Below are 60,948 nucleotides of genomic sequence, written 5' to 3'. Positions count from 1 at the left end.
ATGAGCGAGTGTGGTCTCATGTGGTAACTAAGCAGGACTCGCGATTGGCGAGTCTGCAGTGAGCCTTCAGATACTCTCTTCAAGCTCTATTTCATTGTTTGCACGACTCTCTCTGCCTGATAATTGGATGCTGGTTTGAACGGGGCAGATGTTACATGTTTGATTCCATTGCGCGTCATGAACTCTTTGAACTGGGCACTGGTGAAACACAGCCCGTTGTCACTCACAAGGACATCCGGCAGACCGTGCATGGCAAACATGGCCCGCAGGCTTTCAGTGGTGGCAGCGCCCTCTCAGCCTTAGACAGACTTGTGGATGCATAAGCAACCGGTTGCAATTTCCCAGATTCATTAGCTTGTTGAAAGACACACCCGACACCGTATGAGGACGCATCACATGCAAGTACCAAACGCATACATGGATCATACAACACAAGCAATTTGAGCATAACAGTTTTCTCGCTTTTACAAAGGCATTTTCTTAGCTTTTACCCCTACCCATTCGTCTCCTTTACGCAGTAAGGCGTGCAATGGTTCTAACCGTGTGCTGAGACCCGATAGGAAGTTACCAAAGTAGTTCAGGAGTACTGGAAACGACCGCAGCTCCGTCACGTTCTGTGGCCTTTGTCCGTTCTTGATTGCCTCTGTCTTCGAATCTGTTGGCCTGATGCCGTCCACTGCAATACTTCTCCCCAGGAACTCCACTTCAGGTGCCATAAAATGCACTTCGAGCGTTTTAACCTGAGCCCCACGTGATTAAGCCGATTAAGAACCTCCTCCAGTTTCTGGAAATGCTCCATTGTGTCCCGACCTGCAACCAAGATGTCATCCTGGAAGACCACGGTGATTGGGACCGACTTCAGTAAACCTTCATTGTTTCTCTCGAATATCGCCGCAGCTGATCGACTCCCAAACGGGCATCTGTTGTAAATGAAGAGACCTTTGTGCGTGTTGATGGAGGTGAGGCCCTACGATAATTCCTCCAGCTCCTGTGTCATTTAGGCTGAGGTCGATTCCATCTTCATGAACATCTTTCCTCCCGCCAGTGTCAGAAAAAGGTCGTCTGCCTTTGGAAGTGGGTATTGATCCTGCAGGAAAAACCGATTGACAGCTGCATTGTAATCACCACAGATTCTGAGTGTGCCATCTCCCTTGAGGACTGGAACAATCAAACTGGCCCGCTCATTGAAATTGATCCACGAAATGTTGCCCTCTCATTGCAGCCGGTCCAGCTCGATCTCCACCCTCTCTCTCATCATGTTCAGTACTGCTCGCACCTTGTGGTGAAAGGGTCGAGCACCCGAAATTATGTGGATCTGCACTTTTGCTCCCTGGAACTTCCCGATGTCTGGTTTAAACAGCAAGGGTAACTTGTTTAAGACCTCGGCACATGGAGTGTTGTTGACGGACGAGAGTGCTCGGACGTTGTCCCAGTTCCAGCCTAGCACCCCCAGTCAGCTGCTGCCGAGCAGCTTGCGACCATCGCCCGGTACCAGCCAGAGTGTGAACTTGTGCACCGCTCCATCGTAGGAGAGCTTTACAGTAGCATTGCCGATTGTGATAATCAGTTCCTTTGTGTAAGTTCTCAGTTTCGTGTGAATGGGAGTCAGGTCTGGCCTTGAGGCCTTGCTGCATCTCAATTTATCGGAAGTCTTTTTGCTCATAATGGACTCGCTCGCACCCGTATCCAACTCCATTGACAATGACAGTCCATTAATTCAACTTTATCGGGGACACTTTGTGGTAACTGTGTGCACCGCATATACCTGTGCTTCCTCAGTCTGAGGCTTTGGTTCATCGTGATCCACCATGGATCTGTCCTCCACTGCAACATGGTGGTTTGAAGGATTAGCAGGGTTTGCAGCTCGCCTGCACATACGTTGCAGGTGTCCGATTGTTCCACAGCATTTGCAAACGTAGCCATAGAAGTGGCATGAATGGAAATTATGATCACCACCGCAGTACCAACAAGCTGTGAATGGACTTGCATTCATCACCATTGATGGTGGATTCTGAGTCATGCAATCAGAGTCATCATCATAAGCAGTCCTTCGAAGCGAGGATGACTTGCTTCCACGCCAAAAAGGAATCAGTTCACAGGTGTTTCAATGAAGAACCTAATATTCAAGATCCCAAATTACATCTTGGAGGGTGGAAGATGCCTGTGCTTGGAATTTTTTTAACGTGTGGTGGCCGTTGCACACCAGCCACCACACCGGCTTGACGGAGCTAGGTCCAGTGGCAAGGGTTAACCAAGACGATTGGAGACCAGCTCTGCTGCACGGGCGGAGTGCCCTCGCCTCTTCTGGGCAGCAGACTCACGCCTTTCCTGGGCCCCAGTCACTTCCTGCGACAAACTCTTACCGCTCCTATTCCCTCCTGCTGTACTTGCCCGCACTGCACTCAGCGACCTGACTTGGCAGTCGTCGCTCTCCAGCAGTGGTATGCCGCCGCACGCTGTTCCCTCTGATGGCCCCGGCCAGCTGATGATCTTGCAGGCCGGGACCGCGCCCATTTCCGGCCCGGGCCGCCGTACGCTGCTCGCTCGAATGCAGCCTTTCAATCACAGAATATCATCGCCATTTCAACAACGTGGCCTTTCAATGGCAGTTTATTTAACCAGCATTCCCCGCGGCGGAGAATGTGCCGCACCCATACGACAGGGGTCCAGTGCGCATGCGCGATAGCAGGCCGAGTTTGGAGCATGCGTAGTGCGTGTAATGGCGGAGTGAATGCGGTGAATATCTGCAGCGCAAAATAGTTTTTTTTCAGCGGGGCAGAGAGGAATAATGGACCAGCCGGTAGCCGGGGAGTCTTCATAAACAACTGGTGCCCGCCGGAAGCCCGGAATTATAACCTGAATAGCGGCGGCGGCAGCCTCGAGGCTTTCTCCCGGTCAAAGGCCCAGGGTGACGGCGGCCACCTTTATACAGGAATGTAAGTTCAGCGGTCCGCCATCTTGATTCAGTGAGCAGCAACGGGCATGCGCGGCCATCTTGGTGCAGGAGCAACGTGTGTTGCGTCAGGGTCTTTTTCCCACCGGTCCTCCAGGGTAAAGCAACAATTAGTAATTTTGTGCTCACTCCACACCTCGGATTTTTCAGCATCTCTCCCAAAGGCGCTGCTCAGTGCTAAGCTTCCGGTTTACGTCCAAGACAATTGTAACACGAATGCTCCAGAGCTGTTCACTCCCTGGGTTAGAATCCCCATGTACAGTCCCAGGGTTAGAGTCCCTGTGCACAGTCCCAGGGTTAGAATCCCCATGTACAGTCCCACGGTTGGAATCCCTGTGCACAGTCCCAGGGTTAGAATCCCCATGTACAGTCCCACGGTTGGAATCCCTGTGTACAGTCCCAGGGTTATTATCTCATAAAATAAACATAAGAAATAGGAGCAGGAGACGGCCATACGGCACCTCGAGCCTGCTCCGCCATTCAATAAGATCATGGCTGATCTGATCATGGACTCAGCTCCACTTCCCCGCCCACTCCCCATAACCCTTCATTCCCTTGTCACTCAAAAATCTGTCGACCTCTGCCTTAAATATATTCAATGACCCAGTCTCCACAGCTCTCCGGGGCAGAGAATTCCACAGATTAACATCGCTCTGAGTGACGAAATTTCTCCTCATCTCAGTTCTAAATGGGCGGCCCTTTATCCTAAGATCAGGCCCTCTAGATCTTGTGTCCCCCCCATTGAAAATATCCTCTCTGCATCCACCTTGTCGAACCGCATCCTTATCTTATATGTTTTGATCAGATCACTTCTCATTCTTCTGAACTCCAATGTGTATAGGCGCAACCTACTCAACCTATCCACATAAGACAACCCTGTTCAACTCTGGAATCAACCTCTGAACAGCCTCCAATGCAAGGATATCCTTCCATAAATACTGCGACCAAAATTACACACAATACTCCAGGTGTGGCCTCACCAATACCCTGTAAAGATGTAGCTTACACTTCTGTTTTATATTTCCTGATTACTTGCTGTACCTGCATACTAAATTTTTGTGTTTTATGCACAAGGACTCCCAGGTCCCTCTGTACTATGGCGCTTTGCAATTTTTCTCCATTTAAATTATCGTTTGCTTTTCTATTATTTCTGCCAAAGTGGATAACTTCACATTTTCCAACATTATACTCCATCTGCCAACGTTTTGCCCACTCATTTAGCCTGTTCATATAACTTTGCAGATTTTATGTGTCCTGACAATTTTCTTTCCCACCCATCTATGTATCATCAGCAAACCTCGGCCCTTTTATCCAATCATTAGTATAGATTGTAATTATTTGAAGACCCAGCACCAATCCCTGCGGCACCACACTAGTCAACATTTGCCAACCAGAAAATTACCCATTTATCCCGACTCTCTGTTTTCAGTTAGTTAATCAATCCTCAATCCATGCAAATATACTAACCCCAACCCCATGAGCATTTACCTTGTACCGTTAACCTCTTATGTGGCACCTTATCGAATGCCTTCTGGAAATCCAAATGCACCACATCCATTGGTCCCCCTTATCCACCCTGTTTCTTTCATCGTCAAAGAACTCCAGCAAATTTGTCCAACATGATTTCCCTTTCATAAAGCCATGCTGACTCTGCTTGATTGAATCATGCTTTTTCAAATGTTCCGCAACTACTTCTTCAATAATGGACTCCAGCATTTTCCCAACGACAGATGTTAGGCTAACTGGTCTATAGTTTCCTGTTTTTTGTCTGTGTTCTTTTTTAAATAGAGGCATTACATTTGCGGTTTTCCAATCTGCTGGGACCGCCCCAGAATCCAGGAAACTTTGGTAGATTACAACCAAGGCATCCACTATTTCTGCAGCCACTTCTCTTAAGACCCTAGGACATAAGCCATCAGGTCCAGGTGAATTGTCCACCTTCATTCCCATTATATTACCGAGTACTACTTCATTAGGGACAGGGATTGCACTAAGTTCCTTCCTCCCTCAAGCCGCATGATTATCCACTTAGAAATATAGAAACTTAGAAAATAGTTGCAGGAGTCGGCCCTTCGACCCAGCACCAACATTCAATAAGATCATGGCTGATCATTCACCTCAGTACCTATTTCCTGCTTTCTCTCCATACCTCTTGATCACTTTAGCCATCTGGACGATATCTAACTCCCTCTTGAATGTATTCAACAAATCTCGGCGGTAGGCAGTTCCACAGGTTAACAACACTGAGTAAATACATTTCTCCTCATCTCATCCCTAAATGGTTTACCCCTTATCCTTAGACAAATGTCCCCTGGTTCTGGACTTTCCCAACATCGGGAACATTCTTCCTGATTCTAACCTGTCCAGTACTGTCAGAATTTTATATGTTTCTCTGATATCCCATCTCATCCTTCTAAGCTCCAATGAATACAGGCCCAATCAATCCAGTTGTTCCTTAAACGTCTGTCATGCCATCCCGGGAATCAGTCTGGTGAACCTTCGCTGCACTCCCTCAATAGCAAGAACGTCCTTCCTCAGATTAGGAGATCAAAACTGAACACAATATTCTAGGTGAGGCCTTACTAAGGCCCTGTACAAATGCAGTAAAACTTCCCTGCTCCTATACTCAAATCCCGTAGCTATGAAGGCCAACATAACAGTTGCCGTCTTCACTGCCTGCTGCACCTACATGCCACCTTTCAATGACTGATTTAGCATTACACCCAGGTCTCGTTGCACGTCCCCTTTGCCAAACCTGCCGCCATTCAGATAATATTGTGCCTTCATGTTTTTGCCACCAAAGTGGATAATCTCACATTTATCCACATTATACTGCATCTGCCATGCGTTTACACATTCACCTAACCTGTCCAAGTCATCTTGCAGCCTCTTAGCATCCTCCTCACAGCTCACTCCGCCACCCAGTTTCGTGCCATCTGCAGGCTTGGAGATATTACACTCAATTCCTTCATCTAAATCATTGATGTATGTTGTAAAGAGCTGGGGTCCGAGCACTGGGCCCTGATGCACCCCACTAGTCACTGCCTAACATATTGAAAAGGACCCGTTTTTCCTGACATTCCACTTCCATCCTGCCAACCAGTTCTCTATCCACGTCAGTACATTACCCCCAATAGAATGTGCTTAGATTTTGCACACCAATCGCTTGTGTGGGACCTTGTCAAAATCCTTTTGAAAGTCCAAATACACCACATCCACTGGTTCTGCCTTGTTCACTCTACTAGTTACATTCTCAAAAAATTCTAGATGGTATAAAACCTTTCATAAATCCATGCTGACTTGGACTGATCCCATCACTGCTTTCCAAATGCACTGCTATTTCATCTTTAATAATTGATTCCAACATTTTCCCCACTACTGATATCAGCCGTCTTCTCTCTCCCTCCTTTTTTGAAAAGTGATGTTACATTAGCTGCCCTCCAGTCCATAGGAACTGATCCAGAGTTTATAGACTGTTGAAAAACGATCACCAATGTATCCACTATTTCTAGAGCTACTTGCTTAAGTACTCTGGGATGCAGACGATCCGGCCTTGGGGATTTATTGGCCTCTAATCCCATCAATATCCCAAACACAATTTACTACCTAATAAGGATTTCCTTCAGTTCCTCCTTCTCACTGGACCCTCGGTCCCTTAGTACTTCCGGAAGGTTATTTGTGTCTTCCTTTGTGAGGTCAGAAGCAAAGTATTTGTTTAACTGGTCCGCCATTTCTTTGTTCCCCGTTATAAATTCACCTGAATCTGATTGCAAGGGACCTACATTTGTCTTCACTAATTTTTTTTTCTCTTCAAATAGCTGCAGAAGCTTTTGCAGTCAGTTTTTATGTTCCCAGCAAGCTTCCTCTCGTACTCTATTTTCCCCCTCCTAATTAAACCCTTTGTCCTCCTCTGCTGTATTATAAAATTCTTCCAGTTTTCCGGTTTGCTGCTTTTTCTGGTCAATGTATATGCCTCTTCCTTTGATTTAACACAATCCTTAATTTCCCTTGAGAGCCACAGTTGAGCCACCTTCCCCATTTTATTTTTACTCCAGACAGGGATGTACAATTGTTGACGTTCATCCATGTGATCTTTAAATGTTTGCCATTGTGTATCCACCGTCAACCCTTTAAGTATCAGTCGCCAGTTTATTCTAGCCAATTCACGTCTCACACATTCAAAGTTACCTTTCCTTAAGTTTAGGATCCTCATCTCTGAATTAACTGCGTCACTCTCCATCATAATAAAGAATTCTACCATATTATAATCACTCTTTCCAAAGGGGCATCGCACAACAATATTGCTAATTAGTCCTTTTCAATACACATCACCCAGTCTAGGATGGCCAGCTCCCTGGTTGGTTCCTCGATATATTGGTCTAGAAAACCATCCCTAATACATTCCAGGAAATCTTCCTTCACCGCGTTGCTACCAGTTTGGTTAGCCTAATCTATATGTAAATTAATGTCGCCCATGATAAATGCTGTACCTTTATTGCACACATCTCTAATTTCTTGTTTGATCTGTCCCCAACCTCACTACTACTGATTGGTGGTCTGTACACAACTCCCACTAGCATTTTCTGCCCTTTAGTATTCCGTAGCTCCACCCATACATAGGTATTACTCTCAGTGACCGAGTGTTTTACTCTTAATTAAACTAATCACGGACTTTATCTGTCTAATATTAACTCCTGCACAGTCCGAGGAAACACTCCCACTGTCTCGTCCCTCTGATGTTTCTGCAGGATTGTTTTGTGAAGACAGGCTCATGGAGAGAAACACCCTGCACGGAATGATCCCAAATTGAGCATCTCCAAGGGACAAGACTCCCAGCTTTAATCATTCTCTGTCCTTCCGCCCCCCCCCCCCCAGGCCCAGTTCCTTTGCTCAGATTCTGATAAAAGTAAATTGGGAAAAGTGCACTTTGATTTTTACAGGCTGAATTATTGCAGAGAGCTGCGAATGCTTGGTTCAGCCCCGCCCCCTGTGTCGATTCCCAGTGAGCAGACGACCACATGCGCCCTCCCCTCCCCCAACCCTGCCTGTGATCATCATTCACTCAGTGAGTGGAAGAAGATGGTTTAAAACAGCCGGGAATGGAGACACCGCGGCTCCGGGTTAAGGCAGTGAGCAGCAGCCTCCTTTCAGCAGCGCAGCGCTTTGGGAGCATGTCCACAGATGGGCTCAGAGATCGGCATTGAGTCCGGGGGAAGTTCAGGGGGAGTCCGGGGCTGTGTGATAGAGGCAGAGTGGAGCAAGAACCAGTCTCAGTGCGTGGTGTGAGTGGGGGAAGGGAGAGGCCATTCTCGGGCTGTGTGTGGACAGCGTGTGTCCAGGGTAAGGGAGACAGAATGGGAAGAATCTGCTATTTACAATCTGCTGCTTTCTCTCTCCAAACCATTCGTGAACTTTCTTGGTTTAGTTCCCTCGGGGGCTGTGTGTAAGAGGCAGAGTTGAGCAGGAACTAGTTCTGGAACATGATGTGAGTGGGGGAAGGGAGAGGCCATTCACGGGCTGTGTGTGGACAGTGTAAGGTAACAGAGAAAGTAAATCACCTCGCTCTTTCAAATCATTGCTGCTTGCTTTCCCCAAATCAGTCGTGAATGTTCCTGATTCAGTTCCAATCTCACCGTGTCTGTTGTTCTTGGGCAGTGAGCAGTGGAAACACAACCTGACAGTGAGGATGTGGGGAGTTTCACAAAGTGCATCTATTGCAGGCATCAGAAAAGGTGTGTGGGAGAAGCTATTTTTAAAAAACAGTTATATTGTTTTGGTGACCTGAGTTCTCCAGAACCGTGTTGCTGGTGATCAAGAGATACATTGTCGCACCCTCAGCTACATCATATTTTCCCCCGCATCCATATCATGGAACTTCTAATATTCTTGTATTATTATTCTCAGAGCAAAATTCTTCAACCAGCCAGAACAAATGTGATCTTTCCTCAACCCGGAACACAAGGTACAGTGCAGGCATCTCCTTCTCTCACACAGTAAGTAGATTATCACTCACAGAGCACAGAGACACAGAACTGGCCTCAATCCCATTGTCACAGACAGCAGAAGCTGTTAGTCCCACAGAGATCCGAAGTGGCAGAGTTAGATTGTGAATCTTACAGCCAGATGGAGCAGTATAATCACATGCTGTTTCACCATTGAAACACATCACACTGACAGGTACATTAAACACCAACACTCACTTGGCAGGTAGAGCATAAAACACACAATCACCTATCGGAAAAAATGTCAAACAGATAGTATGAACCACACGAGCATATCAGAAGCTGACGGGTACAGAGCAAAAGCCATATTCATGTTTCAGAATCTTGACAGATTCAGTATTTAAACCCCCGAACATACCAGAAGCTGACAGGTGCAGAATAAAACCCATATTCCCGTACCATAGACTGATAGATACAGCATGCAACACACACCCACTTATATGTGCTCATATCAGAAAACTGAAGGGCAGTAAGTAAAATTGTTACTTGCATCGCAGAAACTGATAGGGGCAGAGTAAAACCCACACACACACATCAGACAAATGACACGGAGAAGGCAAAATCTTCACTCACATATCAGAGAAATACAGGTTAAAAAGTAACATTGATTCTCACGTTCACATACCAGAGACTGACATTTACAGAGTAAATTCCACATTCACAAAGCAGGAACTGACAGGTACAGTCTAAAACACACAATCAAGTAGCAGGAACAAATAGGTACAGTTTTAACCCAGACTAACATAACAGAAACTGACAGGTACAGATTATATCCACACAACACATACCTGAAACTGACAGGTACAGATTATACCCACACTCACATACCAGAAACTGACAGGTACAGATTATACCCACACTCACATACCAGAAACTGACAGATACAGATTATATCTACACTCACATACCAGAAACTGACAGGTGCAGATTACACCCACACTCACATACCAGAAACTGACAGATACAATATAAAACATACAACCACGTAACGTAACAGATAAAATTAAATGATTATACCTCATACTCACATATCAGAACTTGACAGGTACAGAATAAAACCCAGACTCCCATAACAGAGAAAGGCCCACACTAACATACCAGAGACAAATAGATAGAGTAAAACTCAGACTCACATACTAGAGACTGACAGATTCAGCATAAACACTCACCTCCATAAAAAAATTGACAGTTAGAGTATTCATTTTACTTTCTATCAGGAATTAGTGGTACCGAGTAAAACAATGCTAACATACTAGAGAATGATGGGGATGGATAGAGCTCACATAACAGATACAGCACAAAACAAACACTCACACACCATGAATAGAAAGATACAGAATGAAACCCACAGGCAATTACCAGAAATTGACAGGTGCAGGATAAAACCCAGACTCTCCTATCAGAAACTGAAATAGAGTAAAACCCTCATTCACATGCCAGAGGTGGACAGATACAGGGTCAAACCCACGCTCCCATACCAGACAGCCACAACATTAATTCTATATTTACCTGTCAATGGATCAGAGAGTGAAAGTGTCAGTATCTATCCTATAATCGGCAGTTAGTCTCACACTGCCACTGCACCAGAGATTGAAAGTGGCAGCGTCTACCCTACACTCATCTGTCAATCAGAACCTCATATAGTATCAGAGAATGAGAAAGGCAGTATCTATCCAACACTCATCTGTCACATAGTGTCAGAGAATGACAAGAGGCAGTATCGATCCAACACTCACCTGTCACATAGTGTCAGAGAATGAGAGAGGCAGTATCCATCCAACACTCACCTGTCACATAGTGTCTGAGAATGAGAGAGGCAGTATCTATCCAACACTCACCTGTCACATAGTATCAGAGAATGAGAGGCAGTATCTATCCAACACTCACCTGTCACATAGTATCAGAGAATGAGAGAGGCAGTATCTATCCAACACTCACCTGTCACATAGTGTCAGAGAATGACAGAGACAGTATCTATCCAACACTCACCTGTCACACAGTGTCAGAGAATGAGAGAGGCAGTTTCTATCCAACACTCATCTGTCACATAGTGTCAGAGAATGTGAGAGACAGTATCTATCCAACACTCACCTGTCACATAGTGTCAGAGAATGAGAGAGTCAGTATCTATCCAACACTCACCTGTCACATAGTGTTAGAGAATGAGAGAGACAGTATCTATCCAACACTCACCTGTCACATAGTATCAGAGAATGAGAGAGGCAGTATCGATCCAACACTCACCTGTCACATAGTGTCAGAGAATGAGAGAGACAGTATCTATCAAACACTCACCTGTCACATAATATCAGAAAATGAGAGAGGTAGTATCTATCCTACACTCACCTGTCAAATAGTGTCAGAAAATGAGAGAGGCAGTATCTATCCAACACTCACCTGTCACGTAGTGTCAGAGAATGAGAGAGGCAGTATCTATCCAACACTCACCTGTCACATCGTGTCAGAGAAAGACAAGAGGCAGTATCTATCCAACTTCTATTATTAAGGAAGCAGTAGCAGTACATTTGGAGTAGCATAATTCAATCAAGCAAAGTCAGCATGATTTTATGAAAAGGAAATTAAGTTTGACAAATTTGCTGGAGTTCTTTGAGGATGTAATGAGCAGGGTGGCTAAGGGGGAACCAATGGCAGTAGTGTATTTTGGTTTGCAGAAGGCATGTGATAAGGTGCCACATAAGAGGTGACTGCATGAGAGAAAAGTTCACAGGGTTGGGGATAATATATTAGCATTGATAGAGGATTGGCTAACTAACAGAAAACAGAGTCGGTATTAATGGGTCATTTTCCGGTTGGCAAACAGTGACTAGTGGGGTGCCACATGGATCGGTGCTAGGTCTTTACAATCTATATTAATGACTTGGATGAAGGGACTGAGTGAAATGTAGCCAAGTTTGCTGATGATTCAAGGATGGGTAGGAAAACAAATTGTTAGGAGGACACAAAAAATCTGCAATGGAATATAGACAGTCTAAGTGAGTGGCAGATGGAGTATAATGTGGGAAAATGTGAGGTTATCCACTTTGGCAGAAGTAATAGAAAGCAAATTATAATTTAAATGGAGAAAAATGGCAAAATGCTGCAGTACAGAGAGACCTGGGGGTCCTTGTGCATGAAAGACAAAGTATTAGTATGCAGGTACAGGAAGGCAAATGGAATGTTGCCCTTTATTGCAAGCGGGATAGAGTATAAAAGAAGATAAGTCCTGCTCCAACTGTACAGGGTATTGGTGAGGCCACACCTGGAATACTACGTGCAGTTTTGTTCTCTGTATTTAAGCCTGCTGACACACCCGTGAGTTCACACTGGGAAGAGGCCATTCACCTGCACTGTGTGTGGGAAGGGATTCACTCAGTCGCCTAGCCTGCTGACACACCAGCAAGTTCACAAGTGACTGCAGGGTTTGGATTCTGCTATTATCACAGACTGAATCACATCCATTCTGACAGTTGGGCTTTCTTTCTGCTGATATTGATATCCCTGTAACTGGTTGGAGCTTAATATTCTGGATATTTGACCAATTAATCAACAGGAAAAGGATCAGATGAAAAATAACGCTGATTGTGTTTGCATCTATAATTCACCCTTTAAAAAACATAAGAAATAGGATTAGGAGTAGGCCATTGGCCACTCGAACCTGCTCTGCCATTTAATAAGTTCATGGCTGATCTTATCTTGGCCATAGCTCCACTTCTGTGCCCACTCCCCATAACCCTTCGCTCCATTATCACTCAAAAATCTGTCAACCTCCACCGTAAATACATTCAATGATCCAGTCTCCACAGCACTCCTGGTTAGAAAATTCCAAAGATTTATGACCCTCTGAGAGAAGAAATTTCTCCTCATCTCAGTTCTAAATCGGCGACCCCTTATTCTTAAACTATGCCCCCTCGTTCTAGATTCCCCCACTAGTGGAAACATCCTTTGTGTATCTACCTTGTCGATTCCCCTCAGTATCATATGTTTCAATAAGATCACCTCTCATTCTTCTAAACTCCAATAAGTATAGGCCAACCTGCTCAACCTAACCCCATATATCAACCCCTTCATCTCAGAAATTAAAATAGTGAAGCTTCTCTGAACTGTCTCCAATGCAAGTATATGCCTCCTTAAATAAGGAGATGAAAACTGTACGCAGAACTCCAGGTGTGGTCTCACAAATACCTTGTACAGTTGTAGCAGGACTTCCCTGCTTTTATACTCCATCCCCTTTGCAATAAAAGCCAACATTTCTATTGGCTTCATAATTACTTGCTGTATCTTAACACTAACTTTTTGTCTTTTGAACACAAGGACAACTAGGTCCCTCTGTACTGCAGACTTTGTAATAACTCTCCAATTAAATAATACTTTGTATTTTTACTTTTCCTGCCAAAGTGGATAACCTCATACTTTCTCACATTATACTCCATCTGCCAAATATTAGCCCACTTACTTAGCCTGTCTACATCCCTTTGCAGATTATTTGTGTCCTCCTCCAATTTACTGTCCCATCCATCTTTGTATCATCAGCAAACTTGGTTACATTACACTCTGTCCATTCATCCAAATCACTAACATAGATTGTAAATAATTCAGGCCGATCCCTGCGGCACCCCACTAGTCACCGTTTGCCAAACAAAAATTGACCAATTTATCCCAACTCTCTGTCTTCAGTTAGTTAGCCCACCCTCTATCCATGCTGATATATTACCATCAATCCCATGAAATTTTATCTTGTGCAGTAGCCTATTATATGGCCCCTGATCGAAAGTCTTCTGGAAATCCAAATACACCACATCCACTGGTTCCCCCTTATCCACCCTGCTCATTACATTCTCAAAAGAACTCCAGCAAATTTGTCAAACATGAGTTCTCTTTCATAAAACCATGCTGACTCTGCTTGTCCTGCTACTCGTTCCTTAATAATGGACTCCAGCTTTTTCCCAACAACAGATGTTAGGCTAACTTGTCTATAGTTTCCTGTTTTTTGCCTCCGTCATTTTTTAAATAGCGGTGTTACATTTGTGGTTTTCCAAAAAACTGTGATCTCTCCACAATCCAGAGAGTTCTGGCAGATTTCAACCATCGCATCCATTATTATCTGAATGGTGACAGATTAGGAAAAGGGGAGGTGCAACGAGACCTGGGTGTCATCGTACATCAGTCACTGAAGGTTGGCATGCAGGTACAGCATGCGGTGAAGAAAAAAATGGCATGTTGGCCTTCATAGCGAGGGGATTTGACTCCAGGGGCAGGGAGGTGTTACTACAGTTGTACAGGGCCTTGGTGAGGCCACACCTGGAGTATTGTGTACAGTTTTGGTCTCCTAACTTGAGGAAGGACATTCTTACTATTGAGCGAGTGCAGCGAAGGTTCACCAGACTGATTCCTGCGATGTCGGGACTGACATATCAAGAAAGACTGGATCAACTGGGCTTGTATTCAATTGAGTTCAGAAGAATGAGAGGGGATCTCTGCAGCCACTCCTTTAAGATCCTAGGATGCAGGCCATGGTGTCCAGGGGACTGCTCCACCTTTAGTCCCATTATTTTACAGCTTACTTTTTCTTTAGTGTCAGTGATAGTTTTAAGAAACCACTTCCCTCTCCCCCTTGATTATTATTGGGATGTATTTAGTATCTTCACTAAATATATTCAAAAAGGAGTTAGATGAAGTCCTTACTACTAGGGGGATCAAGAGTTATGGCGAGAAAGCAGCAATGGGGTACTGAACTTGCATGTTCAGCCATGAACTCAATGTATGGTGGTGCAGGCTCGAAGGGCCAAATGGCCTACTCCTGTACCTATTTTCTATGTTTTTATACTGCACCCCACAGGGACATCACACACTGCCCCCTCCCTGGGGCAGCTCAGAGTCAGACACTGAATATACTGCACCCCACAGGGACATCACACACTGCACCCTCCCTGGGGCAGCTCAGAGTCAGACACTGAATAATCTGCACCCCACAGGAACATCACACACTGCACCCTCCCTGGGGCAGCTCAGGGTCAGACACTGAACATACTGCACCCCACAGGGACATCACACACTGCCCCCTTCCTGGGGCAGCTCAGAGTCAGACACTGAATATACTGCACCCCACAGGGACATCACGCACTGCCCCCTCCCTGGGGCAGCTCAGGGTCAGACACTGAACACACTGCACTCCACAGGGACATCACACACTGCCCCCTCCCTGGGGCAGCTCAGGGTCAGACACTGAACATACTGCACCCCACAGGGACATCACACACTGCCCCCTCCCAGGGGCAGCTCAGGGTCAGACACTGAACATACTGCACCCCACAGGGACATCACACACTGTCCCCTCCCTGGGGCAGTTCAGGGTCAGACACTGCACCCCACAGGGACATCACACACTGCCCTCTCCCTGGGGCAGTTCAGGGTCAGACACTGAACATACTGCACCCCACAGGGTCATCACACACTGCCCCCTCCCTGGGGCAGCTCAGGGTCAGACACAGAACGTACTGCGCCCCACAGGGGCATGACACACTGCCCCCTCCCTGGGGCAGCTCAGGGTCAGACACTGAACATACTGCACCCACAGGGAAATCACACACTGCCCCCTCCCTGGGGCAGATCAGAGTCAGACACTGCACACCACAGGGACATCACGCACTGCACCCTCCCTGGGGCATTTCAGGGTCAGACACTTCACCCCACAGGACATCACACACTGCCCCTCCCTGGGGCAGCTCAGGGTCAGACACAGAACGTACTGCACCCCACAGGGACATCACACACTGCCCCCTCCCTGGGGCAGCTCAGGGTCAGACACTGAACATACTGCACCCCACAGGGACATCACACACTGCCCCTCCCTGGGGCAGCTCAGGGTGAGACACAGAACATACTGCACCCCACAGGGACATCACACACTGCCCCCTCCCTGGGGCAGCTCAGGGTCAGACACTGAACATACTGCACCCCACAGGGACATCACACACTGCCCCCTCCCTGGGGCAGCTCAGGGTCAGACACTGAACATACTGCACCCCACAGGGACATCACACACTGCCCCTCCCTGGGGCAGCTCAGGGTGAGACACAGAACATACTGCACCCCACAGGGACATCACACACTGCACCCTCCCTGGGGCATTTCAGGGTCAGACACTTCACCCCACAGGACATCACACACTGCCCCTCCCTGGGGCAGCTCAGGGTCAGACACAGAACATACTGCACCCGACAGGGACATCACACACTGCCCCCTCCCTGTGGCAGCTCAGGGTCAGACATTGCACCCCACAGTGACATCACACACTGTCCTCTCCCTGGGGCAGTTCAGGGTCAGACACTTCACCCCACAGGGACATCACACACTGCCCTTCCCTGGGGCAGTTCAGGGTCAGACACAGAACGTACTGCACCCCACAGGGACATCACACACTGCCCCCTCCCTGGGGCAGTTCAGGGTCAGACACTGAACATACTGCACCCACAGGGACAACACACACTGCCCCCTCCCTGGGGCAGCTCAGGGTCAGACACTGCACCCCACAGGGACATCACACACTGCCCTTCCCTGGGGCAGTTCAGGGTCAGACACAGAACGTACTGCACCCCACAGGGACATCACACACTGCCCCCTCCCTGGGGCAGTTCAGGGTCAGACACTGAACATACTGCACCCACAGTGACAACACACACTGCCCCCTCCCTGGGGCAGCTCAGAGTCAGACACTGAATATACTGCACCCCACAGGGCCATCACACATTGCCCCCTCCCTGGGGCAGCTCAGGGTCAGACACTGAACATACTGCACACTATGGGGGATGCACGAACTGCCCTGTTTCTGGGGAAGCCGCTGCTGGAGGGTCCGCAAACTGAAAGGAAACTTCTACAAACCTTCTGGTCATGAATCCTGAGTCAGATTGATGCTGAAGCCCCACATTCTGCGCTCCTCCTGAGAAGTCACAGAGACCATGGAACCTCACGGACCCTGGAGAAGCCGCCAGACCTCAGAGCTTTGGCCCACAGATCAGGGATACTGGGTCACCACATGGGGGCAGTGATCCCTCTGCCTCATCCCCCACCCCCAGACCCCGACCCATGTTAGCTCCACTCTCACTGTGAGCTGCGGGAAGCTACATTTATTGACAGCCGCTCTCCTTCCCTGAAGATGCTGACTCTGGCTGCGTGCAGAAATACAAATCAAACGTCTTCAATTCCCAGCACACACTCAGGAAATGTGCGCCACTTACCGGGCACTGTACAGGGCTGGAGCAGACAACACCTCCCTCAATTATCCTGGTCCCAGACTGACCCAGAATCAGACCCCTCCTCACCCTCCCCTGTCCCAGACTGACCCGGAAACCCTTCACCCTCCCCTGTCCCAGACCCCACCCCTCACCCTCCCCTGTCCCAGAGGCCCCACTCACCCACCCTGTCCCAGACTGACCCTAACCCCTCCTCACGCTCCCCTTTCCCAGACTCCCCCCTCACCCTCCCCTGTCCCAGACTGACCCAGAACCCCCCTCACCCTACCCTGTCCCAGACCCCACCCCTCACCCTCCCCTGTCCCAGACTGACCCAGAACACCCCTCATCCTCCCATGTCCCAGACTGACCCAGAACCCCCCTCACCCTCTGCTCTCCCAGACTGACCCAGAACCTCCCCCCGCTCTCACCCTTATCTGTCCCAGACTGACCCAGACCCCCCTCACCCTCCACTGTCCCAGACTGACCCAGAACCCCCTCACCCTCCCCTGTCCTAGACTGAACCCCCCCTCGCCCTCCCCTGTCCCAGACTGAACCCCCGTTCGCCCTCCCCTGTCCCAGACTGACCCAGAACACCCTCACCATCCCCTGTCCCAGACTAAACCCCCCTCACCCTCCCCTGTCCCAGACTGACCCAGGCCTCCCCTCACCCTCCCCTGTCCAGACTTCCTGAAAGTTTTTGGTAAGGTGCCGCACAATGGGCTGCTCTATCAGATCGAAGCCTGGAACATAAGAACATTAGAAACCGGAGCAGGAGTCATCCATTTGGCCCCTTGCACCTGCTCTGCCATTCAATCCGATCATAGATGATCCCATCACGGATTCAGTTCCACTTTGCTGCCGTTCCCCATAATCCTTTATTCCCTTATCACTCAAAACTCTGTCTATCTCCGCCTTAAATATATTCAATGACCCAGCCTCTGCAGCTCTCTGCGACAGAGAATTCCACAGATTTACGATCCTCAGAGAAGAAATTTCTCCTCAATTCAGCTTTAAATGGGTTGCCCTTATTCTTAGACTATGCTCCCTCGTTCTAGATTCCCGTATGAGTGGAAATATCCTCTCTGCATTAAGCTTGTCGAAATCCCTCATTATTTTATATATTTGTATAAGATTACCGCTCATCCTGCTGAACTCCAATGAGTACAGGCCCAATCTACTCAACCTATCTTCATATGTCAACCACCTCATCTCCGGAATATATCGAGTGAACCTTCTCTTCTGAACTGCCTCCAATGCAATTATATCCTGATTTAAAAATAGAGACCAAAACTGAACGCAGTACTCTAAGTTTGGCCTCACTAATACCCTGTACATTTGTAGCAGGTGTTCTCTGCTTTTATACTCCATCCCCCTTTCAATAAAGGCCAACATTCAATTTGCTTTCCTGATTTCTTGCCGTACCTGCATGCTTATTTGTTGTGTTTCATGCTCAAGGATCCCCAAGTCCCTCTGTACTGCAGCATTTTGCAATTTTTCTCCATTTAAATAATACTTTGTTTGACTACTTTTTTCTGCACAGTGGATAACCTCACATTTTCTCACAAGATACTTCATCTGACAAAAATTTGCCCAATCACTTATTCCTTTGCTGTTTTCTTGTGTCCTCCTCACAATTTGCTTCTACACCCACCTTTGTCTCATCAGCAAACTTGGCTACATGACACTCAGTCCTTTCATCCAAGTCATTAATATAGATTGTAAATAGTTGAGGCCCGAGCACTGATCCCTGTGGCACCCCACTAGTTACTGTTTGCCTACCGGAAAATGATCCTTTTATCCCGACCCTCTGTTTTCTGTTAGTTAGCCAATCTTCTATCCATGCTAATATATTATCCCCAACCCCATAAAATGTTATCTTGTGCTGGAACCTCTTATGTGGCACTTTATCGAATGCCTTCTGGAAATTCTGACACACAATTCAAAATTATCATGTCTGAACAGCCAAAAATCCAGGCGGTGCTTCTGACAAAGATTCCAATGCTGGGCCCAGTAAGAGCAAGTAAAGTGGACAAGATTTAATCTAATTACACATTGGTTCTTTTCAGAGCCACCCACAATGTAGTACCCTTGTTTAAGAAGGGAGAAAGGGATCGGCCGAGTAATTACAGGCCTGTCGGCCTAACCTCCGTGGTGGGAAAATTATTGGAAAAAATCCTGAAAGACAGGAAAACTTTGCATTTGGAAAGGCAAGGATTAATTAGGGACAGTTAGCCAAGATTTGTTAAGGGAAGATTGTGTTTGACGAACTTGATTGAATTTTTTGAGGAGTTAACCAAGAGGGTCAATGATGGTAATGCGGATGATGTAGTATATATGGACTTTAGCAAGGCTTTTGATAAGGTCCCACATGGTAGACTGGTCCCATGGGATCCAGGACAAACTGGCAAGTTGGATCCAAAATTGGCTTGGAGGTAGGAAGCAAAGGGCGATGATTGCTGGATGTTTTTGTGACTGGAGGGATGTTTCTAGTGGGGTTCCGCAGGGCTCAGTCCTGGGTCCCTTGCTTTTTGTGGTAAATATCAATAATTTAGATTTGAATATAGGGAGTATGATTAAGAAGTTTGCAGACGACACCAAAATTGGCTGTGTGGTAGATAATGAAGAGGAAAGTCATGGGCTGCAGTAGGATATCAATCTATTGGTCAGGTGGACAGAGCAGTGGCAAATGGAATATAATTCAGAGAAGTGTGAGGTGATGCACTTTGGAAGGGCTAATAAGGAAAGTGTATAAACATTAAGCGGTAGTCCGCTTAATATTGTAGATGAACAAAGGGACCTTGGAATGCTTGTCCACAGAACTCTTTTGGGAGGAAACTAAAACATTAATTCTTAAATCGTGTCCCCCCGTTCTGGGGGGGCACACCAAACATTTACAAGGCCCTTTTTTTTGTGTTTCTTTTTTTTTTGTGTTTTTGTTTTTTTTTTAAGTTTTTGTGGGCACTAAAATCAGATTTTTCTTTCTCCAAGTGCCCCCTATAAAAGGGGAGTGTGACACTAAAAAACATTGGCAATTAAAACAAATTAAATTTAAAATATAAAATCAAATTAAAATTTGGTTGCCGGGCTTGATGATGCACTCCAGTCCCTCCGGTGCCCACCTCTCGCGGAAGGCCGCGAGCACCGGTGGACACCACATGCTCCATCTCCAAGGACACCATGGACCGGATGTATGCACGGAAGAGAGGCAGGCAGTCTGGCTGAACGACCCCTCGACCGCCCGCTGTCTGGACCGGCTGATGGCACGCTTGGCCTTGCCCAGGAGAAGTCCAACGAGGAGGCCCTCGGACCTACCCGCTCCCCTCCGCACAGGGTGCCCAAAGATCAGGAGTGTGGGACTGAAGTGCAGACAGAATTTCAGGAGCAGCCCCTTCAAATAATATAACAGGGACTGCAACCTCGTGCATTCATTAAAAACATGGAACACAGACTCTTCCAGAAGGCAGAAATTGCAGGCGGCCTGGGAGCCCGTGAACCGGCTTAAAAATTTATTGCACGGCACTCCTCCGTGCTTCCACCCACCAGGCCAAGTCCCCGTTAAATCGTGGGAGGACTCCCACGTAGAGTGCCCTCCATCGGGGACCCCCGCCTCCTCCGGACGGCAAGATGGTACGCCATGGTGTGTCCAGATGGCAGGCGATGATGGCAAAGTTGAGAGTGTGCAGGATCAGCCCATACAGGAAACCCCTCCGCACAGAACTGAAAGGCACGGAGGGGATTTCCTCGAGGCGGCTCAAGTTGTGAGGCGCCGGCTCCCGAGGGAGGTTCCGGGGTTTGGCGCCGATGAGGAATTCCGTCTGGACGGGGGTTAGTTCGGACTGGAGCTCCCTACGTGCTTGAGCCTCCTCGATGCACCTAACGCAGTCAGGGCCCAGAGCTGTTTTTAGCAACTTGATGGCATTGGCCGCACGGCGGACATTGGTTGAATTTAGGCGCCACACCAGCGAGTCTGGCGCCATCCAGCCCGCTCCTCCTCCATCGAGCAGGTCCAAGACCCTGGTCACCTCACCAGCCACAGCCCTCTCGTCCAACCGCAACCTAAAACCTCGGTCGTGGAGGTACGGATTCCCGAGCAGCGGCTCCTGCAGGACAGCCGCCACTCCAGCCGGTGGAGAGCTGCGCTTGGTGGAGACTTTGTTCCAGACCCTGGTGAGTTCCTTGTAAAAGATAGGCAGCTCCTGGAAGGTGGCCACCAGCTGGTTTAGGACTTGAGCTCGACCCCTGTAGGACGCACTCGGAGCAGTCCTGTCCAGCGCCCTAGGCGAGCGGCGGCCTTGGCCTCCTGCTCTTGCCAGTTCGCCAGTCAGGCTTCCTCGTCCGGGCTAAGGTACACTCCCAGATAGAGTAGATGGGTCATGCTCCAGGCAAAAGGCCTGAGCTGCTCCGGCAGGGAGTCCACTCGCCACTGACCCACCAGGAGTCTGGAACATTTCTCCCAGATAATCCTGGTGGAGGATTGCGCCGAGTAAATCTCCTGGCACTCACGCATCCTCCGCAGGTCAGCGGGATACTCTACCGTGACGAGCACGTCTTCGGCGTAAGCCGAGAGGACGACCTCCACGCCCAGCCCTTGCAGAGCGAGTCCCGTCAACCTCGTCCGCAGGAGGCGCAGGAAAGGCTCCATGCAGATGGCATATAACTGGCCGTATATGGGGCAACCCTGGCGCACCCCTCTCCCAAAGCGAAAGTGCGCCTTCAAGGACCCGTTAACCTTAATCAGACACTCCGCGGCGGCGTACTAAAGTCGGATCCGGGCGACGAAATGCATCCCGAACCCGAAAGCGCGCAGAGTTCCGAAAAGATAGTCGTGATCCACCCTGTCGAACGCCTTCTCTTGGTCGAGAGATAGGAAGGCGACCGACAGACCCGCCTCCTGGGAATGATGGATGAGGTCCCAGACCAGATGGATGTTATCGTGGATTGTCCGGCCCGGGACTTTGTAGAACTGGTTGGGCTGGATCATGTGGTCCAGCACGTCGCCAAGGTGAGCAGACATCGCCCTGGCGAAGATTTGTAGTCCGTGCTGAGGAGGGAGACCGGGCGTAAGTTCTTAAGGAGGCGGAGATCGCCCTTCTTAGGCAGCAGGACGATGACTGCCCTGCGCCAAGAGAGGGGCATCTCCCCGGTCGCCAGACATTCCACCAGGACCTGCGCATAGTCACCCCCCAGGATGTCCCAGAACACCCTGTTGAACGCCACGGTCAGCCCGTCCAGCCTCGGGGATTTTCCACTCGAGAGCCGGTCGAACGCGCCGGTCAGCTCCGCCAGGCTTAGTGGAGGTTCCAGATTTTCGGCCCCCTCCGGGCTGACCTTCGGCAGGTCTTACCACAAAACTCTACGCTCTTCCTCGCTGGACGGCTCCGGAGAGAACAGAGCCCCGTAATATTCACGGGCGCTGTTGATGACGCCCTCCGGATCCGAGACGAGAGAGCCGTCGTCGGCCAGCAGCGTCAAAAGCTGCTTACGGAAACTCTGTCTTTTTTCCAGCGAGTTGAAGAAGGGGGAGCCATGGTCCAGATCCCGCAGGAACCGGATACGCGACCTCTCGAACGCGCCTCGGGACCCGACGAGCTGCAGGTCCTTCAGCGCGGCCTTCTTCGCTTCGTACACCATCCGCAGGGCCGGGTCCTCGACGACTTGACCGAGACGGGATTCCAGGTCGAGCACCTCTTTTTCTAGGCGCCCGAATCTGGCCGCCCGCTTCTTGGTCGACACCCTCGCGTATTCTTTACAGAATACACGGATGTGAGCCTTGCCCACGTCCCACCATAGCCTCAAGGAGGGGAAGCCCCCCTGCTTCCTTCTCCAGTCGGCCCAGAAACGACGGAATGAGTCCTGGAACCGCACGTCCTCCAGCAGCTGGTTGTTAAAATGCCAGTACGCAGACCCCGTACTCGCGCGGAGCGAAGTGAGTTCCGCCCACACCAGGTGGTGTTCCGAACACGACACCGGTCGCATGGAGGCCGCCGGGACGCAGGAAACGTACGGTCGAGACACGTAAAGGCGGTCGACTCTGGACCATCCTACTCCAGGCCTCACCCAAGTAAAGGCGTTGGAGTCGGGATGGAGATTTCGCCAGACGTCCACGAAGGCGAAGGACCCGACCAGGTCCCTCAACTTCTCCATCGCCGTCATGCTCTGCGGGGCAACGGAGCGGTCCCTCGCCTCAAGAGTGTAATTAAAATACCCCCCGATGACAATGCAGTTGCCGACGTCGACAGAGCGAAGAAGAGCGGTCACCTCTTCGAAGAAGCGTGTTTTCTGCGCTCCGAGCTGAGGAGCGTACACTTTCACGAGATGGAGTGGCACGTACCGCAGGTGAACCGAGACGTGCAGCAAGCGGCCTGGCACGGGCTCCTCGACCTCCAAGATCTCCGGCTGAAAATGCGGGGCCAACAAGATGGCCACCCCACATGAAGTGGCGGTGAGGTGGCTCATGCGGACATCTCGTTGCCATTCCAGGAGCCACGTGGCTTCGTCTCCCGGAACGGTGTGGGTTTCTTGCAGGAAGCACACCGCATTTTTCCCCTCCCGCAGGAGTGAAAAATTGTTAAATCTACGGCGTGCCTCTCTGCCGCCGTTGATTTTGAGGCTGGCGATGGTTATCTATATGACTAGATTATAGTGCAACCTCTACCTAACCTATTGTGGGGGGGGGGGATTGGAGTCGTTGGTTGATCTCCACTCCTTCAGCAGCCCAGCGAGGAACGTTTTGAGCCGGCGCAGCTCAAGGCCTTGCCCCTTTGATAAGGGCCCGCACGCAGCCATGGTTTTAGCGGCGGCGCGGACGGAAGCGATGAGCAACACAAGCTCAGACTATCTTTCCCGGGCCAGATGGGCTCGGTTGCAGCGACCCGGGCTCTGGACCAAAAAGTTCCGCAGTTCCTTTGCAGGAATGAGGGGGGACTCAGCGGCGGGCACGAGGAGATCCACTGCCTTACTGGCGATGGACTCGAGATCTTCTCCCGAGTCCCCCACCGAGTCCCCGTCCCCCTCCGGGATGTCACCGCCAGCAGCCGGCCCGACGAATGCACGAGGTACGGCAAACGGCCCGGCCGCTCCATCCAACCCTGGCTCTGGCCCGATCCCACCCCGAGGATCGTCGGCAGAGCAGTCCCCACTGGGCTCTTATAAATGCGGTGCTGGGTCAGGAAGCGACAGCGGAAGGGGTTCCTCCTCTGCCCCAGGAGCCGGGGAACACGGTGAGACCTGGTTTAGGAAATTCTACAGGTCTACCCTGTCCCCCAGTTCCAAAGTAGGGGGCGAGGGTTGGTTTTCCTCCCCCACCCCGCCGCCACCCTCCGGCCCAGCGTGTGGATGTATATTAACATTTTTTAAATTTTCATTTTCTGCTGATTCGTGCAAGTCCCGGGAAAAGTTGGATAAATAGCTGGGTGGACGCAGGTTCGGCCTTTTCGGCCCGGCCCGCCTCAGTCCCGGGACGCTCGACCCGGCGGCTACGCATTCCTCCGCTGGCCCCACGCCCCCCACGACATGCAGATCTTCCAAGGGAGGCAGAGGCTGGGCAGCCTCGACTGTCTCAGTCTCACCGGGGACAGACTCCTCTCGCCTATGGCGCAGTTTGGGGGCGCTGGTGGGGGACGCAGGACACGCAGCGGGCAACGACTCCTCCGCGGAGGGATGTTGTTCCCCCTCCGCCTCATTGGAGCGGCGCCTCCTTTCGTTCCTGGGGGTTCACGGAAGCAGGTAGACCTCCATGTCTGCCGAGGCCTCCCGCTCCACCCCCCCATTTTCCTTATCTTGCCCACGCCCAAGCCCCTCTGGGGTATTGGTCAAGGGCTCGGGCACAGGCTCAGGGCACCCCGCGCTCACCGATGACTGGGTTGGGCTGAGCGCGGTGATCAAACTGTCTGGCGCACTGAGGGGACCCGCGTCGAGATGTTTCGCCTTCCTCTGCACCTTCTTTCCAATCGGACGCTCTCCATCCCCCCCGGCGGAGGCCATGAAAACAAAGGCCTCCAACGATGCCTGCGCACCCACAGCTCCCGGCACGTGGACGCTACTAGAGGGAGGGGTGGCAGCAGCGCCAGCCTTGACCGCCCTCGGTGGTTTGGCGGCCTTGGAGGCGGGGCAGTTCTTATGAACATACCCTACCTCCGTAGATGCATGGCACCGCACACCATCTGACGTCCAGAAGATGCGGTAGGCAGTCCCCTCATGCACCACATTAAAACTACCCTCTGTCGTCTCCTCCCGCGCCAGCCGGACAAAACGTGGCGCATGCTGTTCTCCCTGAGGCCGAGCGGTATGGGGTTGATCCCCGACCTTACCTCCCCCAGTTGGTATAGGTGAGGGAGGAGGAGCCCAGCGGGAACAAAGGGCGGGACGTTAGAAAGGATGATCCTCGGTGCGGTGGCCTCGAGAGGGTCCACCGGCAGGAACGTCCCGCCCAACGTGAGCCCCTTTTCAAGGGCCAGGGACACCACGCGCTCCGACCCCAGGAAGAACACAGCCTTCCCAGACATCTTGGAGGCCGCGACAATGGCCGAGGGGCCGACTACCCCTGCCATCGCCCGCACGCACTCCTCAATGCTCATTGTGCGGTGAGTGCAGCTCTTGACCTGTGTTTTTTTGTTATCAGTCTGAATGGTGGCAAGGCAGCAGGAGGCGCAGGAGACGCCGTGGATGTGGACGCCGCCTGCGCATATGTCCTTGCTGGCCCTGCCACCGGCGTGGATGGGGTCGCCAACACGGGGTCCCTTTAAGGTCTACACCCACCCCAAATTCACAGGCCTTAATGGTCTTTAATTGGCCTCGTTGGTATTTTGAGCAGAGGGCGCTCTTAATGGGGCACACCTCTCTCCTAGTTGACAATTGGGGAGGGGCCTTGCTCCCTCTGCTCAGTTGTCTCAATTGTTTTTTTTTAATTAGGAGGAAAGGGGCTCTCAGAGAGAGAGGGGAGAGACAGCGAGAGTGATGGAGAGAGAGAGAGGGGGCTAGGAAAGAGGGAAGCTGTGAGGGCAGATCTCCCCTCACAGCGATGGGTGGGTGTTTCTTGGGGTGCACTCCCCAGATGATGGAAAAACAAGACACAGTCTTACGGGATGGTCTTCGGGTGGGGGGAGAAGATGTCTTCACCTGGGGTAGCTGGAGCCACCCAGGCACACACTCCCAACGATGTTAAATAGGGTGATTAATGATTCTTCAGCCAAGTAGCTCCAGCTATCCTAAGCTAGGCAATGGGGGTGGGGTGCTTCAGTCGTGTGTGGGGCCTAGCTGTAAGCAAGACTCCCACACACACTTCCACAAACACACACCCCCCGCGATGTTCCAGCCCTCGAAATGGTCTTCTTTCCTCCCCCCATCGATACAACAAAGTCTTTCGGGGAATGCACCAAAATACACCCACCTTTGGATGATGAAGTTTCTCTCTCCTTCCACACTGGATAGTTGTTCTTTTTCCACCTCTCTCCAACTCTCTGCAGCAGTATTAAAGTTGTTGAATTTTCAGCTCTCCTCCTCTCCCTCTGGATGAATTGGAATTGTAATAAGCCCCTTCCTCCTCTTCCTGGGCTGTTTCACAGGGCTCACTCCAGGCCTTCCAGGCAGGAGCAACAGCAGCAAGCTCGTTCTCTCACTACAGCACAGCTTCAATGAATAGGCCACGCCTCCAACTGCTCCACCATTGGTCCACAGCTCACTGAAAGTAGTAAGCCAGGTGGATAAGATGGTTAAGAAGGCCTGCAGAATGCATGCCTTTATTTGCTAAGAAATAGAATTCAAGAGCAGGGAGTTTAAGCTACATTTTTTAAGACTCTGGTTCGGCCACAGCTGGAGTACTGCGTGCAGTTCTGGTCGCTGTATTACGGGAAAAAGGGATTGCACTCGAGAGGGTACAGAGCAGATTCTGCCTGCTACGGAGAATCATAACTATGAGGTGAGATTGCTTATGCTGCGTTTGTTTTCTTTCGAACAGAGGAGGTGAAGACGAGGCCTCATTGAGGTGCACAATGTTTAGGGTGGCCTGGACATAAAGAATAATAAGGGCCCATTGTCTTTCGTGTAGTGGTCAATTATGAGGGTGCATAGTTTAAAAGTGGTTGTTGGAAGCTTTAGGGGGGATTTGAGGCGGGAGAAGGGGGGCTTCCTGGAAGGGTGATGGTTGCAGAAACTCTCAGCACCTTTAAACATGCTTGGATGGGCATTTAAAGAGCTGTAACCTGTCGGGATACGGACCTATAGATGATAATTTGGGATTATACTGTTGGCTGGCGCGGATATGAAGGTAAGTACGGCAGGAATCAAAGACGGCCAGGGTGATCTCCTGGACCAGTTTCGATCACCTGGATGGGCTGGAGAAGATTTTTCCCAGATTCATTCAGCACCCGCGAATCTGTTACTGAGGAACACGAGTCGACCAATCAGCCCTCTAACCGATTACAGAGCAAAAGGAGGAGGTAATTCAGACCCTTAATCCTGTTACATCGGATCAAGAGGATTCCATTCTGTCCCTCAACCTGTTGCACAGGAACAGAATGAGGTCCAACATAATGCAATAATTGTTCTGCCATGGGCTTGTAATCCAAAGACAGGAAATCACAGCCCACCACGGCAGTAGGGAATTTTAAATTAAATTAAATTAATCTGGTATTTTAAATGTATCAGTAATGGCGATCACTGTACCAAACTGATCTGGTTCACTATTCCGTCACTCGAGCCTGTTTTATCAGAACAGGATTTGCCCATTCTGTCTCTGGAGTCGTTTGCACGGGGTAGGTGAAGGCCATTCAGACCCTCGAGCTTATTACTTAGGAAAAGAAGGATCCAATTTATAACACAAAGGAATAGGAGGAGGCCATTCAGCCCCTCGATACTGTTGCATAGGAAAAGCAGAGGACATTCAGCCCCTCAAGCCTGTCGAAGAAGAGCAAGAGGAAGATAGTACAGTGAATGATTGACAAATGCAGGTTGTGTGCAAAGGGATAAGTGCAGGAAAATGCCAGATAGTTTCTGGCAATTTGACGAGGTCTCGGAAATATGTCGCGGCCACCAAATTAAATTGAATATGAGATTTACAATAGTATAGGAAGGCCGGTTAGCTCAGGTGCTTACAGCGTGGTGCTAATGACGCCAAGGTCGTGGGTTTTTTGTGTGTCGAGTGAGGAAAGGAAGCTCAAGTAGAACCTTCGATACTTTGAAGCAAAGATGCAAACCCTTAGTGACGACTGCTCAAGGACCTGAAACGTTAACCCTGTCCACAGATGTTCTGTGCGCTGCCCAGTGTATCTATCAGTAAATGAACAATCGCTTTTACAGCATCTGTTGCACGTTGCATTTTATTTTACAGCAGTGGCTTTACTTGTATTGATTAAAAGCGAAAGTAATGTAAGTATGACCTGCGACAGTCTATCAATCGCAACATTGGTGGTTTAGGAGTTAAATTCTCGCCTGTAGCACAGCAGACCCGTATTTGATTCTACACGGTTGCAGGTTGTAATTTTTAATAATCGATTTCAAACATCAATTTACAATTGAGTGAAACATTAACAAGAAATTAGATATGGTGTTGATGTTTAATTAATTCATGTAATGTTAATAAATTTGATAAATGCACATGTAATTGGCAAATTAATTTCAACATAAATAAATATGAGGTATTACATGTTGTTAACAAAAATAGGGAGATCATGTTTTACTCAGTAAATACGAAGCAATGTGGGATAGAAGAGCAAAGAGATCTCAGAATAAACATATACAAATCAGTGAATGTAGCGACATATGGTTAACCGGGCCATAAACTTCTAACAAAGTAGTAGGTTTTATTTCTAACGAGATAGAATTGAAAAGTAGAAATTTGTATAGAGCAGTTGAAATACTGCATACATTTCTGGTCACCACAGTATAAAAGGCTAGTGAGACATTGTAGAGGGTGGAAAAAGGATTTACAAGGATGGTACCAGAAATGCAAGTGTATACCTATCAAGAAATGATAAATATGCTGGGCTCTTTTTTCTTGAAAAAAGAAAGCTGAGATTGACCAAATAATGTCTTTAAAATTATGAAATGTTTTTTGATATCGTAGTTACAGTGAGAGTGTTTCCGCTTGTATGGAAGAGCAAACCGAGAAGCCATCAATATAAGATATTCATAAAAAATTCAAATATGAACTTATTTACACAGATAGTCGTGAGAATGTGGACGTTACTGCCACAGGGAGTGGTTGAAGCAAATAGTGTAGATTAATTCAAGTGATGGCTAGATAAACATATGTGGTTCACGGGAATAGAGCTTAATGCTGATAGATTTGATGAAGAAAGACAGGATAACAGCATTTCAATTCCAGATATATTTAAATAACTAAATTTAAATTCCCCAGCTGCCATGGTTGGAAGGTTACTCATGTCTCTGAATTAATAAAAAAGTAACATAACCACTTTTCTACCGTACCTTAACTTCATGCTTTACCAGTGCAAATGGGTCAAGTCGATGAATAGCCTTCTTCAGCTCCTGTGTAACAGACATGAGTGACAGAATGATCTGCTCCGGTTCCGAAATACAAAGATCAAGAGCTTAAATTGCCGCCTCCTGTTGCCGTCTAATAGGAAGAAAGGGGCGAAATCAAACCCTTCTATTCCTATGTAAGAGTTTTCACGAGATAAATTGTGTGCTTCTGTTGGAGAGGTTGGTCTGGCCTCCTCTTGTTCCACTGCTACAGGCTCGAAGCGCTGAATGACTACTACTCGTTCCAGTGTAACTGTCTCAAGTGGCTGAATCGCCTCCTCCTGTTTTTGTGTAGCATGCTCGAGGGGCTGAATGCTGTCCTCCTGTTCTTGTGTAATAAGATGAGGGGCTAATGGCCTCCTCCTGTTCCTTTTTAACCCGTCTCTATGGGATGAATATCCTTCTCCTTTTTCTATTTGACATGCTCGGGATATTGAACGTCCTCCTGCTTTTCCAGTGTAAGAGCATTTATGAGCTGAATGGCCACCTCCTCTTCCTATACAATAGATTCTGGGGATTGAATCGCCTTTTCCAGTTCCTGTAAAACTGTCTGGAAGGCATTAAACTACCTGCCTGCCTTCTTATGTGAGCCGCTTGAAAATCTGAATGGCCGCCTCCTGTTTCTATTTAACATGTTTGAGGGGATGAATAGCCTGCTCCTGTGTAAAAGGTTCAATGGCCTGAATGGCTTCGCCCTGTTCCTGTACAATAAGCTCACAAAGGTTTACATTAGATTACATCTGATATATGGTACAGAAACAGGTCATTCGACCCAGCCAGTCGGCTATGTTCTACTGGAGTCTCCTCTCCGCTTTCCTCATCTAAATCTATCAGCCGAACCCTCTTTTTCCTTCTCCCTCGTGTACTTGTCGAGCCTCACCTTAAATGCATCCATACTATTCGCTTCAAACTCTCCCTGTGTTGGCGAGTTCCACAATGACACCACTCTTCGGGTAAATAAATTTTTCGGAATTCCCTACTTGATTTCATGGTGATTACCGTATTTGATGGCCTCTGGTTATGCTCTCCCCACAAGCGGAAACAGTCTCACTGTATCCACTCTTTCATTTTAGTAAATATCGCATTTAGCTAAACCTACAATCTTTAATTTTCATGAGAATCGAGACCCAGCGTGTTTTTCCTTTACTGATATGTATACACTGGCTGTTCTGGTATCATGGTTGTAAATCTTCTCTACATGCTCTGCAATGTGTCTATATCCTATTCATAACACGGCGACCGGAATTGTAAGCAGTGCTCTAAGTATGCACTAAACATGGTTAGATACAGGTATAGCATCACGTCCCTACTTTTCAATTCTATACGTCTAGAAATAAATCCTAGTGCTTGGTTTGCTTTTTTATGACTTTGCAAAACGGTGTCGTAACTTTTAGTGTTTTGTGTATTTGTAGGTCAAGATCCCATTATGACTCTACGCCACCCAGACTGGCTCCATCCAAGTATTAAGAGACATCCCTATTCATCCTACTCAAATGCAATACCTCAAATTTATAACTTTTGAAATTATGTTGCCCATTCTGCAAGTTTATTAATGTCCTCCTCTAATTTGTTGCAGTCCTCGTCAGTTTAGACTATCCTCCCTAATTTGGTGTCGTGTGCAAATATATAAATTGTGTTTTTGATTCCTCGGTCGAAAGCCTTAATATAAATTGGTAACAACATTGGTCCCAGCATTGTATCTTGTGAAAGCCACGACCCAACATCAACCACTATGAAAAGCTACCTTCTATCCTTACACTCTGCTTTCGGGCTTGAAGCCGGGCTAGCTATACATTCTGCTCATTGTCTCCTGAGTCCGCATTCGCTGACCTGGATTGAGGCTCTTCTTGTTCCTGTGTAACAATTTAGAAGTTCTAATGTTCATTGTCTTCATTCAAGCATGCGGGCATCGCAAATAGGCCTTCATTTGTTGTCCATCGCTCTCTGTCTTTGCGAAGTTTGTGGTGAGCACCGTGTTCGTTAGGCCCTTTTAGAGGACACTTAAGATTGAGACCCATTGCTCTGGGTCTGTAGTCACATATAGACCAGACCGGTAAGGACAGTAGGTTTCCTTCCCCAGATGAGACTAGTGAACCAGATGGATTTGTTACGACCGCTGTTTAATATGCTCCAGGTGCTGAACGGTTCCGAATTTTCCTGTTCAACAGGTTGAGGGACGGAATGGCATTCCCCTGTTCCTATATAAAAGGCTCGAGTGTTCGATTAACCTCCTCCTGTTCCAGTATAACAGATTCGTGTGTCTGAAATGCCTCGTCTTCAGTCCATGCAACAGGTTCGAGGGACTAAAAAGACGTCTACTCTTCTTGTAGACAGGCTGAAGGAGCTGAACTGCTTCCGTCTGTCCCATGCCACACTCTGGAGGAGTTAATTGTCCCCTGTTCTCTCTGTGTTACAGGCTGGGGAGGTCTTCATGGCCTCCTCCTATTCCTATGCAACATGTTCGTGGGTCTGCATTGTGTAATCATTTATGCAACAAGGTTGAGCTGCCGAATAGAGTTCTACTCTTCTTGTATGGCAGGCTCAAGGAGCGGAATGGATTCCTTCTGTCCTTCGGAACTAGTTCGAGGTGTGAATGGACTTCTGGTCTCCCTGTTGAACAGGCGCGATGGCCTGCTCCTGTTCCTGTGCAACAAATTCAGAGCGCTAAGAAAATTCAGAGGGAATGGAGCCACTTGTGTAACAGGAAGTGCAGGGGTCGCAGCTTCCCCCTCTGAAGTAAAATGTGCGGTGCGGCCCAGGAAACACCAATTCCTGACCCAAAATACAACTCCGGTGGGACTCGAACCAGATCCTTTAAATGCCTCATTTATGATTGATTAGGGGTCTAATACCCTATCATTGCGCCACAGAGCCACCAAGTGTTGCAGTAATACAAAGGCAAAATAGTGTTGATGCTGGAAATCTGAACTAAAAACAGAAATATCTCGAAAAACTCAGCAGACCACACAGAATCTGCGGAGAAAGAAACAGTGTTCACTGTTCAGGTCGATGAACTTGCATCACAACTGGATCATTATGTGTCTGATTAAAAGCGATGTGCTGTCAGTCCAGATCATTCTGTGTCTATTTTAAAAGGTTGTGTTGTCATAGACTCATAGAAATGTACAACACGGAAGTTGGTCATTTTCGCCCATCGTGTCCGCGCCTTCCAACAAAGAGCTATCCAACCGATTCACACTTTCAAACTCTTTATCCGTAGCCCTGTGGATTACGGCGCTTCAAGTGCAAATACACGTCATGTTTTAAACGTGTTGAGGGCTTCTGCATCCACCACACTTTCAGGAAGTGATTGCCAAACAACCAACAACCTCTGGGTGAAATCATTTCCCCTCAAATCCCTTCCACCCTCCTACCATTTACTTTAAATCTATGCCCCCTGGTTGCTGACAATTCTGACTAGGGAAATAGATCACTATCTCGGCAAATCATAATTTAATAGACATCAGTAAGGTCCCCACTCAGCCTTCTCTGTTGCAAGGAAAACAATCCCAGCCTTTCCAATATTTCCTCATAGCTAAATACTGCAATCCGAGCAAACGTTCTCGTAAATCAACTCTCTACCCTCACGAGTGCAATCATATATTGCCACCGAATAGGATAATATCATATTTTTCTACATTATACTTCAACTGTCATGCATTTGCCCACTCACCTAACTGTAAGTCACACGGCAGCCTCTTCGCATCACCCTCACTGCTCACACTGCCACCCAGCTTCGTGTCTTCTGCAAAGTTGGATCTACATTGCTGTGTGTCTGAAATCACATATAGGCCTAGACTGGTAAGGACATTCGTAAATGAAACTATTGAACCAGATAGGTTTCTTACTGCATGTCCCTTGCATTCAAAATCAGGTGAATTTATAATGGCCAACAAAGAAATGGCAGACCAGTTGAACAAATGCTTTGGTTCTGTCTTTATGAAGGAAGACACAAATAACCTGACGAAAATAGTAGGGGACCGAGGGTCATGTGAGAAGGAGGAACTGAAGGTAATCCGTATTAGACGGGAAATTGTGTTATGGAAATTGATGGGACTGAAGTCCGGTAAATCCACGGGGCTTGATAGTCTGCATCCCAGATTACCGAAGGAAGTGGTCCTAGAAATAGTGGATGCATTAGTGATCATTTTCCAACAGTCTATCAACCGGATCAGTTCCTATGGACTGGAGGGTAGTTAATGTAACACCACTTTTTAATTGAGGAGGGAGGGAGAAAACGGGTAATGATAGACAGTTTAGACATCAGTAGCGGGGAAAATGTTGGAACTAATTATTAAAGATTATATCGCAGTGCATTTGGAAAGCAGTAACAGTATCGGTCCAAGTCAGCATGGATTTATGAAGAGGAAATCATGCTTGACAAATCTTGTCGAATTTTTTGAAAATTTAACGAGTAGAGTGGACAATGGAGAACCAGTGTATGTGATGTATTTTTGGACAAGGTCCCAAACAGCATATTGTTGTGCAAAATTAAAGCACAATGTATTAGGGGTAAACTGCTGACGCGGATAGAGAACTGGTTGTCAGACAGGAAGCAGAGAGTCGGGTTAAACAGGTCCTTTTCATAATAGCAGGCAGTGACTAGTGGTGTGCCGCAGCGCTCAGTGCTGGGATCCCAGATGTTTGCAATATACGAGAATGATTTAGATGAAGGAATTGAGAATAATATCTCAAAGTTTGCAAATTACACTAAGATGGGATGCGGTGTGAGCTGTGAAGACGATGCTAAAAGGCTGCAGGATGACTTGGACTGGATAGATGAGTGGGCAAACGCGTGGCAGATGCAGTATAAAGTGGATAGATATGATGTTAACCACTTTGGTGGCAAAAACACGAAGGCAGAACACAATCTGAATGGCAGCAGATTAGGAAAAGGGGAGGTACAACAAGACCTGGATGTCATGGTACATCAGTAATTGTAAGTTGGCTTGAAGGTACAGCAGGCTGTGAAGAAGGCTTATGGTATGTTGGCCTTCATAGCTAGGGGATTTGAGTATCGGTGCAGGGAGGTCGTACTGCAGTTATACAGGGCCTTGGTGAGGCCTCAGCTGGAATATTGTGTTCAGTTTTGAGGAAGGACGTTCTTGCGATTGAGGGAGTGCAGCGAAGGTTCACCAGACTGATTCACCAGGATTGGCAGGACTGATATATGAGGAGAGACTGGATCGATTGGGTCTGTATTCACTGGAGTTTAGAAGTATGAGAGGGGATCTCATCGAAACATATAAAATTCTGACGGGACTGGACAGGTTTGATGCAGGAAGAATGTTCCCGATACTGGGGAAGTCCGGAACCAGGGGACACAGTCTGATGATAAGGGCTAAGCCATTTAGTACTGAGATGAGTAGAAACTTCTCTCAGAGAGTTGTTAACCTGTGGAATTCTCTACTGCAGAGAGTTGTTGAGGCATGTTCATTGGATATATACAAGATACGGCCCTTACGGCTAAAGGGATCAATGTGTATGGAGGGAAAGCAAGAAAGGGTGCTGAGATGAATGATCATCCATGATCGCATTGAATGGTTCTGCAGGTTCGAAGGGCTGAATGGCCTAATCCAGGAGCACCTATTTTCTATGTTTGCATGTTTCTATGAATAAGCATCCACAACAACCAAACACATTTTGCCCAGAAATGGGCCAGCAAAGTCAATGTGGATCCTCGACCACAATTTGAGGGCCATGACCAAAAACTTAGCAGTGCCTCCCTGGGTGCATTGCTCAGTTGAGAGCAAGTGTTGCATTCGCGCATGCAAGACTGCACATCTGAGTCGATGCCAGACCACACATGGGCTTCGGCTATAACTTTCATCCTTAGGTGGGTATGGACGTGTAGGTCGCGTATCAACGCTTCCCTGCCTTACATATGCAAAACCATGCGATTACACCACAAAAGACAATCCACCTGTACGGACATTTCGTCTGTGTGCCACTGGAATGGCTTGATTTCTTCATGCATCTTCATGGAGGACGCAGTGTTTTTACAAGGGACTGCAAAGGATCCTGGCCGGTCCAGGTCCTGATCTGGCTTGCCGTCAAGGATGACTTTTCGTTTTAAAATGCATCCATCACCAAGAACAAGTCTGCAGGCTGTGTAATTACCACCCGGTGGTGGGCAATGGTAGCCGACTGACACCATCAGCACAGTTGTCTGCCAGGCCTGTGGCGGATTACATCGATATATGCAGACAGTGCGAGTGCCCATCTCTTGATGCGAGCAGAGGCTGTGATATTAATCCATTTGCTCTCTGAGAATAGCGATATGAGTGGCTTATTGTCAGTTTCTAGCTCAAACTAAGACCAAACAGATACTGGTGCATTTCGTTTTACCCCGTAAATGCATGCCAGAGCTTCTTTTTCAATCATGCTGTTGGCCCTTTCGGCCTTTGTCAAACTTCTGGACGCATAGGCAACCGGTTGCAATGTTCCCGATTCGTTTGCTTGTTGTAACACACAGCCAACCCCGTACGAAGATGCATCGCAAGCGAGTACTAAACTTTGACATGGGTGATACAGAACAAGCAGTTTGTTGGAACGTAACAGATTTCTGGCTTTCTCAAAAGCAGCCTTTTGTGATTTCCCCCATAATCAGTTATCTTCCTTGCGTAGCAACACAAGTAGAGATTATAGCAAGGTGCTTAACCCGGGTAGGAAATTATCAAATTATTGAGGAGTCCCAGTAACGACCGCAGCTCCATCACGTTGTGTGGTCTCGGCGCGTTCTTGATGGCCAACGTCTTATCGTCGGTGGGTCTGATGCCGTCTGCCGTGATTCTTCTCCCTAAGAACTCGACCACTAATGCTAGGAAAACACACTTCGAGCGTTTCAGCCTGAGTCCCACACGATCGAGCCGAGTTAGAACCTTTTCTGGGATTTGCAAGTGTTCGATGTTGTTGCGACCTGTGATCAATAGGTCGTCCTGGAAACGCACGTTGAGTGAAACCGACTTTTGCCGGCTCTCCATGTAGCTTTGAAAAATAACTGCGGCTGATTGAATCCCAAAGGGGCATCTATTGTAGCTGGGCAGACCTTTGTGCGTGTTGATGCAGGTGAGGACTTTCGAACATTCTGCCAGCTCCTGCGGATTGTAGGCCGAGGCCGGATCCAACTTGGTGAACGTCATCCCTCCTGCCAGCATCGCAAAGAGTTCGACTGGCTTGGGTAGCGGGAACTGGCCCAGCTGCGAAAAACAGATAATCTTTACCTTATAGTCCCCAAAATTCTGACCGTGCCATCGTCCTTGAGGACCGGAACTACTGGACTGGCGCACTCGCTGAACTCCATCGGTGCGATGATGCCTTCTTATCGCAGCCTGTCCGGCTCGAGCTCCACTTTCTCGCATCAGGTATAGCACCGCACGTGCCTTGTGGTGGACGAGGTGGATCTGCAACTTTGCCCCAGAGAAATTTCCGATGCCTATCTCAAATAAGGACAGAAACTTGCTCAGAACCTGGGTGAATGAGGCGTCGTCGACTGACGAAAGCGCTCGGATGTCATCCCAGTTCCAGCGGATTTTTCCCAGCCCGCTTCTGCCGAACAATGTGGGGCCATCTGCCAGTACAATCCATAGTAGGATTTCGTCAACTGCTCCTTCATAGCAGACATTTACTGCTGAGCTGCCGATTACAGGGATCAACTCTTTAGTGTTTGGTTTGAATAGGGCTCAGCTTGGGCATGTGCGCCTTGTTGCATCACAGCATGTAGATGGCCTTTTTGCTCATGATAGACTGACTCGCACCCATGTCCAGTTCCATGTATACTGGAATTCAGTTCAGTTCGACTTTTAACATATTCGGTGGACATTCCGTGGTGAAGCTGTGCACCCCATACACTTCAGCCTCCTGGATTTGAGTCTCTAGTTCACTTTGATCCAGCATGGATTGGACTTACGCTGCAACGTGTTGGTTTACAGAGTTTGCAGCTCGTCTGCTCATTCACTGGAGTTGTCCCATTGGACCACTGCTTTTGCAAGCATAGTATTTAAAGCGACATTCATGGACTCGATGATTACCTCCGCAGCGCCAAAAATATAACAATTGCCTCGCATTAATGCTTGATGGCGGACTCTGGGTCATTTGAGGTCCAGCAGCTGCCATATGCATTCCTGCCTGAAAACGACGTTTCTTTGTGTACAATAACTGCCGAAGCCTCTTTATGCTGCAAAATGTGTTCGATATGTTCGCTGGAGGATACAAATGCCTGGGCTATCGTTATGTCTTTGCTTGGGTTCAGTGTTTCAACAGTCTATCGTTTGCGAAGGATAATTCCATGGCCAATGTCAAGCACAAAAAAGTCTCTAAGCATTTGCTCCAGGAATCCATCGAATTTGCAATGCCCTGCGAGGTGGTTTAGTTCGGAGACGTAGCTCGCCACTTCCTGGTTTTCAGACCTTTGACATGTGTAAAATCGATACCTTGCCATCACAACGCTCTCCTTCGGATTAAGTGCCAGCGCACATAGTTCTTCATTCGATTTGGCTGTTGGTTTCACCGGAGCGAAAAAGTTCTTCATGAGGCCATAGGTTGATGCCCTGCAGACGGGGAGGAGGCTCACCCTTCGTTTGGCAGCATTCGCGCTCACTTCCAGCTCGTTGGCCACGAAGTATTTGTCAAGTCGCTCCATGAAAGTGTCCCAATTTTCCCCATCTGAGAATTTCTCCAGGATGACAACATTTCTCTACCTTTTCGCGTGATGGCTCGTTATCTCTTCACCAGTTGTTATGTCGCAAACAAAGTCATGTAACTGAGTTCTGTGGACGTGAGTAAATGTGACCTTAGTTCCTTCAGAATCATAGTACAGCACGGAAGGCATGCTTATATACAGTGCTCCCAAGGAATGTTGTGTTCCCTTGTGACTCAAACGGGTGTGTCCACTGTAAGCAGTATAATACTGGTTACATAGGGTTGCATCCACAATCATCTTTTGCTGAAGATGCTAATTTTGCGAATTCAATAATTCGTAATTCTTCTGCCACTGGAGCACTTATTTCCAATTTGTGGAGCTGCTCCTTCCCCCGTTTATGCTGCTTGTAACACCCTGTTTGAGGAGCTCTTAATTGCCCTTTGTATGTTGCTTCTAATTCCGCTATTTCCGGTGCTTCTAATTGCCCTGTTGATTGTGGCGTCGCATTATTCCCATTGTGGCATGGCGGCCCCGACCTGCGAGAGACCATCAGCGTCAAGTCGGGACCATAAAAAAAGGGCGAGCGGCGGTCATGGACAAATGAAATATCTTCAGAAAGAGGGCAAGTAGGACTTACAGAAATTAGGGAAATTTCTCCAGAAACCAAGGTATTCGCTGCAGAAAAAACTGAAGTAGCTACAGAAACAGGAACATTCCCTCCCGGCACAGGGACATTAGGAGACACAGAAAGAAGGGAAGTAAGAACTCCAGGAATCCAGGAATTAGCGCAGAAACAAGCGAATGAGCGCCAGATACAGGGGAATTAGGTCTAGAACTGTGGCCTTAGGTCTTCAAAAAAGAAAACTAGGAGTTACAGAAACTGTTAAATTAGCAGCTCCAGAAAGAGTGGAATTAGCTCCAGAAACAGGACAATGGGGAGCTACAGAAACAGGGGAAGCGAGCTCCAGGAACACAGGAATAATCACAGTACAGAGCAACTAGCTCCAGAAACATGGGATTACGTTTAGAAAGAGCAGAGTTACCTGCAGAAAAGGTGCATTTTTTGTTCATGTTTCAGGGTAATTAGGAGAGCGCACCAAAACAGGACATTTTGGAGCCATATATATCAGCAAACTACAAGACACGTAAAAAGCCCAAGTTGTGCTTCATAAACCGCACAATTTGGAGCTCCAGAAATATGGTAATGTGTAGTGACACAGCAATTTTCCCCAGAAAAAAAGGTGTTAGCCCCAGAAACTGTTGAATTAGCAACATAAACATGGGAGTTATCTCCTTTATCAGATGCATTGGGAAGTCCACAATCTGCGATATCAGGAACTCCATAAAAAAGATGAGCTCCAAAAACAGGGGAATTAGGAGCTGCAGAGAGGTGAATTAGGAGCTCCAGGAAAACTGGAATTATTCAGAAACAAGTGTATTAGCTCCAGAAACAGGGAATTAGCTTCAGGAACAGTGTAATTAGGAGCTGCAGAGAGGGGAATTACGGGTTCCAGGACCACTGGAATTAGTTCAGAAACAATGGTATTAGCTTCAGAAACAGGGGAATTAGGTCTAGAAAGATGCCAATTACGAATTATAGAAATTACCGAATTGGCCGCTGGAGAAACTGGAGAATTAAGTTCTCCAGAAACACGGGAATTTGTTTAGTATAATGGAAGTAGCTCCAGAAAAAAGTAATTACATTTATAAAGAAAAGCGTTGGCTCAAGAAACAGGTAAGCCAGCTATTCCTGTTGCAGGGGAATAGGAGAGCGGACTATAAGCAGAATAATTCGGAGCTAATTATAACGGGGAAAGGGAAGCCACATAAAAAGCACAATTTCGTTTTTTCATAAACAGCACAATTTGAAGCTCCAGCCACAGTGGAATTACGATCTCCACAAATAAGTGAATTAGCTCCAGAAACAGGGGAACTTGGACCTGCATAACCTGGGGTAGTAGTAGTTCCTGCAACAGCGGCATTTGAAGCTCCCATAAGATGGGATTTAGCAGCTCGAAGAACATTGAATCTAACCAGGGAACAAAGGAAACAGCTCCAGAATCTCAGAGAATGGGATATCTTAATTAGAGGAAGGAATTCCAGAAACCGTGGAATTATCTCCAGAAATTGGAGTTAACGCCACAAACTAGGATGTTCAGTGCTCCAGAAACACCGGAATTGGGAGCTCCAGAAAGAGGGGAATTATGTCAAGAAATATAGTGATAGACCCAGAAAGAGGAAAAATCAGCTGCTCCACCAACAGAGGACTTTTCAGCTACAGATACAAAGTGATTAGCTCCAGGAACAGGGGAAGTTGCTCCAGAAATATCAGAATTAGGAGCTCCACAGACTGGAAAATTAGCAGCTCCAGAAACAGTGGAATTAGCTCCAGAATTAGTGGAATTATCTCTAGAAACAGTGGAATTTGATCTAGAAGCAGGGATATTGCATTTATAAAGAGCAGAGTTAACTCTAGAAAGCGGTGACATAGCTCTCCCTGCAACAGGGGATTTAGGATAGCGCATCATAAAAAGGACATTTCGTAGATGTATATATAACTAGTATACACTTAAAAAGGACAATTAGGTGCTTCATAAGCAGCACAATTTGAAGCTGTAAAAAAAGAACAATTGGAGATCCACAGTCAACTCAGAATCTCCAGAAAGAGGGGAACTAGGATATCCAGAAACTATGGAATTTTCTTCAGAAGCAACGGTATTAGCTCCAGAAACAGGTAAATTAGCTACAGAAGCAGATGAATTCACTCCAGGAACAGGAAAATTAGGAGTCCCAGAAAGAAGGAAAATAGGAGTTCCAGGAAGACAATAATTCACGCAGATACAAGGGAATTAGCGCTAAAAACAGTGGAATTAGGTCTAGAAACTGTGGAATTAGTATTGAAAGATGAAAAGTAGACATTACAGAAACAGGGGAATTAGCTCCAGAAACAGGGCAATGGGGAGCAGCAGAAAAAGGTGAAGCGAGCTCCAGGAACACAGAATTAATCATAGTACAGAGCAATTAGCTCCAGAAATAGGGGAATTGCGTTTAGAAAGATGAGAGTTACCTCCAGAAAAGGTGAATTTTCTCTTCATGTTGCAGGGTATTTTGGAGAGCGCACCATAAACAATACAATTCGGCGCCATATATCGGCAAACTACCAGACACGTAAATAGGATAATTATGTGCTTCATAAACCGCACAGTTTGGAGCGCAGAAATAAGCGAAATTAGGAGTTAACAGGGTGTTTCCACAGACTAAATGGTTAGCTCCAGAAACAGGGGAATTAGCTCCTGGAACAGGGGAATTCGGAGCTGTAGAGAGGGGAATCAGATGTTCCACGAATACTGGAAATAGTTGAAAAACAAGGGAATTAGCTTCAGAAACAGGGGAATTAGGACTAGAAAGATGAGAATTAGGAGTTACAGAAACTACCGAAATGCGCTGCAGAAATTCGTGAATTATGATCTACAGAAACACGTGAATGTATTCAATACAGCAGAAGTAGCTCCAGAAACAAAGACGTTACATTTAGAAAGAGAAGAGTTGGCTCAAGAAACAGGTACACTAGCTATTCCTGTCGCAGGGCAATTAGTTGAGCGCACCATAAGCAGAATATTGCGGAGCTAAATATATCGGCGAAATAGTAGCCACATAAAAATCACAATTAGGTGCTTCATAAACAGCGCAATTTGAAGCTCCAGAAATACGGGAATTAGAATCTCCACAAACAACTGAAATATCTCAGAAGTTGGCAAACTCGGACCCCATAACCTGGGGTAGTCTGAGCTCCAGCAACAGTGGCATTGGAGCGCCCATATAATGAGATTTAGCAGATCCAAGAACATTGAAACTAAACCTGGAACAAGATAAATTGCTCCACTAACATTGGGAAAGGGATATGCTTAATTAATGGAATTAATTCAATCAACCGGGGAATTAGCTCCAGAAATATTGGAATTAACTCCACAAACTGGGGAATTAAGTGCTCAAGAAACACCAGAATTAGGAGCTCCAGAAAGAGGAGAATTAGGTTCAGAAAAGATTAGCTCCAGAAAGAGGGGGAATCAGGTTCTCCAGAAGCAGAGGAATTGTCAGCTAAAGATACAAGGTGATTAGTTCCAGCAACAGAGGAAGTCGCTCCAGAAATAGAGGAATTAGGAACGCCACACACTGGGAAATGACCAGCTCCAGGAACAGTGGAATTGCGTTTAGAAAGAGCAGAATTAGCTGAAGAATGACGTGACTTAGCTGTCCCTGCAGCAGGTGATTTAGGGGCGCACACTATACACAGGACATTTCCGATCTAAGTAGTAGACACCGCCCATTTGATGTGACTCAAGGTAAAGCCCATTTTCAAAAATGTAAACTAGATGTTTTGATAATGGGCGAGAAGCCGGTGATCTGACAACAATTTTTTACTGCCCACACTGGAAATAACACGCATATTAGGGCGATAAACTCAAAAGTGGTGGATCTAGCCCCATTGCTCTCCCATCATCCCATCCAATGTCAGTCGATTCTTCAAAATACACACAGGCCACTCATGCAGTTGCAGAATTGCAGCTGATCATCTCAGATTCTAAATCCCAAAATTTGAGGTCCACGTCAATTTCAAGAGATTCTGAAGCAGCAGTTCTACAACAAAATTACAAAATCCCCCTAGTACTGGTTTGGTTTAAAGGAGTAACTTGTTCCAAGTCTTCCATCTGCGCATGCGTCTCCTGATGCAAGTTCGGACAAATATCACCGACTCCGCCCACCCCCCCACAACGGGATTCCTACTAACTGTTTTATGTGCATGCGTTCAAAACCACGTTGCCTGCAATGCACAGCCAAACGAATCCGCCGAGCATCACGCCCGGCAGGCCACGAGCCTCGAACCCCTTACGGCGCCACGTGTGGGATGCGGGCTCCCCGAGACTCCTACTGCTCCGGTTAGAGCAAGAGGAAGGCTGTGGTGGGTGAGGAGAGACAGAGAGCTGTGTGGGAGTGGCGGTAGAAGTGAACTTTGCAGGATAGAAGAGACCTTGAGGGGGAAGAACAGAGCTTGTGGGTGGGGTAGAAGAGAGCTTGTGGGGGGTGGAAGAGAGCTTGTGCGGGTAAAAGAGAGCTTTTGGGGTTCGAATAGTTTAGGGAGGAAGAGCTTAGGTGGTAGAAGAGCTTGGGGGTAGAGATTGGGGGGGATAGAAGAGAGCTGGGCGTTGGGGGTGATGGTAGAGAGCTTGGGGTGGGCAGCAGAGAGCATGTGGGGGGAAGAGAGCTGGGGGCGAAGAGAGCTTGGTTAAAGCGAACTTGTGGGGGGAAGAAGAGAGCTTGGGGTTAGAAGACAGCTAGGGTGGGGCTTTAGAATAGAGCTTGGGTGGGATAGAAGGGTACTTTGGTGTAGAACAGAACTTGGGGGCTGGTGGAAGGGAGCTTGGGTGGAAGAGAACTTGAGGGGGGAATGAGAGCTTGGGGGTAGGTGGGCTTGTGGGGGCGAGAGCTTGGGAGGAGAGAGCTTGGGGTGCGCGGGGGAGAGAGCTTATTAGTGGAGAGCTTGGGGGAGAGAGAGCTTTGAGGGGGCTATTTTTGGGGGGAGAGAGCTTGCGGGGAGAGAGGGAAGAGAGAACTTTGGAGGTGCTGAGAAGGGAGAGCTTGGGGTGGTGGTGGAGAGAGAGTGTTTGGGGTGGTGGGGGAGAGTGAGGGTACTTTGGGGCGGAGAGAGAGCGTGTGGTGAGGAAAGAGAGCTGCGGTGAGGAGAGATAGTTGGGGAGAGAGAGAGATCTGGAGAGAGAAGAGAGAGCAGTGGGGGCGGGGTAGGAGAGTTGTGGTGCAGCAGACCTTGGGGTTGCAAAAAGTAACCTTGGGAGTACGAGAGCTTGGGGTGGGACTAGAAGAAATTGCGCGGTAGGACAGCTTGGGAGGTGGTGGAGTAGGAGAGCATGGGTGGGGGTAGGAGAGCATGGGGAGCTGGAAAGCTTGGGGGTGTAGGAGAGCTTGGGGGTGTGGATGCGTTGGGGGTGTAGGAGCAACTGGGTGTGTAGGAGAGCTTTGGGGTGTAGGAGAGCTTGGGGGTAGGAGAGCCTGGAGGGGTAGGAGAGCTTTGGGGAGGGTAGGAGAGCATTGGGGTGGTAGGAGTGATTGGTAGGTAGGAGAGCTTGTGGGTTGGAGAGCTTTGGGCATAGGAGATCTTGGGGCATAGAGGAGCTTGCGGGGTAGAAGAGCTTGGGTGTAGAAGAGCTTATTGGATGGTAGAAGAACTCTGGGGGAAGGTGTAGAAGAGTTGGGGGGGAGGGGTTGTAGTGCTTGGGGGAAGCGGTAAAAGAGCTTGCTCGGGGTAGCAGAGTTGGAGGGTAGGATAAGTTGGGGGAGGTAAGAGGGCTGGGGGTGAGAGTGAGCTTCCCGGGGAGGACAGAGCTGTGGGTGGGGGGTGGGCGTTTGGAAGGAGAGATTGGGGGATGGGAGAGCTTGTGGGGGGTAGGAGTGCTTGTGAGGGGTAGGATAGCTTGGGGGTTGTAGGATAGCTTGGTGGGTAGGAGAGCTTATGGGCTCGGATATCTTTTGGAATAGAAGAGATTGGGCGTAGGAGCCTCGGGGTTTGAAGAGCTTAGGGTACGGTAGAAGAGCTTTGGGGGATGGGTTAGAAGATCCTGGGGGAAAGGGGTAGAAGAGCTTGGGGGAAGGAGTAGAAGAGCTTGGGGGTTTAGAAGAGCTAGAGGGGTAGGAGAGCTAGAATAGTAGGAGAGCTTGGGGGACTCGGGGAGCTTGGGGTAGTAGGAGAGCTTGCGGGGTAGGAGAGCTTGGAGAGGATGTAGGAGACCTTCGGGGTGGTAGGAGAGCTTGGGGGTGTAGGAAAGCTTTGGGAAAGTAGGAGTGCTGGGTATTAAGAGTGAGGCGCGAGGGGAGAGAGAGCTCCGAGGCCGTGTAGGAGAGCTTGGGGGGATAGGAGAGCTTGGAGAGGATGTAGGAGACCTTCGGGGTGATAGGAGAGCTTGGGGGAGTAGGAAAGCTTGGGGAAAGTAGGAGTGCTGGGTGTTAAGTGTGAGTTGCGAGGGGAGAGAGAGCTCCGAGGCGGTGTAGGGACCCTGGAGGGGTAGAGCTTGGAGAGCAGGGCGAGCTTGGAGGGGGGTGCGGAGAAAGACCTTGGGTGGGGAAGAGAGATCTTGACGGGAAGAGAGAGTTGCAGGGGCAGAGTGAGCTTGGGGGTGTAAATAGAACTTCGGGGGGCGAGAGAGAACTTCCTGGGAAGATAGAGCTTGTGGGTGGCAGAGAGCTTGAGGGGAACGGAGAACTTGGGGCTGGTGAGAGAGCTTGGGGTGGGGGTGAGAAAGCTTGGCGAGTGAGAGAGCTTCAGGGTGAGAGAGGGCTTGGAAGCTCCGAGGCGGTGTAGCAGAGCTGGGGGTGTAGGAGAGCTTGGAGGGATAGGAGAGCTTGGAGGGGTGAGCAGGAGAGCATGGCGGGTAGGTGAGCTTTGGGGTGGCAACAGAGCTGAGGGGGTTGGAGTGCTTGTGGATTAGAAGAGCTTGTGAGTTGGAACTTCGTGGAATAGAAGAGCTTAGGGGAGGGTAGAAGATATTTTGGGGATGGGGTCGAAGATCTTGAGGTGAAGATGCAAAACAGCTTGTGGAGGGTAGAAGAGCTTTGGGGGGTCGAAGAGCGAGAGGGATAGGATTGCTGCGGGGTTGAGTGAGAGCTTGGAGGGGGTGTAGGAGAACTTTGGTTGGTAGGAGAGCTTGGGGGAGTAGGAGAGCTTGCGGGAGGTAGGAGAGTTTGGGGGTGAATAGATTGGGAGGGTGGGAGAGAGGGGGGAGTGGGTAGGAGAGTATGGGGGAGGGTCGGAGGACTTGGAGGAGGGTAGCAGAGCTTGTGGGAATTTGAGAGATTGGGAGTGTTAGGAGAGCTTGGGGGGTAGGAGACCTTGGGGCGGGTAAAAGAGCTTCGGCCGCAGACAGGAGTGCCTGCGGGTAGGTGAGCTTGGGAGTTAGGAGATCTTAGGGGATAGAAGAGTTTGGGTGGCAGAAACGTTTTGGGGGTATGAGATCTTTTGATGGGCGGATAGAAGAGCTTGGAGTGTAGAAGAGCTTGGAGGTAGGAACTTGGCGGGTAGAAGAGCTTGGGGTACAACTGCTTAGTGGAGGGGTAGATCTGCTTCGGTGAAGGAGTAGAAGTTCTTGGGGGAAGGAATAGAAGAGCTTAAAGGGGAAGGGGTGGAAGAGCTGAGGATGGAAGGGGTAGAAGACATTTGAGGGAGTTAGGTGAGCTGAGGTGTCAGAGAGAGTTTGCTGGGGGAGAGAGGGCTGGGGGCTGGGTTGGAGAGCTTGGATGGTACGAGAGCTTTGGGGTAGTGTGGCAGGATAGCTTCTGGGGGAGTAGGAGAGCTTGGGGGAGTAGGAGAGCTTGGGGGGTAGGAGAGCTTGGAGGGGTAGGAGAACTTGTGGGACTATACAGGAGCTTGTGGCTGGTAGAAGAGATTGGGGATAGGAGACCTTGGGGAGGAGGAGGGCATGGGTGGTGTAGGGGAGCTTGGGCGGGTAGGATTGCTTTGGTGGGTAGGAGAGCTTGAGGGGTAGGAGAGCTTGTGGGGCCATAGCAGACCTTGGGTTATGGCAGGAGAGATTGGGAGAAGGCGATCTTGGGGAGTAGGAAAACTTGGGCAGGTGTAGGGGAGTTGAAGGGGAATCATTGCTTAGTGGGTCGGAGCGCTTGGGGGGTCGGAGAGCTTGGAGTTTCGGAGAGCTTGGGAGGAAGAAGAGCTTGGGTGACAGAAAAGCTTTGGAGGTAGGAGATCTTGGGTGGGGGCGGGAAGAAGAGCTTGGGTAGTAGGTGAGCTTTGGGTGTAGAAAAGCTTGTGGGGTGTAGATAAACTTGGGGAGGGTAGAATTGCTTGGTGGGGGTGGTGATTAGAACAGCTTGCGTGGGTAGAATAGAGCTGCAGGATGAGGGGTCGAAGAGAGCTGTGGGATGAGGGGTAGAAGACTGCTTGCGGCGGTGGTAGAAGAGAGCTTTTTGGGGTAGAAGAGAGCTTTGAGGGGGTGGACTGGAGCTTGTGGGCGGAAAGAGTGCTTGGGGAGGAAGAGAGCTTGTGGGGGAGGGGGGTCGGGGGAGGCGAGCTATTGGGAGGAAGAGAGCTTCGGGTAAAGGTTTGGTAGGTAGGAGGATTTAAGAGATAGTGGGGGCTAGGGTTGGTAGAAGAGAGCTTGGGGAATGTCGGAGAGATTTGGGGTGTGTAGAATAGACCATTAGCAGGATAGATGGGACCCTGGAGGGGTAGAGCTTGGAGAGCAGGGCGAGCTTGGAGGGGGGCGGGGAGAAAGACCTTGGGTGGGGAAGAGCGATCTTGACGGGAAGAGAGAGTTGCAGGGGAAGAGTGAGCTTGGGGGTGTAAATAGAACTTCGGGGGGCGAGAGAGAACATCCTGGGAAGATAGAGCTTGTGGGTGGACAGAGAGCTTGGGGCTGGTGAGAGAGCTTGGGGTGGGGGTGAGAAAGCTTGGCGAGTGAGAGAGCTTCAGGGTGAGAACGGGCTTGGAAGATTGAACAGCTTGGGAGGAATGGGTAGAGGAGCTTGGGGAGGGGGACTTTCTGACCTGGGGTGCAGAAGAGCTTGCTGGATAAAAGAGCTTTGGGGGTTAGAGGAGCTTGGGGGTAGAAGAGCTTGTGGGGGGACAGAGAGATTGTGGGGTGAGAAAGTGATCATGGTGGAGAAGATATCTGCGCAGGGCTGAAGGGACCTGGAAGGCTAGCAGAGCTGAGGGATGTGTCGGAGAGCTTGTGGATGTCGGATAGCTTGGTGTGTGGCGGGTTTATTTGCAGGGGAGGTTTGGGGGGGCTGGAGAGCTTGGGTGGGCTATGAGAGCTTGCTTTGTCGAAGAGCTTGGGGCGGTAGGAGAGATTGGGGAGAGGGGTCAAACAGCTTATTGGTAGGAGAGCTTGCAGGGGGTGTAGTAGGATAGCTACTGAGGGAGTAGTAGAAATTGGGCGGGATAGGAGAGCTTGGAGGGGAGGAAAGCTTGGGGGGGAGGAGATCTTGACGGGGTAGGAGAGCTGGGACTGGTAGGAGAGATTGGGGTGTGGTAGGAGACCTTTGGAGGGGTTAGGAGAGCTTGGGGGCCGTCGGAGATCATGGCGGGTGTAGGAGAGCTTGGGGGCGGTAGGAGAGCTTGGGGGCGGTGGGAGAGCTTGACTATGGTAGGAGAGCTTGGACGTTTTGGAGAGCTTGCGGGGGTAGGAGAGATTGTGGGCGGTAGGAGAGCTCGGGGGCGGTAGGAGATCTTGGCGGGATAGGAGAGCTTCTGGGAGTAGGAGAGCTTGGGGTGGGTTAGAAGAGCTTGGTAGAGGGTAGGATTGCTTGTACGTATGAGAGCGTAGGCAGAGCGGGGTGTTAGGATAGCTTTGCTATAGTAGATCTTGGTGGGTAGAAGAGCATGGGGGAATAGTAGAGCATGAGGGTTAGGAGAGCTTGCGGGGAAGATGAGCTTGTGGGCAGAAATTCTTGGGTGCATAGAAGAGCTTGGGGGGAAGGAGTTGAAGAGCTGGGGGCAGAGTGGTAGAAGAGATTGTGGGGAACGTGTAGAAGAACTTGAGGGGAAGGTGCAGAAGATGTTAGGCGGAAGGTGTAGAAGAACCTGGGCGCAGAAGGGTAGAAAACCTTAAGGGCGGTATAAGAGCTTTGAGGCTAGAAGATCTTGGGGGTGTCGAAGAGCTTGGAGGCGGTGGGTATAAAGCTGGTGGGGAAGAAGAGAGCTGCGGGATGGGAGGGAGAAGGGAGCAGGATGTTTAGTGTAGAAGGCTGCTTGTCGGGGAGTAGTGGAAGTAAGCTTTGGGGTGTGGAAGTAAGCTTTGGGGTGTAGAAGAGAGCTTTGGCAGGGTAAATGGAGCTTGGGGGCGTAAAGAGAGCTTGGGGGCGGGGCAGAGCTTGGGGGAGTTAGGAGCGCCTGGTGGGGTAGGAGAGCTGTGGCGTGGGGGACGGCAAGCTGTGGGGAAAGAGAGACCTTGCGGGAGTGAGAGAGCTGGGGTAAGAGAGAGCTTGGGCGGTGGGGGGAAGAGCTTGGGGGATGCAGGTGATTTTGGCGGGGGGAGAGAGAACATGGGGGCGGAGAGAGACCTTTGGCGGGAAGACAGATTTTGGGGGAAGAGTGAACTTGGGGGGAAGACCGAGCGTGGTGGGGCAAAGGGAGAGCTTGGTGGGAGATAGAGCTTGGGGGTGGAGAGAGAGCTTGGGGGGAACATCGAGCTTGGAGCTGGTAAGAGAGCTGAGGGTGAAAGATAGCTTGGGGGAGAGAGCGCTTCGGGTGGAGAGAGGATGTGGGGTTAGAAGAGCTTGGGGGCAGGGGAAGAAGAACTTGGGGGGCAGGGGTAGAAGAGCTTGGGTGGTAGAAAAGCTTGTGGGGGGGCGCAGAGTGCTTATCGGTTAGGGAAGAGATCTTGGGTGAGGGGAGAGAGATTGTGGGGGAACCGATTGATCTGTGGGGACAGAGATATCTGGGAGGAAGAGAGCTGGAGGGTAGGAGAGCTTAGCGGGGCTTGGAGCTCTTCCCGGATATGATAGCTTGGGTTGTGGCTGTAGGACCTCGGGGTCTAGGAAAGCTTGCGCTGTAGGAGAGCTTTGGCGGGGTGGAGGGAAGGAGAGCTTGGTGGTGTGTGGTAGGAGAGCAGTGGTGTGGTAGGAGAGATTGGCGGGAGAGTTTTGGGGGTAAGGCGTTTTTGAAGGAGCAGGAGCGCTTGTCGGGGTTCAACAGCTTCTGCGAGTAGAAGACAGCTAGCGGCGCTATAAATCAGCGAGTGTTGGTAGAAGAGAGCTTGGGGATGTAGGAGAGCATGTGGGTGGGGGGCAGGTGTAGAAGAATGGTTTTGTGGGGGGGGAATGGGAGCCTGTGGACGCACAAGAGAGCTTGACTGGGGTATAAGAATGTTTATCGGGGCAGAATCGAGCTTGGTGGTGGTAGAAGAGAGCCAGGGTGGGAGAGAGAACGTGGAGGTGGGGTTGAAGTGCTTGGTGGAGGTAGAAGGGCTTGGTGGATAGAAGGGCTTGCGGGGTAGAGGAGCTTTTGGGGTAGAATAGCTTGGGGGAGTGGGGTTGAAGAGCTTGGGGGAGGTTGAAGAGCTTGATGCATCGAAGGGCATGCGGAGAAGAGGAGCTTGCGGGGTAAATCAGCGAGGGTTGGTAGAAGAGAACTTGGGGGATAGAAAGATCTTGTGGGGAGGCAGAGAGCTTGGGGGTGGGGAGAGAGCTTGTGTTGGAGAGAGTGATCTGGGGGAAGATTTTTCTGGGTGGGGGGCAAGTGAGCTGGAGGTTTAGGAGAGCGTAGTGGGGTGTGGGAGAGCTTGTGGAGGTAGGATAGCTTGGGTTTGGCGGGGAGACTTGGGGTGGGGTTGAAGAGCATGATGTGGGCTAGGAGAGCTTGGGTTGTAGAAGAGCTTGGGTCGGGAGGACAGGTTGGTGGGGGGTATGAGAGCTTGGGGATAGGAGAGATTGGGAGGAGAAGTAGGAAAGCTTCTAGGGGAGTAGGAGAGCTTGAAGGTAGGAGAAATTGGTGGATTTGGAGCGCTTGAGGGGGCAGAAGGTGAGCTTTGGGATCTATCAGAGCTTGGGTGCAGTAGCTGAGCTTGGGGAGTCTTGGTAGAGAGCTTGGGGGAGATGAGCGAGAATTGGGGGTGAGAGAGAGCTTGGGGGGCGGGGGAGAAAGACAGAGATCTTGGGTGGTGGGGGTGGGGGAAGGTTGGAACGAAAGAGATGGAGCGGGGAAAAGTTAAAGATTGCAGGGTGGGGAAAGAGAGACAGACCTTGGGGCCGTGGGGAAAGAGAGAGAGGGAGCTTGGGGGAGAACAGAGCTTGAGGTTAGAATAGAGCTTGGGGATTAGCAGAGAGCTTGGGGGAGTAGAAGAGAAAACGGTGCTTGAGGGGGCAGGAGAGCTTGGAGGGTTAGCAGACTTTGGGTATGGTTAGGAGAACGTGGAGGTAGCAGTGCTTGGTGGGGTAGGGAAAGAGAGAGAGCTTGGTGGTGTGGGAAAGGTGAGACAGCTTGGAGATGGGGTGGAAGATAGTGTGCTGGGGTGGGGAGAGCTTGGTGGTTGGAAGAGAGCTTGTGGATTAGAAGAGAGTTTGGGTGTTCGAAGAGAAACGGGGGGAGTTGAAGAGATCTTGGGGGTAGGAGAGGTTGGGGGGTTAGGAGAGCTTGCGGGTGTAGGAGAGCTTGGAGAGTTAGCAGAGTTTGGGTATGGTTCGGAGACTATGTGGGGGTAGCAGTGCTTGGTGGGTGGGGAAAGAGAGAGAGCTTGGTGGTGTGGGAAAAGTGAGACAGCTTGGGGATGGGGTGCATGAGAGTGTGCTGGGGTGGGGAGAGAGCTTGGTGGTTGGAAGAGAGCTTGGGGATTAGAAGAGAGCTTGGGTGTTCGAAGAGAAACGAGGGGTGTAGAAGAGATCTTGGGGGATAAGAGAGGTTGGGGGTAGGAGAGCTTGCGGGCGTAGGAGAGTTTGAGGGCGCTAAGAGAGCTTTGCGTGTAGAAGAGACCTTGTGTGACTGGTAGAAGGGAGCTTGCGGTGGAAAGAGCTTGGCGGGGAAGAGCGCTTGTGAGTGGGGGTAGGAGAGATTGGTGACGGGGGTGGGTAGTATAGCTCGGTGGGGTAGGAGAACTTGAGGGCTGGTAGGAGAGCTTGGGAGGGTCGGAGTGCTTGCAGAGGTAGGAAAGCATGGTGGAGTAGAAGAGTTTAGGTGGGGTAGAAGAGCTTGGGGCTGTTAGAAGAAAGATAGGTGGTTGGGTAGAATAGATCTTGCGGGGATAGAAGTGATCTTGCGGGGGGAGTGATTGAAGTGCTAGGAGAGCATGGGGGATTGAAGAGCTCGGGTGCGGGTAGGAGAGCTTGGCATTGTAGAGAAGCTTCGGGGGGGTAGGAGAGCATGGGCGTTAGTAGAGCTTTAGGTGGGTCGGAAAGATTCGGAGGGTCGGAGAGCTTGGTGTTATGAAAGCTTGCGGGGTGGTGTTGCACAGCTTGGTGGTAGGGGTGCTTGGGGAGTAGGAGAGCTTGGGGTTGGAAAGCTTCAGTGCGTAAGAGAGTTTGGGGGGGAGTTAGGAGATTTTTGGGGGGCAGGAGAGCTTGCGTTGGTAGGAGAGCTTGGTGGGGGTTAGGAGAGATTGCGGGAGGGGTAGGAGAGCTTCACGGTGTTGGAGAGCTTGTGGGTGTGGGGGCAGGAGCGCTTAGAGGGTGGCTAGAAGCGCTTGGGTTGGTAGAAGAGCTTATGGGTGGTAAGAGCGTGTGATGTAGAAGAGCTCGGTGGGGTAAAAGATCGTTGGGGAGTCGAAGTGCTTAGGTGGGGAGGAGAGCTTGGGCCTAGAAGAGCTTTTGGGGGGTTAACAGATAGGTGGAGCTATAGGAGAGCTTGAGTGCATGGGAAAGTTTGGGGCGTAGGACAGCTTGAGGGCGCAGAAGAGCTTTGCGGCGTAGGAGAGCTTGGCGGGGAGCGTCCTAGAGCTTGGTGGTGTAGAAGAACTTGGCTTGTTTGGAAGAGATTGTGGAGCGGGGTAGAAATGCTTAGGTGTGGGCTAAAAGAGCTTGGGGGAGTAGAAGAGCTTGGGGTTGTAACCGATGTCTGGGGGGGTGGAGGAGAGCTTGGGGGCGGGTAGACGAGTGCTCGTGGGGTAAAGAGAACTTTGAGGGAAAGAGAGCTTTAGTTCGAAGTGCGTGGGGTGGCAGAAGAGAGCAGGGGTAGCTAGAAGTGAGCTTGGTGTGGAAAGAGAGCTAGGCGGGGGGAAAGAGCTGGCGGGGAAAAAGAGAGCTGTGGTAGGGGAAGAGAGCATGGGTGGGTGAAAAGAGCTTGTTGGGGGAGAGAGAGCTGGGGTGGGGCAAGAGGGCTTAGTGGGCGAAAGAGAGCTCGGGGAGAAAAGAGAGCTGGGCTGGGGATAGAGAGCTTGGTGTGAGGAAGAGAGCTTGGGGGGAGAGTGCATTTGCGGGGAGAGATTGGGGGTAAGTGAACTTGAGGGGGAGAGAGCATGGTGTTGAGATAGAGTTTACCGGGGAGAAGAGCTAGGGGGGTCAGGGGGAGAGAGAAAAGTGGGCTTCGTGGGGAGAGAGAAGAGAGAGCTTGGGGGGGTGGGGGTGGTATGTAGTGAGATAAGAGTACTTGGGGTGTGGGGGAAGAGAGAGAGAGCTTAGGGTTGGGGAGGAGAGAGAATATGTGCGGGGGAAGCGAGCTAGTGGGAAGAGAGAGCAGCGGCGGAAAGAATCTGGTGGTTGGAGAGAGAGCAGGGATTGGGAGGGATTGGGTTGGTAGGAGAGCTTGGGGTGGTGTGTGGTGAGCTTGGTGGTTTTTGGGTAGGAGAACTTGTGGGATTCGGAGGGCTTGGGGATAGGAGGGCTTGGTGGAGGTGCGGGGTAGGAGAGCTTAGGGGTGGTCAGAGAGCTTGGGGGGATAGGAGAGCTTGCGGGTGTAGGAGAGCTCGGGGAGGTAGGAGTGCTTTGAGGGTAGGAGAGATTTGGGGAATAGGATAGGTTGGGGGTTAGGAGAGCTTGGGGGTGTAGGAGAGCTCGGGGAGGTAGGAGTGCATTGGGGGTAGGAGAGGTTTGGTGAATAGGATAGGTTGGGGATAGGAGACCTTGGGGGGTAGAAGAACTTTGAAGGTTAGAAGAACTTGGGTGTAGTGGAGGGGGTTGAAGAGCTTGATGGTATAGAAGAGAGCTGGGTGTGGGGTATATGAGAGCTTGTGAGTGGGGGTTGTAGTTTGAATAGAGCTGTCGGGGTGGGGTAGCAAAGTGCTTGGGGCGGGTAGAAGACAGCTTTAGGAATAAACGAGAGCTTTGGGGAGATAGAAGGGACTTTGGGGGCTGCTGGAAGGGAGCTTTGGGTGGGGGTTAGAAGGGAGCTTCGGGCGGTAAGAGAGATTGTGGGGAAGAGAGTATGGGGTGGGGAAGAGAGCTTGTGGGGGAGAGCTTGTTGAGGGGAGAGAACTTATGGCGGGGTGGATAGATCTTCGTGGGGAGAGAGCTTGGCGGGGTTGGCGAGCGAGCGGTGGTAGGAGAGCCTCGGTGAGTAGGAGAACTTTGGGGTACAGGAGTGCTTCAACGGGTCGGAGGGTTTGGGGGTATAGGAGAGCTTGGGGGGTGTAGGAATGCTTGCGGATGGTAGGGGAGTTTGCGGGGGTAAGAGAGCTTGGGGGGATAGGTGAGCTTGTGGGTGGGGAGTTGAGCTTGGCGGCAATGACAGCTTGCGGGGTTAGGAGAGCTTAAGAGAGGTAGGAGAGCTTGGGGGACGTACGAGAGCTTGGGGCGTACGAGAGCTTGGGGCGTATGGGAGCTTGCCGGGTAGAGGAGCTTAGGGATAGGAAAGCCTGGGTTTGGGGGTAGGGGAGCTTGGAGTGTGTAGGAGAGATGCGGGGATAGCAGAGCTTGTCTGCTTCGTAGAACTTGGCAGCGAAAGAGAGCTTGGTGGGGTCGGAGAGCTTGGGGGTGTAGGAGAGCTTGGTGGGGATAGGAAAGCTCGGGGTTCGGGGTAGGAGAGCTTGGGGGATAGGAGAGCTTGGCGTGGTAGGAGAACTTGGAGGGCCGAAGGAGATATTGGGAGGGTAGAAGAGAGCTTGGCTGCGGGAAGAGAGGTTTGCGTGAATAAAATGGTGGTGCAAGATCGTGCGGGAGGGTACTTGGGGGTCGGAAGGGGGAGGGAGAGAGCTTGGACGTTGTTGGGAGAGATAGAGAGAGATTTTTGGAGCAGAGACTGATAGCCTGGGGGCGGTGGAGAAAGAGATGTAGCTTGGGTTGAGGGGGAGAGAAAGAGGTGGAGCGGAGAAACGAGTGAGCTTAGGTGGGGGTGGGAGAGAGAGAGAGAGAGAGAGAAAGAGAGAGAGAGAGCTTGGTGGGTGGGGAAAAAGAGAGAAGTTGGGAGTATGGAGAAACAGAGAGAGCTTGGGGGGGTCGCAGGGTTTGGTGGAAGAGAGAGAGCAGCGGGGAAATAGGAGCTTGGATGTTAGAACGGAACTTGTGCGGGGTTTCGCAGAGAGATTGAGGGGGTAGAAGAGAAAGGAGGTTATAGAATAGAGCTTGGGGGATTGTTGGAGAACTTGCGGAAAGGTAGGAGAGCTTGGGGGAGGGTAAGAGGAATGCGGGGTTAGCAGAGCTTGGAGGGTTAGGAGAACTTGGGGGCGGTAGGAGAGTTTGTGATATAGGAGAGAGCTTGGTGGGGGTGTAAGGGAGCTGCGGGGGTTAGGAAAGCTTGGGGGTAGGAGCGGTGGGGGTGGGGGATTTGTGAGCTGACGGATTTGGTGTGTCGGTTGAATAAAGAAGAGTGCTTCGGGGGGTAGAAAAAAACGTTGAGTGGTAGAAGAGTGCATTGGGGGTTAGAAGCGACCTTCGGAGTTCTGGAATTGAGCTTGGGCGGGATGGAAGAAGGAGGCTTCAGAAGGGGGGAAGAGAGATTTTGGGAAGAGAGCATGGGGTGCGTGATGAGAGCTTGGGAGGGAGCATGCAGGGGGAGAGAACGTGGTGGGGGGAGATAGATCTTGGGGGCAGACCTTGGGGGGATAGCAGAGCTTGGGGGGTTTAGAGAGCTTGTGAGGTAGGAGAACATTTGTTGGGGGTGGTAGAAGAACTTGGGGGTGTAGGAGTGCTTGCGAATAGGAGAGTTGCGGGGTAGGAGATTTCATGGGGGTAGGAGAGCTTGGGCGTTTACAAAGAGCTTGGACGTGTCGTAGAGTTGTGGGGTATGACAGCTTGGCGGGGTCAGAGAGCATGGGTGATGGGGCAGGAGAAGAACTTGGGTGGGTAGGAGAGCTTGCGGCTAGGAGAGCTTTGGGGGTAACAGAGATTGGGTGAGGGGTAGGAGAGCTTGGCTGCATAGGAGAGCTTTGGGGCATCGGAGAATTGGGGGTAAAAGAGCTTGGGTGTGTGTGGAAGATATTGAGGGATAGAAGGTGACTGGGGGATGCAGGTAGAAGAGAACTGTAGGTGTGGGGTAGAATAGTGATTGTTGGAGTAGGAGAGCATGTGGGCGGTAGGAGAGCTTGCGGGGTAGGGGAGCTTGGGGGTGGTAGGAGAGCTTGGGGGTGGGTAAGAGGGCTGCGGGGGTTAGGAATGCTTGGCGGGGTAGGAGAGCTTTGGGCGGTTAGATGAGCTTTGGGGGTTTAGGTGAGCTTTGCAGGGTTTGTAGAACTTTGCGAGGGTTTTAGGAGAGCTTGACGATGGGTGAGGAGTGCTTGGGCGGCTTAGGAGACCTTGGGAAGGTTAGGAGAGCTTGAGGAGGGCGGTTAGATGTTCTTGGGGGGTTAGGATAGGTTGGGCGATAGGAGAGCGTGGGGGGGATAGAATAACTTTGGGGTTAGAAGAGCTTGAGCGCGTGGGGGGGATTGAATTGGATGGTGGTGTATTAGAGAGCTCGGGGTGGGGCATATGAGAGCTGGTGAGTGGAGGATGTAGTTCGGATAGAGCTGTAGGGGTGGGGTAGAACAGTGCTTATGGATGGTGGTAGAAGAGAGCTTTGAGGTGTAGATGACAGCTGTGGGGAGATAGAAGTGACCTCGGGTGGGTGCTGGAAGGGAGTTTATCGGCGAGGGGTTAGAATGGAGCTTGAAAGGGTAAGAGAGATTGGGGGAAGAGAGCGTGGGGTGTGGAAGAGAGCTTGTGCGGGGGGTGGGCGGGGAGAGCATGGGCGGGGAGAGAGCTTGGTGTAGTTGGTAAGCTGGGGGGTGGTAGGAGAGTTTTGGTAGGTAGGAGCGTTTGGGGAGGTATGAGAGTTTGGGGGTCGGAGATTTTCAGGTAGTAGGAAAGCTTGGGCGAGGTTGGAGAGCTTGGGGGCTAGGAGAGTTTGGGTTGGGTAATTGAACTTGGGGGCAATGAGAACTTGCGGGGTCGTAGAGCTGAAGGGAGGTAGGAGAGCATGGGTGGGGTAGGAGAGCTTTGGGAGGATAGGAAAGGTTGTGGTTGGGGGTCCGAGATCTTTGGGTGATAGGAGAGCTTGCGGGGGTAGCAGAGCTTGGGGTGGATAGGAGAGCTTGAGTGCGGTAGGAGAGATTGGGGGCTTAGGAGAACTTGGGTGGTGTAGGAGAGCTTGTGGAGTTGTAGAAGAGCTTGCGGTGTAGAAGAGAGCTTGGCATGGGGGAGGCAAGGGAGGTTTGCGAGAGCATAAGGGAGCTTGGGAGTGGTACAAGATCTTGGGGGAGGGTACATAGACCTGGGAGTCGGGACAGAGAGAGAGAGAGAGAGAGCTTGGGCGGTATTTGTAGATGGAGAGATTTTTGGGGGGGAGACTGAAAGATTGGGGGGCGGTGGAGAAAGAGAGGGAGCTGGAAGAACGGAAAGAAAGAGATGGAGCAGGGAAAAGAGTAAGCTTGGGTTGGGGTGGGAGAGAGGGAGAGAGCTTGGCGTGGTGGGGAAAAAGAGAGAACCTGGGTTTGTGGGGAAAGAGAGAGAGCTTGCGGGGGTGGGGTTGTGAGGACTAGAGAGAGCAAGGGTGGAAGAGAACTTGTCGGTTTGAAGAGAACTTGGGTGGAGGGAAGAAGAGAAAGGGGTCGTAGAAGAGAACTTCGGGAGGTTGGAGAGCTTGGGGGCGGGGTTAGGAGAGTTTGCGGGGGTAGGAGAGCTTGGAGGGGTCGGAGAGCTTGGGGTTGTAGGAGAGAGCTTGGGTAGGATAAGAGAGCTGCGGGGGTTAGGAGAGCTTGGCAGTTGGGGGAGCTTTCCGGGAGGGGTAGCAGAGCTTCAGGGTGTAGGAGAACTTGGTGGGGTAGGAGAGCTTCGGGAGGTAGGAGAGCTTGGAGGGTGGGTAGGAGAGCTTGTGGTGGCGGTGAGTCGAAGAGCTTCGGTAAGGTAAAAGCTCTTGGGGTAGTAGAGGAGTTTGGGTGGGCAGTGATGCTTGGCGGGATAACAGAGATTGGGGAGGGTTAGGAGAGCTTTGGGGTGTAGGAGAGCCTGGGGGCCTAGGAGAGCTTGGGGGTATAGTAGAGAGCTGGTGGTGGGGTGTAGAAGACAGCTGGTGGGAGGGGGTAGAAGTGAGCTGGCGAGTGGCACGAAGTGAGCTGGCGGGCGGTAGAAAGGAACTTTGGCTTGTTCAAGGGAGCTTGGGGCGTAGAAGGGAGCTTGGGGGCATAAAAGGGAACTTGGAGGGGAGGGGAGAAAGAGAGCTTGGGGGAAGAGAGCTTGTGGGGGGAAAGAGAGCTTGGGAGGTGAAAGAGAGCTTGGACGGGGAAAGGTAGCTTGAGTGGGTAGAGAGCTTGAGGGGGGAAGAGAGCTTGTGGGGGAGCAGAGTTTTGTGGGGAGAGCTTGCGGGTAAGAGAACTTGTGGGGGAGGAAAGAGAGCTTGGTGCTGGGAGAGAGCTTGCCGGGGAAGAGAGCTTGCCGTGGAGCAGAGTGGTGGGGGTGGATTGTGGGAGAGAGAAGAGAAGGCTTCAGGTGGAGAGAAGAGAGAGCCTGTGCTGGGACGGGGGGTGGTGGGTCGTGATGTATGGTGTATGGGGGAAGAGATAGAGAGCTTAATGTGGCGGTGGGAGAGAGAGAGTTTGTGAGCGGGGGGAAAAGAGCTAGTGGGAAGAGAGCTGTGGGGGGAAATAATCTGCTGGTGGAAGAGAGAGCTGTCGGGGGGGAGGGTTTAGGAAGGATTGGGTGGGTAGGAGAGCTTGGGGTGGTGTGTAGGTGAGCTTGGGGGTTTGGGGGTATAAAAGCTGGGAGGTGTGGAGAACATGTGGGGGTCGGAGTGCTTGGGGGGACTAGAGAGCTTGGGGTAGCTAGGAGAGTGCTTGGGCGGTATAAGAGAAAGAGGGTAGTAGAAGAGAGTTTGCGGACGGTAGGTGAGATTGGCGGCGGTAGGAGAGCTTGGGGGCGGTAGGAGAGCTTGGGGATGGATAAAAGAACGGCGAGGGTTAGGGAAGCTTGGATGAAGGAGAGCTTGCGGGAGGTAGGACAGCTGCGGGGTTAGGAGAGCTTGAGGGTCGGGGTGGATGAGCTTGGGCGGGGGGTTACGAGAGCTTCGGGGGATAGGATAGGTTCTGGGAAGGAGAGCTTGGGGGGATTGAAGTACTTGTGGGATGTAGAAGAACTGTGGGGGTTAAAAGAACTGTGGTTGTTAGAACAGATTCGGCGTGTTGGGGGATGTTGAAGAGCTAGATGGGATAGAGGAGAACTGGGTGTGGGGGATATGAGAGCTGGTGAGTCGGGGTGTAGGTTGTAGAGCTGTGGGGCAGGGTAGAAGAGAGCTTGGGGGCTGTAGAAGAGAGCATTGAGAGGTAGATAAGAGCTTTGGGGAGATAGAAGTGATCTTGTGGTTTCTGGAAGAGAGCTTGGGAGGGGTTCGAAAGGAGCTTAGTGGGGGTAAGAGAGATTGGGGGAAAGAGAGCATGCGGTGGGGGAAGAGAGCATGGATGCGGAGAGAACTTGGGGGTGGAGTGATCTTGCGGGGGAGAGAGCTTGGGCGGGGTTGGAGAGTAACGGGGTAGAGGAGAGTTTGCGGGGTGTAGGAGAGCTTGGGGTTGTAGGAGAGCTTGGGGGTGTAGAAGAGCTTGGCGGGGTGAAGGAGAGCTTGGGGGCTGTAGGAGAGTTGGGAGTGTAGGAGAGCATGGGGGTGCAGGAGAGCTTGGATGTGTAGGAAATCTTGGCTGGGTATAGGAGAGCTTGGGGTTATAGGAGAGCTTGGGGGTGTAGGAGAGCTTGACGGGGTGAAGGAGAGCTTGGGTCTGTAGTTGAGCTTGGGGGTGTAGGAGAGCTTGGGGTTGTTGGAGAGCTTTGGGGTGTAGGAGAGCTTGGGGGCTAGGAAAACTTGGGGCTAGGAGAGCATGGGGTGTGTAGTTGAGTTTGGGGGCAATGAGAGCTTGGGGGGTAAGAGAGCTTGGTGGGGTAGGAGAGCTTGGGTGGGATAGGAAAGCTACGGGGTGTAGGAGAGCGTTCGGGGTACAGGAGAGCATGGGTGGCTTAGGAGAGCTTGGGGGCGAGTAGGTGAGCTTGGGGGTAGAAGAGCTTGGGGGTAGGGACGTTTTGGAAGGGTGTAGGAGAGCTTGGGGTGTTCTGAAGTGCATGGGGGGGGTTGAAGAGGGCATGTCGGGCGGTAGAGAGGTTTACGGAAGTAGAAGGGAGCTTGGGGATGGTACAAGACCTTTGGAAAGGGTAGGAAAAGAGAGAGAATGGGGGTGTGGGGAAAGAATGAGAGCTTAAGGGGGTTGGGTGGAAGAGAGAGAGCAGGGGGGAAGAGCGCTTGGGGGTTCGAAGAAAACTTGGGCGGGGGGCGGTAGCAGAGATTGTGGGGGGCAGGTAGAAGAGAAAGTGTTAGTAGAAGAGCATTTGGGTGGGTAGGAGAGCTTGGAGGGTTTGGAGAGCTTGGAAGGGGATGGCGAGCTTCGGGCAGTCGGAGAGCTTTGGGGCGGGGAAAGAGAGCGAACTTGGCGGGAGGAGACAGGGCGGCGGGGTTAGAAGTACTTGCGGCGGGGGTAAAAGAACTTGGGGTTGTGTAGAAATACTTGTGGGGTGTAGAAGAGCGTCGCGTTGGGGGGGAGAGATAGAAGAGAGCTCGGGTGGAGCCTAAGAGTGCTGGGTTTGTGCGTTGGAAGAGTGCTTGCCGGGCGGGGGAGTTTGGAAGAGAGCTGATGGGAAAACAGAGCTTGGGGCGGCAGAGTGCGTGTGGGGGCAGGGAGAGAGCTTCAGTGCGGGTAGGGAGCTTGGGGGGGGGAGTGAAATCTGGCTGGGGGGAACAGATAT

The 60,948-nt window shown here is 50.2% G+C and overlaps 1 long non-coding RNA gene across 3 annotated transcripts; it reads left to right on the top strand.

The window, feature by feature from the left end:
- The first annotated feature begins 2,726 nt into the window (after nucleotides 1–2,726).
- LOC139241218 (uncharacterized) lies at nucleotides 2,727–32,722 on the top strand. 3 transcript variants are annotated; one of them, XR_011588821.1, is made up of 3 exons: nucleotides 2,727–2,936; nucleotides 8,858–8,915; nucleotides 32,083–32,722. It is a non-coding gene; the product is annotated as an uncharacterized lncRNA (long non-coding RNA). The 3 variants fall into 3 exon arrangements; XR_011588823.1 differs by having other exon boundaries at nucleotides 8,858–8,946; nucleotides 32,206–32,722; XR_011588822.1 differs by having other exon boundaries at nucleotides 8,858–8,946.
- The last annotated feature ends 28,226 nt before the right edge of the window (nucleotides 32,723–60,948 follow it).

The sequence above is a fragment of the Pristiophorus japonicus genome (genome assembly GCF_044704955.1).
Source record: "Pristiophorus japonicus isolate sPriJap1 chromosome 24 unlocalized genomic scaffold, sPriJap1.hap1 SUPER_24_unloc_2, whole genome shotgun sequence".
In the NCBI taxonomy this organism is placed as follows: domain Eukaryota; kingdom Metazoa; phylum Chordata; class Chondrichthyes; family Pristiophoridae; genus Pristiophorus; species Pristiophorus japonicus.
This window is presented reverse-complemented; position numbering and strand designations above follow the sequence as displayed.